This window comes from Lemur catta, chromosome 8 (assembly GCF_020740605.2).
Source record: "Lemur catta isolate mLemCat1 chromosome 8, mLemCat1.pri, whole genome shotgun sequence".
Lineage (NCBI taxonomy): Eukaryota > Metazoa > Chordata > Mammalia > Primates > Lemuridae > Lemur > Lemur catta.
Window position 1 is genome coordinate 23025054 of NC_059135.1, and position 72089 is coordinate 23097142.

Below are 72089 nucleotides of genomic sequence, written 5' to 3' on the forward strand. Positions count from 1 at the left end.
GTGCAGACAGCTCGAAATATCAATGAAGTGTTTGGGAAGGATGTGGTTAATGAATGCACAGTAAGTATGTTGATGGTTTGAGAAGTTCCATTCTGGTGATTTTAATCTTGAAAATGAGTCACATGGGCAACCTGAGACCAAGGTGGATAATGATGAGTGGAAAGCTGTAGTAGAAATGAATCCATCTCAACCTACATGTGAATTAGCAGCAAGGCTTGAGGTTACTATTCCAACAATATTGGATCATTTGAAACAAAGTGGTAAAGTAAAGAAACTGGATAGATGCGTACTGTATAATTAAACGTGCATCAGAAGAGAAATTGTCTGGAAGCTTGCCTTTCTTTGCTGTCACGACATAAAGGCAAACCATTTCTATACCACCTTGTTACATGTGATGAAAAATGGATTCTTTTTGACAATTGCAAGCATTTGCCACAATGCTTGGATAAAGATGAAGTGCCAAAACACAGTCCAAAACGGAATATTCATCCAAAAAAGCTAATGGTATCTGTTTGGTGGTCCAGCACTGATACTTTCCACTTCAGCTTCATGAATCCTGGTTAATCGATTTCAGCAGATGTCTACTGCAACCAATTAGACAAAATGATGAGGATGCTTACGATTAAGCAATAGAGACAGGCCAACCCTCTTGCAAGACAATGCTTGACCACATGTCGCATAAACAAGGCTGCTCGAACTACAGAGGCTGGACTTGGAAACTCTCTGTCATCCATAGTGCTCACCAGAACTTGCACCAGCTGACTACCTTTTCTTCCAGGCTTTGGACCCATTTTTGCAAGGAAAAATATTCAATTCTCAACAAGCTGTGGAAAATGCCTTTCACAATTTCATCACCACTCGCTCTCCAGGCTTCTTTGCTGCTGGCATAAACAAGAAACCATTAAGATGGGAAAACCGTGTCAATAGTTTAGTTGCATACTTTTATTCATCGTACTGCTTCTTATTTGAGATACAATACACTACATTTTTGATTTGAAAGCAGACATTTCATATTTAATGATCTAAATCTCACACCCCAGACTTAACATCCTTCAGTAATCTGACTTTATACTTAAAATGACATTCAAACTTCTTTCCATGGCTATATTCTTCGACTTTGTGGAAGACCAGAATATGACACTCTGAAATATGCCTTTTAGGCATAAGGTTATTGAGCTGAAGGCAATTAAGAAGAAGCAAATAAAGGTCTCTGTTCTCCCTGTATTTGCCTAAAAGTAGGACATAGATTTACAAAGACGAAAGGTAACACTCCCCTCCCCACCTTCTACCAATGTAAACAAAGGTTAAGCTCTTAAGACAACTTTAGATCATTTTGGGCCTGGAGATGGCATCAGAAGTAGCTTTATTAACAAGCTTTACTGACTAGCCTTTATCTACCATTTATTTGCCGTCCCACAGTGGCCACCCCTAGAGTCTCAAAATCTTTTTCTTTTTTTCTTGTCACTTCTCAAAAATTTACTCTTCCTTGTGGAAGATGCTATATAAGCTGAAATTCAAAGCCACCTCTGAGAATTACTCATTCCCTGGGTATCTCCCATGTATATATAAAATATACATACATGTTAATTCACTTCTGTTTGCTTTTCTCCTGTTACTTAGAAGAATCTGTAATTATTCTACTATTTTCTTTGCATATATGTATGTGTCTATTTATTAGTCCTATATCTTACTAGACTGTAGGCTTCACATGGAAAACGAGCTACAGTAAAAGATGAATAGGATTGTTTTTTCACCTCCTTTGTTTAATTCAATAGACAAAATGAAAGTTTTGATGCTTAAATGGTTGTCAAAAAACCTAGCTATATTTAATTCATAGGTTTTAAAGATGTCACTCACATTTTTCAGGGGTATAACAATGGGTCAAAATATTCTTTTGATAAAAAAAATGAGAACTGCATTTTTGTATGCTTAGTGTTAATATTCATATATTTGTATGCAGTCAGTCTTTGGAGCAAGCAAATGTCCTCTAACTGCAATTTCAGCCTGGTCAAGGTAACAGACCTTTTCATTAAGTACTTCCAAATTTCAAATCTATCCATGAACGTGAAAAATCTGTGCTAATTAAAGCCTGTCATATAGGCCAATATTGTAGAGAAGACCTGGGAGGTTCCTAGGATTTAAAGGAACAGACACTGCATAAAATATAACTAGGACTTTCTGCACTACCATGCAAGATGTTGCTTCATTCTGGTTTTGTTTCCTGATTTATGGACAGCTTTTCAAATGTTCAATGGGATTTTTACCTTGTAAAATCTCGATCAATTTTGGCAGCTAGAAAAAGGGAAAGTACTCAATATAGAGAATGTTTGCTAACAAATTTAGTGGGTAAAAATCCCCTCTTTTTCATCATTCTGCCGTGTGCTTCAAGGATTTCAAACTTGAATGTCTTCAGTGATGTGGGCAATTTTATTTTTTATTAATAGAGTGGGTTTAGCTTTGGGCTAGCTAAAGGGGATAGCCAGTGTCAGTTCCAACAAATTTTTGTCATGTAAGAATGAGTGCAATTTTGCCAATTTTTTTAAATTTTCAGGAGAAACCAGATATCAAGATTTTTCAAAAATTATGTATATGTGTGTATATAATATATACAAAGATATTTAAATATAGGTAACTAATTAGAAATAATAAAAACATTTCATAAATGAGAAACCAAAATCTGTGGGCTAAGTATTCTCTACAAATTTGTGGCTTCTGCAGTAAGTCATGATTTTATCTTTTAATGCAGCGTTGTTCATTAGAGGTATGATGTGAGCCACACATGTAATTCTAAATTTTCTAGTAATTTAAGCTTATGGAAACTTCATCCCAAACACTATGGGTAATCAAGTTCTCTCCCAAAGACCCCAAGAATTAGCAAGAGGTTGGTTTTTTTAAGAGGCAGGATCTCACTCCTGTTGCCCAGGCTAGAGTATAGTGTTGTGATCATAGCTCACCATAACCTCAAACACCTGCACTCAATCCATCCTCCTGCCTCAGTGTCTCAAGTATGTGGGACCACAGGTGCACACCACCATGCTTGTCTAAATTTTTTAAAAATATTTTATAGTTATAGGGTCTTACTATATTGTCCAGGCTGGTCTCAAACTCCTGGCCTCAAGAGACCCTCCCACCTCAACTTCCCAAAGTGCTGGAATTACAGACCTGGCCCAAGGTTGACATTTTTACCCTCGCCTTCTACAAGTTTCTTGATTCCCATTCTGGCTTACATTCTGAGATAGTTCGTTTCTATAATCCATGCCTCAGGCAAGAAATAGAGGGTTTGTCTCTATTGTCCAGAAAAGAACTTATATATATAGCTGTTGCGTATCCCTAAGACTTCTGTTTGAGAATATTTAAAGAAAATTATAGCATAGCTCAGAGCAGGTAACAGATTAATATTGAATATTAGACCTACTAGACTTTTTGGGTCTAAATCCCTAGGTCACCTATACCACATCCAGGTGACTTACACCTACCTGTAGGTCAATTACTCTCCTTACAGTTTTCTTCTGTCCTGTTGCCTGTTTAGGCTTTCTCTCTTCAGAGACTGATTTCTGTACCTTGCTATTGTATCAGTTCCTGATTCCAAACCACAGATTGCCAGGAAAGGATTCAAAATCATAATATTCCTCTATTATATTGGGCTAATCAATTTAACATATTTTTGTAATAATCTTCTCCTTTCATAATATATTTAGAAGCCCAAGACTATACAATTAAAAAGCATTCCATCAAAATTTTACCTAATCAAAAGAGCCGTTCTCTCACTAAGAAAATTCCAAACTTCTAGAGCATCCAAAACAAAACACAATAAGCATTCCCATTAAGAACTGGGAAAAGGCAAAGGTGCCCATTGTTACCGCTTCCATTTAATCTAGTGCTGGGAGTTCTAGCCAGAGCAGTCAGGCAAGAGAAAGAAAGAAAGGTTATCCAAATCCGGAAAAAGGAGGTCAAATTATCCCTTTTTGCTGATGATATGATCTTATGTCTAGAAAACCCCAAAGACTCATCCAAGAAACTCCTGGAATTGAAAAATAAATTCAGCAAAGCCTCAGTTTACAAAATCAATGTACACAAATCAGTAGCATTCCTATATACCAATAACAATCAAGCTAATCAATACCATTCACAGTAGTTACAAAAAGAATAAAATACCTAGAAATATACTTAACCAAGAAGGTGAAAGATCTCTACAAAGAGAACTATGAAACACTGAGGAAAGAAATCACAGATGATACAAACAAATGGAAAACATATTATGCTCATGGATCAGTAGAATCAACATTGTTGAAATGTCCATGCTACCCAAAGTGATTTACAGATTCAATGCAATCCCCATCAAAATACCAATGTTCTATTTCACAGATGTAGAAAAATTAATTCTATGCTTCATATGGAACCAGAAAAGAGCCCGAACAGCCAAAGAAATCTTAAGCAAAAAGACCAAATCTGGAGGCATCACATTACCAGACTTCAAACTAGACTACAAGGCTACAGTAACCAAAGCAGAATGGTATTGGCCCCCAAATAGAGATATAGACCAATGGGACAGAATAGATAACCCAGATATAAAACCATCCACATACAGCCAACTGATCTTTGACAAAGCAGACAACAAAGCCCAACACTGGTGGGCAAAAGCCCTATTTAATGAATGGTGCTGGGAAAATAGGATAGCTATATGCAGAAGAATGAAACAAGATCCTTATCTCTCACCACTCACAAAAATTAATTCAAGATGGATAAAAGACTTAAATATAAAACATGAAACCATAAGAATTCTAGAAGAAAATGTTGGAAAAGCTCTTCCAGATATCAGCCTAGGCAAAGAATTTATGATGAAGACTCCAACGGCAATCACAGCAACAAAAATAAATAAATAAATAAATAAATAAATAAATAAATAAATGGGACTTGATTGAATTAAAAAGCTTCTGCACAGCTAAAAAAATAATCAACAGAGCAAATAGACAACCTACAGAATGGGAGAAAATATTTGCAAGCTATATACATCCAATAAAGGGATAAAAACCAGAATCTACGAAGAACTGAAGTAAATTAGCAAGGAAAAAACAAACAACCCCATTATAAAGTGGGCAAAATACATGAACAGAAGCTTTTAAGAAGAAGATAGACAACTGTCCAATAAACATGAAAAAAAAATGAATGTCACTAATTATCAGGGAAATGCAAATTAAAACCACAATGAGATATCACCTTACCCTAGTTAGAATGGCTTTCATTAAGAAGTCCAAAAACAATAGATGCTGGTGTGGATGCAGAGAGAAATGAATGCTTATATACTCTTGGTGGGACTGTAAAACCTCTATGGAAAACAGTATGGAGACTCCTTAAGAACTGAAAGTCTACCCACCATTTCATCCTGCAATCCCACTACTGGGTATTTACTCAAAGGAAAAGAAATCATTTTATCAAAAAGACACCTGCACTCAAATGATTATTGCAGCACAATTGATAATTGCAAAGATGTGAAATCAACTCAGTGCCCGTCAATTCATGAGTGGATTAACAAAATGTAGAATATGTATACTATGGAATACTACTCGGCCACGAAGAAGGATGAATTAAGACCTTTTGAAACAATTTGGATGGACCTGGAGACCATTATCCAAAGTGAAGTATCTAAAGAATAGAAAAGCAAACACCACATGGACTCACTATTAAATTGGAACTAACCAGTGAGCACACATGTGCACAGAGGGAAGTAAACTCAGTGGAAATCAAGCAAGGGGAAGGGGGAAGGAGGGAAAATCTACCTAATGGGTACATGTAATGAACCCAACTCTCTGGTTGATGGGCACACTTGTAACCGTCACACAAACATAACAAAATCAATACATATAACCAAAAACATTCATATCCCTGTAATATTTTGAAATTAAATGAAAACACACTGTAAGCTTTTAAAAGCAGATTTTAATTCTATTTAGAGATGTTCACTGAAAAACATAAATATGACTGTGCATATGCACGTGCATGTATGTGCTATGAAAGAATGCACACCAAAACATACATGAAACTTACCTCTAGCAGTGGAGTTGTGTATTTGGGGGAGCTGGTGGTGTGGTGCTCAATGTTCAAGGCATTTCATGTACCTATATATGTTTTCTCTAGCACCTGGGAAATACACTAAAAGCAATGGAGTTAATTAAAATGCCCTCTATGTGTTAAAGTGAGTAAACAAGCCCAGTGTGCACATTTTCTTTTAAAACTTCATTATTATGCACTTGAATAAATGCTAATTAATCCCTTAGAATAGGATTTATCCCTGAAATGTCACCACCTGTTTGTTACTACTATCAATTTATATAATATTTTAGTGTATTAATTACAAGAATGTCATGTGATTCCCTAGTTTGGCTCTTGGCTTGTTTCTAGGTTAAATGTACGTTCTTTTCTGCTGTTTGTAATTGGTAGGCTTTAACATGTAAGAGTAGATCTTTTAATAACTAGAATTTTTCATAAGACACTAAAATCTATTTCTATCTAATTTCTAAATGACCATGATTTAACTTGATATAAACATTTATTGTTTTCTTGTTAGCATTTATTAAACCCCTATAAATTAGAAATAGCACTCTCTCATCCTAGAATGACTGAAATGAATAAGAATCAAGAATGGAAATTTCATTTTGTAATTCATAATATGCATATATGCACATATTAATTTTAACATGTATGTACATTCTATGGAAACATATTACTTTCTATGACACGTAAGGCTAGACTCTGAATTATTCAAAGTCTCACTTTCCAGAAACTTTTGAATCTGATAGGAGCCTCAGGACAAGCTTTTGATACAAACCAGAATGGAAGTAAGTACTGGAAATGTGAGTATTGAAACTAAAAAGCCCAGGGAAGAGAGAATTCACTTATGCTCATGGCTGAGAATCTCTTTGATCACATTATGGAAGCTTTTTAGAGAAAGCAGGATTTTGAGTTTAATGGAGATGGAAATACATAGATTTCAAAACAAAATAATTTCTTTCCATTTTAACTAATTCAAAGGCTGTTCTATTTATTAATATACCTTCAATTAAGAATTTTGTTGTTTCAAGTGGTTCATGTGAATCCAGTATTAAAATACAATGGTTAAGAGCACAGGTTTAAGGGTTAAGTAGCCAGAAGTTCAAATTCCAGAAGTCAAGTTCAAATAAGCTCAACCACTTATTTTCTGTGTAACTTTTCTTGAGTTATTGAACACTGAGTGTCCTCATCTATTAGGCATTTATAATAACACCTTCTAATGGAGTTGTGAAGGTTAAATGAGAAAAATTACATAAATGCTCAAAGTGATACTCAAACATGCTAGCTATTAATATAGTGTAAAAATGGTTAACCTATTTTGAATTAATTCTATTTTATTTTAATCTTTGAATTTGTTCACATTTGTTCAGTCACTCATTAAGTCTATGATGACTTAATTAGTTTATTTATGGTACACCAATTAATACTAGAGATATAAAATAGTTTTTTTGTTTAAATGGTGAATCTTATTCTACATTCTTAGGGAAATTCAGTTTTTTCTTTTCGTTTTTGTTTTTAGAGACAGAGTCTCTGTCACTCAGGCTGAAGTGCAGTGGCACAATCAATGCTCATTGCAACCTTGAATTCCTAGGCTCAAGTAATCCTCCCACCTCAGTCTCCCGAGTAGCTAAGACTACAGGCACATGCTGCCATGCCTGGCTAATTTATTTTTTATTATTTTTTGTAGAGATAGGGTCTTGCTATATTGCCCAGGCTGGTCTCAAACTCCTGGGCTCAAGTAATTCTCTCACCTCAACCTCCCAAAGTGCTAAGATTACAGGTGTGAGCCACCATGCCCAGCCAAAATTCAGACTTTTCTATCGATTCCAAAGATACAAAACCACTATTGGTTTCACACCTTGTTCTTTAATATTCAGACATGACAGCTTCCAAACAAAATTCAGAAGTGACACCAGCATAGAGGGAACAGAATGTCAGTATACTTTAGATGGACTATAGGACTATTATTCTAATTACTTAGGGTCTTCAGTTCTGGTAAATAGCTGTCTTGACTGATTCAGGTTTTTCTAAGCACTTTTGATCCAATTTCCCTAAGGTGGTACTCCAAAGGACCAAAAAAAAATCCCTCCAAATATTAATATAAACATGTTTAATTACTGGTTGACAGTCAACCAGAGGCACTGAGCAAGGAAAAGTGCATTGGGGAAAATAGTAAATTTAAGAATGAGTGGGATTAGGAATATACAAACCAGATAAATCAGAGATGGTGTTGTTTTTACCATTCATTATCCTAAGAAGTAGAAGGAGCAAGTCCAAATATGGATTCCAAAAGGATATTGTGAAATTAGGTGAGATCGCACCAGTGCTATTAATATTATCTAAAGCAGTCCATGATGAATAGGGATCAAGTAATGTTTCTGAGCAGCATATAGTGCATGGATTATAACAAAAAGTCTTCAATTTTTTAATCCTCCCTGTAGACACATAATTTTTAATGCAGCTTTTTAGTTGCTCCTATGTCGATGTAGCATCTACTTTCCTGTCCTTGATCTGGGCTGGCTTTCTGAGTTGTTTTGCTAAAAAGAATGTGGTGAAAGTAATGTTGTGTCAGTACTGAGTCTGGCTGTCTTAAAGACTAAATACAGAATGTAATTTTTAGAATGTTGGAGGAACCAACAAGGAGGCCCAAGGATGTGGGCAAATAGCCTCGAGTTAACTGATAATGCAAAGAATGTTTAATCCCTGATCTGGATACATCTTGACCTAGAGCAAATTATCTTATGTTCTGGAAAATAGGTTTTAATAAAGATGAACAGCACCTGGAACAAATGGAAAAAAGGGTGTCCAGACTTCGAAAGGTCTGACAATTCTGGTTGAGGGAAATAGTGTGAGTACTTATAACTTTTAATATGAAATATAGGAGGCAAAAAGTGAAATGGCATGGTCTTTGAATATGCAAAGGCCAGTAGTGTGACTACAGATTTATTCTGAGTGTCTCTATGGCAAATATGCAGGGCAGAGAAGTGGAGTTCAGACTGCAAAGGGCACAAGCTGGAGAAGGAAGAGAAACCTAAACTTTAAGACGAAATTGAAGTTTTGACTTCAGTTATATTTTGAAATTGGAAAATTATTTACTAATTGAAACCATGTTGCATGACTTGAAGTTTTATTACACAAATATAATTTGAAAAGTCAAAGGGTTTGTTTGGAGTCGTCATCAAAGGATAGGGGAAGCTGCAATCAACACATTAGAGTTAAAAAGACAATGAGAGAGAAAAATAATGATGCTTCCTGACTATTTCATGAAATGTTTTTTCCATGGAATTAAAACAAAAGTTTTTCTGTTTTATAAAATAATGCTTTAATCTCCTATGTTTACTGTCTTTTGAATCCAGTTAATTAAATTGAGTGGCAAACCAAGAGATATAATTCATGTAGTGGATTCTAAACATCTCCCAGCTCTGATCTACCAACAGATGTAGACAGCATGAGTTATAAACCAATGAAACATTTGTATCATTCAAATCATACACATTGTTAAGATCAGTTGTCTTACCAAGACATCATAACCACTTGGAAAAAAAATCATTAAAGCTCATTTTTACATCATTTTGACTAAAATATTCACTATAATTTTCTGACATTTTTCTTTAAACTCATTGGGTATTACTTGAGATACATCTAGTTGAATTGAAATGTAATAGTTTATTATCACTAATAAGGTAAGAGTCCCCCCACCCCACCCAAGTGCAAAAGAAACACAGATTTAAGTGAACTAGTAAGGTCATTTGGTTACATTCTGGAAAGTACTGCAAGCAATGGTGTCGATCACCATTGAAAGAGGCTAGGTACTGTTGAGGTTGAATTTGGATTGTAAAGAAATAGTATCTGTATAGCAGAAAAATAATACTCCTCTAGAAAACTGGCCCAAACAAAGAAAGCAAGGAGCTCATTATCTATTTTTCAAAATACAAAAAACATTTCAAAGGGATTTTCTTTTTTAGTTCTTAAGCATCCTTGAGGTCATTTCTCTGGGCAGGGAAATATATTTACAACTTATCTCTCTTTTGGTCAGAATGCTTTTGTGAGTATTTCTCATAGTTGATGAGCAATTTGATTCATTTTATTTGAGGACCATCATCTTCACAAGAGAACAAAACCAGCTATGTTGGGAAATTAATTTACTTTCTGAAAAGCAATCATATTTTATAAAACGTTGGAAAGAATTACTATGACTCTACTGAGGAATAAAAAGCCCTCAATCTTGAATGTAATATACCCATTGCTCTCCCAGGATTTACCTATTTCCAATGCCAGTCAAGAATATAGAAATTTGTTTCATTTGTTTAGAATAATCATGGAATGAAAGCAAGCTATATAAATATATATATTTCTGCTTGGAGGTCTTTATTTTTTCAGTTTCAGGAATCAATTTCTAACATGGTAAAAATCTTATTTTTTATATACTCTTAAATTATTTTTTAGGTAGAATATGTGTTAACTTTCTCTGGGGTGGAAGAGCAACATTCAGCTATAAGAAATGAAAGAGAAAAGAGAAACTATATTTCATCCTTTTCATTGCTTGGCAAGCTAGCTTATCTCATGGATTCATTTTATATTTAAAGTTTCCAAATTACTCTCAAGGAATATGCAAATTATATATATTTTCAAAGAAATTGCCTATATCCTTTTCTTTTAAAATTAGGAGAAAATATTTTCAAAATTTTATTGGTATCATCTACAACCCTTGTGTAATGCTTGGATAAAACTGACTTTATTTTAGGAAATCTGTTGCAGTTCTTTTACAGAGACCCTTTTGTAGTTAGCATTAAAGAAAACCTTAAAACACCACAACCCCACACACGCAGACATGAAGACGGCTTTCATTTGAATTACACAAAGATAGTGAATTAATTCTATTCAGTCAGATGTCCGAGGTCTCATCTGGCTCATCTACCCCCTAAAAACATAACTAATATTTTAAAAAAGATTTTCAAAATCTAGAAGATACATTTTTCCTCAGTGAATCAAGGTTTCCTTCAGTTTTATTTTTAACAATTCCAAGTAGATTTGATGTGTAAAACATTTTGCTCTTCTGATTATTGTGCCATTTTAAAAATACTTTTGAGATGTGTTTGTCTCTCTGTCTATCCCTCTCTCTTTTTTTGTTTTATTAATAGTATTACAGGTCTAACCTGCAAGAGGATTCAGGGATACTCATTGTCATCAGGCTAATTTATGACTCCGAATTGTTAGACCCCAAATGTCAATCTGACTTCCTTTTATAAAGTCTAAATCACATTGAGAGTCAGCGGCAATTTCTATTGCTGAGTCATTGTTACTTTTACAAAATCATCAGCGATGCATTTCATTGGTGGAAGAAAAATCAGAGGATGTGAGAGAGTAGAACATAAAGCAACCATCTTAACAGTGATGATCCAAAGAATGCTTAGTAAAGATTAATTAACAAGCAACATTTTCCATTATAGTAAACTAAATTTTCATTAACTCTGCTTAATCGTGAAATGCAGTAATTTGCCATGGGTAGTCTGCTGACTGGGATCAATCACCATCTCTGCCAGATTTTGAATTTGGCATCAGATCTCTTCATAAACACACACACACACACACACACACACACACACACACATACATACATACACATATATAGCTACAAAGATAAAGTTTAAATTCCCATTTCAAAATATAGTGGGAAAACTATGTTCTTTAATTTTTTTATTTTTAAAATTTTTGAAACTGAGGTGCAGAAAGTGGATATAATGATATTCTTTTGATCAGTGGACTGATTCCCTTTTACCCCTTTCCCCTCCCTCCTCCCATTTCTGTCCCTTCACCAACAGCAACTCCATTGATGTGTTAGGTGTGCAAATTTGTAAAATACGTGGTACTGTTTTGTAATATATATGAGTTATAGGCTTGTTCTTTTATTGTATAATACTCAGCACTATGTGTACACATGATCTCCCATGGCTCTCTGTGGATGTATAGTCTGTGACTTCTAAAAGCTGCAAAATATTCCATAGTGTCACCAATTATACAAGAATATTGATTTTAAAAGATGCCTATATTAGTTTCCATTGCTGCTGTAACAAATAGCCACAAACATAGTGGCTTAAAATAACATGTATTTATTCTTTTATAGTTCTGGAGTTCAGAAGTCCAAAATGGGTTGGCAGGGTTATGTTCCTCCTGGAGTTTCCAGGAGAAACTGTTTCTTTGCCTTTTCTAGCTTCTCGAAGTGGACTTCTTCCATCTTCAAAGCTAGTGGTGTATCATCTTTAAATCTCTCTCCTACCCTGGCTGCTGTCATCAGATCACCTTCTCTGACTTTGATGCCCTTTTCTCTCTCTTATAACAAACTTGTGATCATGTTGGGCCCACCTAGAAAATCCAGGAAATCGCCTCATTTCATGATCCTTAATTTAATCATAGCTGCAAAGATCTTTTTGTCATATAAGATGACATATTTCCAGATTCTGGGAATTAGTACGTGGGCGTCTGTGGAAAGATATGATTCTGCCTCCCACAATGCCATAAAAAGTGAGAATGGGCCTAGTTGTGACCCTTGATGGTTATCATCTTCACTGTCATTCCTTAGGGCAGGTTGTGCTATTCCAAGAGGGTACAAAGGTTCTCCACAGGGCAGTGCACCCCACCAACTGCAGACTTGGCATGGACCTCTTGTAAGCATCGTCAAGGCCTCAATATGTGTTCTGAAATTATCCTTCCTGTTATCATTCCCCCACCAGTGATGCTGCATGTCGGTATGTCCTGGGTTTCTGACATGTGTCAGCTCCTGCAACTTCATCACCTTCCCATTTCTGCAAGTTAACAAGTTTTATCTGGTTTGACCACTCCTGGATTCTCTGAGCCTTCATTTCCCTCCTGCTCACAGGTTACCTAGTTCCATTGATTCAATGAGCCTGATCTTCCTGAACATAAAGACTGGGTGGCGTTGTCTGGGAAATTCTACTTGGAGTGCTGTTTTCTGAAACAAGCATAATAATTCCTTGTATTTAGGAACATGAAGATTTAATTACTTTCTTAAGATGGGCAAGCATAGCTCTACACCAGGGAAGAAAAAAAAAATCACACAAATTACTAAGTTAAATTTGCCTGATAAATAAGCTAACATGCTTGTTGTTTAATAGTTTTGTTGACTCTCTTGGTTAGACTGGCTTTGTGAGATTATGGACAGTAGGCAAGTATAATCTTTACTGACACGCTTAGATGTATGGATTGATTATCAGCTTTTTCTGCACCTTGTGCCAGTTGACCAGCTTTTTCCTCTTTTCCCTACCCTAGTGGAATGCAACTGATTCACATGCATTTTCTTTCAAACAATTTTTTACTTTGCCTCTGATTGGCTTGTGGCTCCTGCTGATTGGTAGGCATGTCTACAGCTGTGGGTTCTCTTTTGAAGCTATTTTATCTTTTCTCTTTGACTTTCTTTTAATTTGATTGGATTCACTCTTGGAGCACCCTGTGGAAAGAACCCTGATTACTCGCGTTTCCCCTGCGAGTTGGTAGATGGCAGAGCGCACTCAGAGGTCTTATCCTTCTTTTGTTAGGACTGGCTGCCTCTGAAAGCCCTGCGGATGCTTATCTCGGCTGGCAGATAACTGCTCCCAGGTTTAAACTTCAAAGGCAAAACCCAGGCAGCCCCAGAGAAAGAAAATTCAGTCAGCTTCAAGGGGTGAGTGAACTGGTCTTATGGCTACTTTTGGAAATGTGAAAAGCACACTGAGAAAACAGGCTAGCCTCAAGATCTTGAGGTCACTTTTTCACGTTTGGACAGTGACTACAGGGTCCTGGGGAAGCACCAAACCCCTTTCTTACCAGCAAAGACAGTGAGATTCTTAGCTGAAGGGCTGACACTGAGTGCAAGTACTGAGCTCATGGCCAAAGACTCCTCGGAGAGTCATCAGGTGCAGTGAGACGGTGCCCTCCTCCTCCCCCAGGACTGCTGGTTAGCTGTCGCCAGACCAGTTTCCTGCCATGTCAGGAGTGACTCATGTCTGAAACTGACAAATCGCTTGGATACAGTAACTATGGCTCAAGGTTCTATGGGAAATTTTCACCATCTTTTTTTTCACAAATGTGGGTATTTGTTACTGTCTACAGTATATTTTTCTAACCCTAATGTTAGGGTGGCTGGAATGTCAAAGAAAAAAAATATTCTCAAGTCTCCCCCAGCCCCACCATGATAATGATATAATGAAGATCCCTTTCCTATTCTCTCTTCCCATCTCTTTTCATATGTATATTTCATATATTTAGATAAATAGTTATAGATAAAGTAATTGGACTCACTCATGAGACATACAGTGGAAAGAACCCTAATTATTTCCCTTTTTCATTGCTAGTACATATATATGAAAGGCAGAGAGAGAAGATTAATTTGAGTACACCCCTAACTCTCAAAGCTCTGAGCCTCTGCTTGCTTTGTGGGAAAACAATGAACATCATAGTAGTATCAACCTCATATGGTTATTGGGAGGAGCTAATGAGAGAATATTATTTAAGTATTCCATAGATGTAATTGGTTAGCATTACTATTGTTATGGCCCCTTTCCTGACTATTCTCTTTAGAATTCTCTAGCTCAGTGTGTGTTTGTGTGTGTGGGAGGAAAAGAGGTTGGAAAAGGAGGCGGAGGTTAATCCGGTTCCCACACTCCCAGATGCTGTCTGGCCGTGCCTTGTGATCTCCCTGCCCTGATGTCCTTTCTGTCACTTTCCTTTTTTTTCTTTGAGCTTTGTCCTCCTGCTTGGTTGCCTTTTGCTCCCTTGTCAACCTCCGGGCCACAGATCTCCGCGAAGCCTGGGAGAAGCTGTCAGTGCTGGTGGTGAGCCTGCCGACGCCCGTCTCTGGGCTTCTGCTTGGCTAACAGGCAATGTCTTTTGTGAGCTGTTACACAGGGGGTTCCCTTACCAGACACTTTAGGCTCCAAAGGACAGCTTTCTTCTCCCCAAGAAGTGTTATGAGTGGGGAGAGGGTAGAACGGAGGATCAGGTTTATAGATGGTCAGGCAGAAAGAGCTTCCATGATACCTGGAATCACCTTTCTCAAACACCTGGGCTAGGATCGCCCAGTCTGCCCACTCTACTAGTCTTTTAAATGCATAATGAATTTCTTCTAAGGGCTCATTTTTTGTCCTACTGGGCTAGCTACCCATGGAAAAGGCAATTATATATCTGAATCTTGATTGTGGAAACAGTTGTTCACATTTTCCCACAGGGATCCTGACACTAACATTTGTGTTATTATCCAAACCCTTTCGAGCACGATGTTGTCAAACTGCACTGAGCAACACAACTATTTCCAATGGTCGACCAGTGAAGATACTAACACTTACATAAGTGCATTGCAGTCCTTAGTCAGGGTCTGGCACACAGAAGATAAATGCTGACTTGTACATTTTGAGCAGAATACCTTGCAATATGGTTTTTTTTTTTTTTTTTTTTTTTTTGAGACAGAGTCTCACTCTGTTGCCTGGGCTAGAGTGAGTGCCGTGGTGTCAGCCTAGCTCACAGCAACCTCAAACTCCTGGGCTTAAGCGATCCTACTGCCTCAGCCTCCCAAGTAGCTGGGACTACAGGCATGCGCCACCATGCCTGGCTAATTTTTTCTATATATATTTTTAGTTGTCCAGATAATTTATTTCTATTTTTAGTAGAGACGGGGTCTTGCTCAGGCTGGTCTCGAACTCCTGACCTTGAGCGATCCACCCGCCTCGGCCTCCCAGAGTGCTAGGATTACAGGCGTGAGCCACTGTGCCCGGCCTGCAATATGGTTTTTAATTCTTATTTATTTATTTAGAGAAACAGTCTCACTCTGTCACTCAGGCTGAAGTACAGTGGCACAATCATAGCTCATTGCAGCCTCAAACTCCTAGGTTCAAGTGATTCTTCTGCCTTAGCCTCCTAAGTGGCTAGGACTATAGGTGCATCTCTTTTTTGTAGAGACAAAGTCTCACTATGTTGCCCAGGCTGGTCTCAAACTCCTGGCCTAAAGTGATCCTTCTCCCTTGGCCTCCCAAAGTGCTAGGGTTATTATAGGCATGAGCCACCATGCCCAGCCTTTAATTCTTGTTTTAGAAATGATGTTACTTATTTAGAAATGATGTGTGATGAACTGAGAGTATGTATTAATTCTATTTACCCAAGAGACAATGAAATAATAATTAAGCGAAATATTAAAAGAGGGGACTCTGTTACTCATCTCTTTACTTGACCACTGTTGACACATTGGGGCTTATCCACAGAGATTTTATTTATGATTGAGTCCATTTTTTTCCTCCTGGAATTACCTCCTCCTCTTCCTCTTTATCCCACTATTCAATCACCTCCCAACTCTCCTTTACACACACACACACACACACACACACACACACACACACACACGCCCCTCTGTGCAGCTCATCTTCTGCGCTGAGTTACCTTCAGGCCCAAAATTTGACCATATTTGGAGATATGCAGAAGGAAACTTTAACCCAACCATGGTATCTCTCTAACCTCTTGGCAGTGATCCCCCTCTTCCTGACTGGGGACTATTGAGGCACATTAACTGTCTTCAGACAATCCACATTCTTATACTCATTGTGGATCTCAGGAACAAGTGCTGGACACCACTCAACAATCAAAGTAAAATATTAAAATCTATAGTTAAAATACATTTCCCTGGGGGGGAGGAAATGTAGAGGATTAGAGGTTGGTAGGAGCAGTGGTGGTGAAAGGGGTGGAGTTGACTCTGTTTCTCCTAAAGTTTGTCATGTAATAAGAAACTGTTACTTTGTACCTACTACATGTCAGAAACTGGTCCAGGGAATGACGATACCACTTTGAGTAGAGAGAATAAGTCCCTGCCTTCATAGAGTTTGCCATATGTTAGGAATGCAGACAAGTAAAGAAGATACTGTGATTACAATATACTAGAGTGTGTTAAGTGTTCTGATGTAGAAGTGCAGAGTTCTAAAGGATCACGTATGAGGAAAGCCTACACTGTCCTGGGTGTTCAGAAAATGGTTAGGGAAAGATGTCTTAAGGAAATGCCATCTAAGCTGAGATCTGAAGAATGAGGAAAAGTTAGCCAAGACCTAAAAAGAGGGAGGCATGTTCCAGGCAAAGAAAGCAATATGTGAAGGCAAGAGTGTGGCTCACTCAGGGAGCTAAAGGTCATTACATAAGGATGGAGTAGGAGTTAGAAAGGCAGGAGGTGTGATCAGAGAGGAAGCTGGGAACTTGAATAAACTCAAATCATGTATGACCTTTGAATTCATATTAAAGAATTTGAACGTTATTCCAAAGGTAGGGAGAAAAGGGGCATAACATGGTCAGATCATTCTGGCCACAGTATACTGAATGGATGCAGAGAGGAATGTCATGGAAGCGTGGAGGCCAGCTAAGAGACTCTTGTAGAAATTCACGACAGGGCCAACAGTGACCAGAACCATGACCATGCGGAATGTATTATAGAATAATGGCCCTTCAGAGATGTCCACATCCTAATCCCTGGAATCTGGGAATATGTTATGTTACATGGCAAGGGCAATGATGGTTACAGATGGACTTTAAAATAATCAGTGGACTTTAAAATAAAGAGATTATTTTGGATTGTCTGTGTGGGCCCAATGTAATCACAAGAGCCTTTTAAAACGGGAGGGAGGCAAGAGGAAGTTATAGTCAGAGATTTGAAGGTGTAACACTGCTGGTTTTGAAGATGGAGGAAAAGGGATATGAGCTGAGAAATGCAGGAAGCCTCTAGAACTTGGAAAAGGTAAGAAAATGGTTTCTCACTTGGAAACTCCAGGAGAAATGCAGCCATGTTAACCCCTTGTTTTTGATCTCATGAGACCCATTTTGGACTTCTGATTTCCAGACCGTGAAGAATAAATACATGTTAAGGCACCAAATTTGTGGTAATTTGCTATAGCAGCAGTGGTAAACTAATGAAAGTAGAGATGGAAAGAAGAGAAGATTGGGAGATATCTAAGTGGTAGGAATGAGAAGACTTAGTGTTCAATTTAATATGCAAGGGGAAAGTGAGCTAAGAAGGGTTATTTTTGCAAAAAAATGGTTTTCTGATGTTTTATCAGTCACAACTAGAGAATTTGTCATACCAATATGACCTATAACAGTAAATTCAGCTACTATATTTGACTCAAAATAACAGTGAATAACATTAAAGATATTAAATACAGAGGATACAATTTACATAAATGATTAGTAACTTGTTTGTCTAGGTATTTAACATCTATACTTTTCCATTAGACTGATGAAGGATTCACCATAGTTCAGATGTTGATATTCAGCCAAATGCCATGTATAAGTAAATAAAATGAAATGTTGAATTTCAGGGAACGTTATATAAATAAAAGCTACCACTAATGTGTTACATGTTCTAGAAAAGCTGAGTGATGGATATTATTTAGATACTAAAATAAATAAAACTTTTGTGGGATTTAATTATTGTAAAGAAAATAAAAACAGGACATGAAACACCTTTGTAAATTTATGTCCTGCTTTTAGGAAAATAGGGGAAATGCAGAGGACTTTTCTTAAACCTATTTGTTTTCAATTGCTTTCAGCTCAAAATGATCCTATGTCATAGTGGCATATTTTGGGGTAGCATATTCTGCCACCCTTCATTGGGTATTGTTTTATCATCTAATCTTTTCATCTCAGTCCTTAATCCATTTACTGTCTTTATTGATTGGATTCTAACTGTAAAATCTTATTTATTTTCTATTTGTTCCATCTTTTTTCCTTATTTCTCCTCTTTGTTTTCTAGTAATCAAAGTGCTGTTTTATTACTATTCATATTCTCCTCTTACTAGCTTTTTAGTTAAAAGTTTTGTACTTTCGTGATAGTGGTTTTCCTAGAAATTATAGTAGCTATCCTTAATTGATGCTAATCTCTCTGAAATTAGTACTTTTACCATTTCCTGGCAGATATAAAAATTTACAACAGTTTAACTCATTTAACCCTCTCCAGCCCTTTGTGTTATTGTCTTTATATTGTACAACTATATATATATATATTACAAATCCCACAAGACATTTTTATTGTTGTTTTATGCAGTCATTAATGAATTATATTCAACTACCACATTTACCTATGTACTACTTCTAATGCTCCTTTTTCCTTCTTGCAACTCTGTGCTTCCATGTGGGGTCATTTTTCTAAAGCTTTACACTTCATAGAAGGACAGGTCTGTTGATGACAAGTTCTCTCAGCTTTTGTTTTCTCTTGAAACATCTTTACTTCATCTTCATTTTTGAGAGATATTTTGCTAGGTATAGCACTACCTCTCTTTTTTTCATTGTGGCTTTCAAAGACATTTACTATAATCCCTTCATTCATCTCAACCATAAAGTCAAGCAAAAGAAAAAAAGGCAACTTCTTTAAGCTGCCTAACTGAATTCAGTCTTGGGGATAAGAGAATATAAAAGAGGTGATTATCTTTGGTAGAGCAGAATAAAGAAAGAAAAGGGAAAAAGAAAAACTTTATTATCACACAAAAAATGATGATATAGTATATTTGTGAATGTGGATGTGTGAAGTTAAGGAAGTATCATACAAAATGGCCTAAAAATTTCCCTGAATTAAGAGGTAAGTCACAAGTTTTTTGCTTGAGAGTGAGGAAAATAGTGGTGGAATAGGAATTATACAGTTATTAGTTTGGTTTGGAAATGGTAAATATGAGAAATTGGACATAGAATAGAACCAGGGAATTGAAAAATACTTGCTGAGCTCTACTAAAAACCCATCTGGAGACCAAATGTTGGCAGTAATTCATACAATTGCTTTATTTTTTTCTATTATAACAGAATTCAGAAGTCTGGGCATAGCAAATAATAAGAGGGATGGTCAGATAGAAAGAAAACATATAATCTGAAAACTTCCATGATTGTGAATGAAGGAACAAAAGTGTGAGGATAATAGCAAGGAAGCTGTTGAAATGAACTACCAAGGTGTCAAGCACAGGACAAAATAAAATGAGACTAAGAGAAGGGTGATGAACTGAGTAAGTGAAGTGAAAGTGAATCCAGAATTCTCCGTGAATAAAAAGAACAGAAGTGAAAGACCCAAAAGAGCAGGTGATTTGGTAGGATGATGACAGTTTGAATTTTAAGATTTCATGCAAAAGAATTTGAGTGATGAGGTCCATGGCATTTCTGTGGCAGTGGTTTAGAGGACTGGAATGGGGTGGGAATATTGATATTAAAGTGAAGTCATTTTGAGGCTATTTGTTGGAACGATCATCTATACATTGAAATGGCCCAGTTGATGTTGGTTGATTTCACTGTGGGAGTAAAGAAGACTAAAAGCCATGTTTCAAAGTCCACAGTGAATAAATCAGAGTAGTCAAGATTACAGAGGATGACATCAATAAAGAGCAGTAAGCAATGGCACACATCATAAATTTTAAAGAAAGAGTGATTTTTGATTTAGGAGAAAAAAATATTTAGAAGCCAGGAAATTGCCAATGTTACCTCTAGGTCATCATATTATTAAGGTATGGAAGAATAAAAAGCATTCATTCAACTGGGATAGAAGGAAAGATATTTTCAGGGAAGATCCAGGTTTCAAATTAATTAGGTAGCAGAATTTTTCTAAGGATACAAAGGAATATTGTAAGAGTGTGCAGGGTTCTAGCAGCCACCAGAAAGGAGGAGAAAGACAATTGTGAAAAGACGATCCTGACTGGAGAGAACAATTGTGTAGTGTGATACTGAGTGAGAGGATAATTAACCAAAGGGCTTTGAATTTGGGTTGGTGGCTAACCATGAGAGGGAAGAGAAGCATAGCTGAAGTTATTATCATCTAGGTTACTGCTCTAATAAAAATAGTAGGGACCAGTCTTTGTTGAGTATTTCGATGGATTGACACTGGGCATTTATGTTCCAAGAGAATTTTCTCTGGAAACCAAGGGAGGAAGAATCAGCAAAAATTTAATCCAAAGTATTCCTAAAGCAGTATTGTCAGGCTTAGGAGATGGTTTTCAACAGAGCTCTCCCTAAGGCGTTTCAGAAAAATATAGATTAGAACTCCAGAATCTCACTCTATAAGTGAGTTCAGAGCTAATTCTTGCTAGTCTACTTTTCCTGGATTCACCTGGAGCATGTTGACAGAGGGCGGGAATATCCTTTGAGTCTAGTATTCTAGCAACGTGGAGGAGTATACACAATCATATACCCATGTCAATATTCAACTCTTAAGGAATCCTGTTGAATTGTGGTGATGAAAAGGCCTATGGGGTCTTTGGAGAGAGCTGAGGAGATTCCAAATGACCACTTAATTTGTACTGGAAAGAAAAATACCTAGGGAGTTTTTTCCACCCTGTAAAAAATGTCTACCACCCTGCATTAGTCATGTCCAGTGTGTAGTTTTCAAGCAAAAAAAAAAAAAAAAAGAAAAGAAAAGAAAGAAAAAGAACAAGAACACAATGTGTTGCATAATTTTACTAATTTTGATCATGTGACCTGATATCATGTTAAAATTAGGACTCAAAACTAAAATTCCCCCATTCTACTAACATATTGGCTAGTCATTTTGTCAAACTTCCCCAAAGAAATAGAAAGACAACATAGTGTATACAGTAATTTTTTTCCCAGCATGACTTTTTCATCAAATCCAGAATCAAGTTGTCTTAGTTTATTTTGTGCTACTGTAACAGAATACCACAAACTGGGTAATTTATAGTAAACATCAATTTATCGGCTCATTTCTGAAGGCTAGGAGGTCCAGTTATCAAGGTGCTGAGGGACTTCTTGCTGCATCATAACATGGTGGAAGAAATCATATGGCAGAAGGCAAAGAGAGAGGGCAAGAGGGGGCTAAACTTGTACTGTGATAAGGACCCCAACCTCACCAATGAGGGTAAAGCCCTTATAGCCTAATCACCTCTTAAAAGTCCCACTACTTACTACTGTTAAAATGGCAATTAAATCGCAACATGAGTTTTGGAGGACACAAACATTCTAACCATACTACAAATTAAATCAATAAAGAACACAATGACATTAAACAAGAATAGATTCTTCCTAATTTTTGAAAAATAAGAGAACTCCTCCAAAACACTGCCATATAATGTAGTACAAAGGCCATTTTATTAGACAATATGCATCAAAATGAAAGCAGATTACAGATACATACCCCTCTGATAAATATAATCCACACAGTTGATACTCTGTCAAAGAGCAGGAAAGAACAAATCATTAAAGACTGTTGACTATTACTGAAGTCTTGGCAGATTAAGAAAATCATTATTTTTTACACATTGCTTACACATTTTTATCAATTTACATCTCTAATTACTTGTTCCACTTTCTTAGAACAATGGAGATATATTTATTATTTTAGACTGGGAAGACTTTTTAACTTATGTGAGGAAAAATGTAAATACAATCAGATTAGCAATGGTATTTGAGCAAACGGGTTGTGACTAAATAGGCCATGGTTTGTTTACAACCGCTTCTGTGTGAAATGTTTATATTTGATTTTCACATAATTTAAAAGGGGCAAAAATATAAAATATACTTGTTATTTCTCTCTTCCTTCTGTTGACAAAGAGTTGTATGTCAAAGCCCTTTCTTAGAATTCAGAGCAAAAAGCACAAGAAGAGTCACATGTATTATGTTTAAGAAATAATCTGGTCATTAACAGGGAGGGGGGAACAGTTTGAGAAGAAGAAAAGTCTGCAAAATGCAGCAGAACATGAGAAAGGAGATCATGAGTTGTGACTCACTTAATCTTTGGTTAGTTGAAATCCTATGATATTGCAGAGACTTTCAAACAGTTATTAGAAAATACTACTGGCATCTGGAAATTGCTATGTAAGTATTATAACCAGACCTATTCTTATTCAGTGCATATTTAGATAACAGAAGAAACAACAAAATTAAAGGGGTAATATAAAAATAGCAAGTAGGTACAGAGTAATGCAAGTGATTTTGAATGGGATATGTATGAATTGAAATTTAGTGCAATAGCTTGAATTCATTACCTTCTTTTTAATTGAGTATCTAGATTATCAACTATTTTTCTAACATATAGATTTTTTTCACACTTTTTTTTGGTCCGTTATATTAACTCACAATGCAAACCAATAAGAAAAGACAAATCCCTTATGCTATTTATGAATTGAGAGATAAAAATAAGCCAGAGTATTGAGAAAGTAGACAGGAAGAAGACTTCACAGAAACTTAATCTCTAACAGTCTGTTCCATCATTCTGAGTCACCTATACTTATAAAATGGGTAGAATAAAACTGACCTTACTCGATGAAATAAGGGAATACAGGCAAATCACCTTGCTGTTAATTGCCTAATACAGAGCTAACTCTTAATACTTTGCCTTGCCCATTCTATGTGCCAGCTCTGTTTTTCCCCATGAAAGTGGGGTAGAAGAAGGAGGCCTCTTCTGCTAAGACCTGGAGGGCATCACTTGAAGGGCATCCACAGATTCACTGAAGTGAGAAAGAGCCAGAAGGCAGTACTGACCGGGAAGCAGGTCAGTCAGAGAATAGGACAAAGGAGTTTGAGAGTCACTGTGGAGGTTCCATCCAAGGAAGAAAGAGGAACTTGCTGAAAGATCAGAGTAAGGAGGGAAAGATAGGGGAATATCATTCCGGAAAGAGGGGCCAGGCTGTAGAGAATCCAATCTCAAGTGGATGTTCTTATATTGCAGCAAGAGCAAATCTTACCAGGCTTGAGGCAGATTTTTCTAAAAGATAAATCATGCCAAACTAAATGACGATTGACCTCCTAGTTCAGGATGACAACAGGGTTTTAAAATATCCTACCTGGTCAATTTTTATGACTGCTGAGTAGAGCTCAGCAGTCCTGCCTTAAGGTCACTCAGTAGTGTCACCAGTGGACTGAAGCGTAGCTTCCTTCTAACAATCCACAACCCAGAAAGTCACATTTCTGGTCACATTTTATGGGAGAGCACAAAGATTCTAGATTCCAGCTTTGGCCATTTCAAGCAGTTCACTTTCAACAATGTTCAAATACCATTAAAAATCTTTTTATTTTTTTAAGACTGTGGAAATTTTCAGTAAAATGGAAACAAATTGCTATAAGTAAACCATTTGTCACAGTCTGATTACTTTGCAGCCACTCTGGGAACACCAATTTGTCATGCTAGATCAAGATAACCACAGCCTGACTAGAGGAAATGGCTTTTTGCCTACTAGTTGTGATTTTTTTAAACGTTCACCCGGAGAGACGTGCTCCGTGGAGTCTTCATGTTCCACTCCAGCTGTGTGAACCAAGAGGAAAGCTAAGGCATTAAGAACAAATTGCACCATCTAAAAGCATTTAAGGACAAAATAATTAACTATGGTTAAATATAAAACACAGGGTTGGGAGAAAATATGCATTTAGAATATAATATTTCATTGTATATGTTTTAAGTTATTCAAATGAGGAAAAGTTAAAGAACTATTACTCAGTTGGAAAAAGAAGGATGGAAAATAATCAAATAAATGTTTTCAACTACATTAATTTCTCACCGTAAAGTAGGTACTTGAGAAATACTCGAGATTTGCTAGTTGCTTGATATGAAAGAGACCATCAGTTTGTCCTCTTGTTTTTACTATAATATATATTAAAGCTGAGAAGGTTTTTAAAATTAGACTGTATAATCACCTTCATTTTTGAGGCAGTTTAAATATAATTTAGCCTCAAAGAAAAGACAATTATTAAATATTCCTTCTATTTTTTTCTTACATAGCCACTCAGAATATAATAAAAATGACATTCGCTGAGTGGGACTTGCAACTTGCTGCAATAGCTAGCACAGGTCAGAAACTCATCATATCATATCCCTAGAATAAGTTTTGCAAACTCAGAATGCTTCCAGATTCCCTTTTGCATCCCTAACAGTCTTCACCATGACAATGGTTATTTTTTCTCAAGAACATTGCTAGTTCACCAATTACGTCATTATTGATCACTGTCAAGTTTAGAATAGTAAATACGCTCATTTTTTGTTAATTTTGTGAAAGATCAAACTGTCAGCAGAGAAAGTCAAGTCTTTTTGCAATATGCCATTTGCCATGTGATATTTTATGACATGCATATCCAACTAGATATCTCTACTGCATCTTATCCTTGAAGACACTTTTCAATATATGTGTTGAAGCATTTTTTTTTTATGGTTACAACCTGAATGGGTGGATTATAATGTAAGCATCAATATTTTTCATCCATTTTTCCTCTCTGAAATTTTTTAAAATTACATTTTAATGCAGGGATATGCCTTTTTGACATGCAGTATTCTTGCAAATTGTTTCCTCTTCTGCTGTGAAATGTAAATATTGTCATATTTTAAGAAAATATACATTTTATTAAATCAAATTTTAATCTTTCTGAGGATCTTCACAGGAGTTAATTTTGAAACCCAAATGTCTTCTAAGCCTTACGAGTTTATTTACTTTATTTACTTCTAAGCCTTACGAGTCTTGGGACTCTGTAGGGGTCCAGTGGGTGGAGGGTGGTAATGGAAGGAGAGAAAGAAATTGCTTCACCTAAGAATCACTGCTGTTAGCTTTGCAAGGCATCACTGTACCATGGAAATACAGTCCTTTGTAGGAGCATTGCCTATGGCTAGAGGGTCTTTGTTGTTATGGTCAATAGTCTAGAAAATAGATATATTATTTGACATCATTTGCATAGTTTACTTTCAATATCTCTCTATCTAATTCTAGGTATCTAATATCTATCAAGCTATCTTATATCTATCTACCAATCTTTTTACCTGAGTATTTTTAACTACAACTAATTTTAAGAACATCATCTACATATTGGGGATATAAGAGTGTTTACCTCATAGGGTTTTTGTAAAGATGAAAAAGTTAATTCATGCAGAGTGCTTAGAATTATGCTTAATGTATAGTAAATCCTCAATAAATGTTAGACATAATAATGATAATATTGGTGATGATGATGTAGTAATTGATGTTATGCTAGACACTTTAGACATTAATTCATGCAACTTACTGAACCTTCAATAAAGGCTTACGCTTATCAGTACAAATGGGTTTTAGATTTAGATTTATTCTTCTACTATCAGTGTTTCCAATAAAAAAATCAGTGATCAGTAGGTTTTCAAAAGTTTTTGAAAAATGCTCCAAAAGGTATTCGATGTATTCTCTCAGGATATAGTACATATTTCCAGTGAATGTGTTAAAATTGCTTGCTGTCAATCCTTTTCACCTTAACAGGTTATTGTCAAGCAATACTAAATTTGCTTTTCTTTTGGGAACTTCTCCAAAATAATAGTACCTGTTAAAACTCACTGATCTGTAGAGTCTTTATACATCCATAGCAAGCAAAGGCTTGAGAGATTAGTAAAAGTTCTAGGTATACATTTTAAGGGAAACCCTTCCAGATCATCCCAGTTAAATAGAACTTGATTGACGTATAGGGGGCTCTTTAGGTAAAAGTTTCAAAGTATGACCTTTTCTCTTCCCCATTTCCCCCAAGATAAACAAAAACAAAAACACCTATCTCTCAAGCATGCAACACAGAAGGAAACCAATTCAGGTACTCCCGATTTGGGGCACTGAAGGATGTACCAGAGGACTTGTTAATAAAGATACTTGTTTTTTTACCAGTGAAGGAAGGAAATACATAGAAATTGCTTCCAGTCAGATTATGTGGAACAATAATAACGATAATAACTACTGGGATATAACTGGTTTTGGAAATATTTTTGGAGAACAGTCATAATAATTCACTGAGAATGCTATGGGTGTTTTAATGTACTTCTGGAAATTTTTAGTTTGACATTTAGAAAGACAAACTCCAAATTCTTTGATGTCTTCCTTAGTCTGAATGCTAGGTTAGACGGAAAGTGGTACTTACTCAGAATGGCTCTCTTTCTACTTTTATGCTATTTAAAATATTTTCAGTTTTCCTAAATGTCCTATCTTGACATTCTTGATTTTTTAGTAATCTAGAAAATTGACATTTCCCAATCGAATAGCAATTTAATGGTGATGCTACTCAGATAAAACACCCGAATAAAACCAAAGCAAAAAACCAAAAATCTATCTACCAATTTTTATAAAATAATATTACTTCAATCCTTTGGAAATTAAATCATTCCTATTTTCCTTGAAGGAGAAAACATATTGAATTCCGTAAATTAATGAAGCTACTAAATGGGTAGGAGTGCTCAAAGAGAAAAGACATCGAAAAGATGTGAGAAATTCTCAGACTCAGTTCATTTCTACCTGACACTAGCTATTCCCTTGAAAAATATCTCTGTGATAGATTTTCAGTTTTTCAGAATTACTGACATTTATTTAATGTTCTGAAAGTCTTTTTAGAAAACTAAATATCAAGTTAAAAACAAAACTTTTGGTTTAAAATAAGTTGGAAAGTCATGATGGAGAAGAAAAGGAGTTGATGGTGAGATGAAGTATAATTAGAATTATTTATAATGTAAAAGAAGAGAATTGTTTCCCACACGGTATATTCTGGCGTATATTGGTGTGATAAAATGTATCAACTAAAATTCCTGTGTTTTCATTTTAAAAATAGATCCATTTGGTCACAGGCATGATGCATTTTGACTACCAAAGGTTTAATAAGTATAATTTAAACACTGTGTTTGTAATGTCAGTGATTAATCTAATACACAGTTTATTATAATAAGATTTTAACTGGGGCTGCTCTAATGCATAACTATGTATGATGATTCCTCTAAAACTGACAAAAAGGAAAAAAATCATCTAAATATTGATTTAATATCTGCTTTACTGAAAATAAAGGAAATACTTACATATGAAAAAGTAGATACCTACCTTTGTCTTTTATGATGCTAAATTTGGAATGAATTTCCCAGACTTCTCACTTTTCTTGGAATTCTCAGTTATACTTAAAACATAAGGAATGTTCCTATATCTGAGATCATATGAAATATTTCCCATTTTGAGCACTGCATAAGGCTGGCAAAAATGATGAAGTATTCTGAAATAGCATTTGACTTTGAGTCTACTACATTTGGTTCTGTACAATATTGATCAGCGTACTTGCTGGGTTAGCAACAAAACTTAGGATCATTATTCAGCACTATTTAAATGTAGCCAAAGAAGCTCTTTTCTTTTTTTTTTTTTTCTTTTCCTGTTTTCTCTTTTCTCTCCTGATGAATTGCACTGGACCAGTTTTAAATTAGACAGGACTCAGGCTGGATATTGTGGTACATCAAGCTGCATTCTTAACTATCTCACTGGGATCACAGGTGCCCTCTGGAAAGTAAATAAACACTGTGATTCTTGCACTCTACCTGTTGAAAGTTGAATTTTCAGAATGTAACTGTAAGATTTTTTCTTTATAGTTGTGGTTTTATATCTCACTCATAGCACTCCTGATAATAATTTGATAGACTCAGCTTCTGAATGCCCTAAGTTTGAGATAAGATCTACTCTATTCATCTGGAGTCTGATTGCCAACCACGCAAAAATTATTACTGATAAGCCTATTCAAATCTTTCCTATAAATGCTATCTACTATAATCATTTCCTTAATTAACTTACTACTACCACTAGTCTCTGTTCCCTCTAAAACCAAAAATCACTGCAATTTAAGAATGTGTCTCCAACCAAAAGTTACCTACTGCCAATCTCTTTTGCAAAGACTATTTTAGACTCAATAAGAAAAAAATATGTTCCATCTTAAGGTAATATTTTTCTCAAACTTAAAATTTGGTGGTACCTATTCATATTTGGACTTTGGCCAAAATCAAGAAGCACATTTTTATAATTTGCAGTTGGTCTATAAATTTGATTTGAAAATTCCCTATTTGTGTTGGAATACCTCTTGTGCCCTATCTTATATCCCCTCAAGTCCACTATTTACTACTGCCACCACTGTGGGGGAACTGGAGCCCTCCTCAGTTCAGTTGTACCAGAGATCTCTAGTTTTCCACGTGGGTCTTCTCTGGTGCATTAGACTCTTGAAGGAACCTGCTCAGCACTTAGGCATGCACAACCTGGGAGTGAGATGGAGTTAGCAACTCTTAACTCATGAGGGAGGAACCCATAGATTGATCTCTTCAGTGGACAATCTTATAATGAATCTGGGAAGGTCTTGATAGGATTGAGCTGGTATCCAACTTGATAATGCACATTTGTTTTGACTTTTTCTCCTTCTCTTTTCCACTCTCCCATTCCCTTCTTTCTGTTTCTTGAAGCCATATCCTACATAAACTACCAACATGAAAGACATTGCCTCAGACTTTGCTTTTGTAGGAAACACAAACTAACACAGCATCTTCATTTTATTTTAGAAGACAGAAGACTTAAATTTAGGAATTATGAGATTATGTTCCTTCTTGCAACTAAAATATAAACAAAGAGTTATCTAATCAGCATAAAGGAAACTGCTATTGGAATCTTCTTGGACCTATCAGTTATATTGAGCTTTAAAGCAAAGGTGATTTTTTTCAAAGAACTTTAACATTAGACGAGTTACTAAATCTAAAGGAATGCTAATCAAAACTTAGAGGAACACTTCATGCTTTTGAGAATTTCAGATGATTTCTCAGGTATCACCAGCTTGTCTCATCTCACATCCCCTCAAGTCCATTGTTTACTCCTGCCACCGCTGTGGTGCAACTGAAGACCTTCTCCCTTCAGTTGTACCAGGGATCTGTAGCTTTCCACATGGGTCTTCTCTGGTGCATTAGACTCTTTCAGGAACTGCTCAGCACCTAGGAACATAGACCAAAGTAATAGCAATAAAACAGCAGCCTGTCACTCAAGTGCCCATCAGTGGACACATTAGACCCTCAGCCTCCTCTAGATGTCATCCAGACTGGTCAATGGCTCAAGAGTTTGTGCTACAATTGTCTAAGTCTGTTAACCTGGACCTCTGGCCAGAAGTAGTAAGGCCTTCCATCATAATCGTAGGGCTTGTTTCCTTCCTCTCAGTCTTATTTCTACCTCCTGGAGTGGCCACTTTCACTGGAGCTATAGTCACTATGCTAAGTCTCTCTAAGCCCAAGGCTAAGCCCTGGATACTGCTCTACCACAAAGGGCTCTAGCTCCCAGACACCCTGTAATGCTTGCTGTCCCTTTTCTTCACATAGAGGCTCTACCCAGCAAAGATAGGCTAGCTCAGGGCTAAGCTACTGCTCAAGAGTCACACACAGGCTGCTGTTGAGTGCAAGGTTCTTTCCCAGTGGCTTTTCCATGTGTTTCTTTTTCAAATCCTGCTAGGCCCATGAAAAGGCTCACCAGGCCTCTGCTCCCACAAGAGGAATCAGGCTTTTCTGTCCACCAAAGCACTATGGCTATCTGACTGCTGTTTGTCTCTCAGATTCTAGGAAGCTAATGCTTTTCCCATGGAAAACAAAAAGAGGCTGGATATTTTTCTGACTATGTTTCAGTCCTTTCTATATAGGTCAGGGTTATGGCAATTCAAACATTTTCAACTCTGAAATTTTCATTCCTTGGCTTAGTGGCCAAATTTAGGATATAAGTAAATAGCCCTGTGTATATTACTTATTTTGTCAGTAGTTGTGCTATTTATAAGTGATTACAACAGCTCTTTACTTTTAATTACTTCATAGTATTTCATTGTACCTACTGTGCATATATCTATATATGTCAACATGAATGAATCTTGTACCTATAAAATTGAATGCAAAATAAAACATAAAAATATACACACAGAGACATGCCATTTACATACAAAACCACACAAAACCATCAATTCAATACTGTATGTGTCACAGGTACAAATACACATAGTCAAGGTGTACAATAAAAACGTACACAGAAAGAAAACCCACAGGTTACTCCTGGGCAGGAAGGGTATGTATGAGGATGGGCAAGAGGACACGTTGGATGTAACTACAACATTATAAATGAAACAAATACCTAAGAAAGGAAAATATCTGAAGCACATAGGACCAAATATTGTTAAAGCTGAGTGGGTTGTACCTATATATTAACTATTTCCTTCTTAACTATAGAATATGTTTGAAGTATTTAATATTTATTTTATAATATATTAATATAAATAAAATATCACTGGAATAATGTTACACAAGAAAATCTGCTTCACTAATAAACAGTATTTGAACCTCAGAATTATACCATGGATACCTATTTTGAAATCTATTGAAATTCATTGTACATTCTCAAAAAAACCTTTTCTCCAATTTTTAAAATTTATTTTTAATTGGTACATAATAGTTGTATATATTTATAGGGTACATGTGATGTTTTGATACAGGCATACAATGTGAGTTAATCAAATTAGGATAATTGGGGTATCCATTACCTCAGGCATTTCTTTATGTTAGGAACATTCCAATTCTGTTCTTTCATTTATTTTAAAGTATACTCTAACTTATTGTAGATTATAGTCACTTTGTTGTGCTATCAAATATTGTTCATTCTATGTCACTATTTAATTATATTGTTTGCACCCATTAACCATCCTCATTTTATCCCTTCCTCCCCAACAGCGTTCCCGGCTTCTAGTAACTTTCATTCTACTCTCTGTCTCCATGAGATCAATTGTTTTTAATATGTATTTCCCACACATGAGTTAGAACATGTGAGATTTGTCTTTTTATGGTTGGCTTATTTCACTTAACAGAATGTTCTCCAGTTCCATACATGTTGATGCAAATCACAGGATTTCATTCTTTTTATATGGCTATATATTATAATATTCCATTGTGTGTATGTACCACAATTTCTTTATCCATTCATCCACTGATGGACACTTAGGTTGATTCCAAATCTTGTCTATTGTGAATAGCGTTGCAATAAACATAGGAATGTGGATATATTTCAATATACTGAATTCTCTTCTGTTGGCTATATACCTAGCTAGCAGTGGAATTGCTGAGCCATATGGTAGTTCTATTTTTAGTTTTTTTTTAGGAACCTCTATGCTGTTTTCCATAGTGGTTACACTAATTTACATTCCCACCAACAGTTTACAAGGGTTCCCCTTTAACCACATCCTCGTCGGCATTCGTTATTACCTGATTTGGGATAAAAGCCATTTTAAGGCTTTAGGGTAAGGATAAGAAGGGTAAGAAGATATCTAATTATAGTTTTGATTTGCATTTCTTTGATGACTAATGATGTCAAGCATTTTTTCACATACCTGTTGGCCATTTGTATGTCTTCTTTTGAGAAATGTCTATTCAGATCTTTTGCCTATTTTTAAATCAGATTATTTAATTTTTTCCTTAATTGTTTGAGCTCCTTATATATTCTAGTTATTAAGCCCTCATCAAATGGGTGATTTGCAAATATTTTTTCCCATACTGTTGGTTCTCTCTTTACTTTGTGATTGTTTCCTTTGCTGTGCAGAAGCTTTTTAGCTTGATGTAATGCCACTTTTCCAATTTTGCTTTGGTTGCCTGTGCATTGGGGATATTACTCAAGAAGTCCTTGCCCAGACCAATGTTCTGAAGCATTTCTCCAGTGTTCTTCTTTTAGTAGTTTCATAGTTTTAGGTCTTATATTTAAGTCTTTAATCCATTTTGATTTGATTTTTGTATGTGGCAAGAGATATAGATTCATTCTTCTGCATATGGATATCCAGTTTTCTTAGCACCATTTATTGAAGAGACTGTCCTTTCCCCAATGTATGTTCTTGGCAAATTTGTCAAAGATAAGTTCACTATAGATATGTGGATTGATTTCTTTCTCAGTTCTCTATTCAGTTCCACTGGTCTGTGTATCTGTTTTTAAGCCAGTACCATGCTGTTTTGGTTACTACAGCTCTGCAGTATAATTTAAAGTCAGGTAATGTGATTCTTCCAGTTTTGTTCTTTTTGGTCAGAATGGCTTTGGCTATTCTGGGTCTTTTGTGGTTCCATATAAATTTTAGAATTTTTTTTTTTATTTCTGTGAAGAGTGTCATGGGTAATTTGATGGGGATTGCATTGAATCTGTAGATAGCTTTGTGTACTATGACATTTAAACAATATTGATTCTTCCAGCCTATAAGCTTGGAAGGTCTTTCCAATTTTTTGGTGTCCTTCTCAGTTTCTTTCATCAATGTTTTATAGTTTTCATTATACAGATTTTTCACTTCTTTGGTTCAATTTATTCCTAGACATTTTATTTTATTTGTAGCTATTGTAAATGGGATTACTTTCTTGGTTTCTTTTTTCAGATTGTTTGTGATTGGCATATAGAAATGCTACTGATCTTTGTATGTTGATTTTGTATCTTGCAACATTACTGAATTTGTTTATCAGTTCTAATATATTTTTTTTGGTAGAGTAGGTTTCTCTAGATATAACATCATATCATCTGCAAACAAGGATGATTTTACGTCTTCCTTTCCAACTTGGATGCCCTTTATTTCTTTCTCTTGTCTGATTGCTCTAGCTAGAACTTCCAGTAATATCTTGAATAACAATAGTGAAAGTGGGCATCCTTGTCTTATTCCAGATCTTAGAGGAAAGGCTATCAGTTTTTCCCCATTCAATATATACTAGCTGTGGGTGTGCTATATATGGCTTTTATCTGTTGAGGTAAGTTCCTTCTATACCCAGTTTTTTGAGAGTCTTTATCATGAAGGAATGTTGACTTTTATCAAATATTTTTACAGTATCAGTGGAAATAGTTTTTGTCCTTCATTCTATTGATATGATCTATCATGTTGATTGATTTGCATGTGTTGAACTATCCTTGCTCCCTGGGATGAATCCCACTTGATCATGAGGAATAATCTTTTTAATAATGTTGTTGAATTTGGTTTGCTAGTATGTTGTTGAGGGTTTTTGTATCTATGTTTATCAGAGATCTTGGCCTGTAGTTTTCTTTTTGTTGTTGTTGTGTCTTTGGTTTTGGTATCAAGATGATGCAAGCTGCCTAGAATGAATTTAGGAGTATTCTCTCTTCCCTGATTTTTTCGAACACTTTAAGTAGGATTCGCATTAATTCTTCTTTGAATGCTTGGTAGAATTCATCAGTGAAGCCATCAGGTTCTGGGCTTTTCTTTGATAGGAGACTTTTTATTACTGCTTCTATCTCATTACTTACTGGTTTATTCAGGTTTTGGATTTCTTCCTGACTCAATCTTGGTAGGTTTTATATGTCTAGAAATTTATCCATTTCTTCTAGTTTTTCCAACTTATTAACATATAGTTGCTCATAATAGTCTCTAATGATCCTTTGAATTTTTGCAGTGTATGTTGTAATGTCTACTTTTTCATCTCTGATTTTATTTATTTAGGTCTTCTTTCATTTTTTCTTAGTCTGGCTAAAGGTGTTTCAATTTTATCTTTTCAAAAAACCAACTCTGTTTCATTGATCTTTTAATTTTTTTGTTTCAATTTCATTTATTTCTGCTCTGATATTTATTTCTTCTACTAATTTAGGGTTTGGTTTGCTTTTTCTTGTTCTTTGAGATACATGGTTAGGTTGTTTATTTGAAGCTTTTCTACTTTTTTGATATAGGCACTGATTGTTATAAACTTTCCTCCTGTTACTATTTCTTCTTGTTACTATTTCCTACTTATTACTGTATTCCATGGGTTTTGATATGTTGTGTTTTCTTTTTCATTTTTTTTAGAAATTTTTTAAACAGTGATAAAATATACTTTTATTTACTTTGTTGAGTCAGAGAGTTGTAAAAAAAATATTGCTAAAGTAGATATAAGGCAAACAGAACGGTGTTTTAGAAGTCCGGTTACCTTAGAGTTTACTTAAACTAAGAAAAAAAAGTCATAATGTTTTCATGCAATACATACTTGATTTTTAAAATAACAATTGTGTAACAAATAGCAGAATGAATTAAGGAATGCTGCACTTTTCATCCATACAAAACACCAACATTTTGGGCTGTACATAATTAAAGAAATATCTCAAACACTTTTTAAAAAATACTGTAGTAGCCAATACATAGAGGCATGCCCTAGGTGGCCATAGGAATGCAGTTTAGAAAAGGAAAAAAAAAATCACACAGGAACTATTCAATTTCTTTAAAATTACTGAGCAAGAAAAGCAACATTTAACTTCCATACTGATTTTACACAATTTCTATATAGTACCTTGAATCCAAGAGCAAAAATTAAGACTCTCCTCCTCTATTTTTGGTAAACAATGGCATGGTAAACTTAGATGACTTTTCCCCCTGGATTTTTGTTTTAAATTTTTTATTTAAAAGAGGGAAGGTTTTGCACTTTTATAGTGATGTCGCCAATGTTAATATTTCTTGAGATCTCAGGAAAATTCATATGCTTTACAGCTGATACAGCATGGGCTGGAGATCCCGCTAAGCCAGCCTCAGATTTCTCCATTTTATTTTGTGCATCAATTTTCATAACAATCTCATTCATAGTGGTCTCCGATACCATTCCCCCATCACCATTTCTGCAAGTATATTGTGAACCTTGTTTATGTGGAAAATCAAATCCAGCTCACAGACATTTTCAAAACTTTTGTCTAATGTTTCCACGAATACTTGAATTAGACCTAAAATGCCAAGTTCACTTTCTGAAGAATCCACACAGAAGACAAAATACAACGTTGCATAATGTCTACAAATCAGTTTGTTGTCAGAGCTCCAATTAATAATCCTCCTTCTAGGATATTACAAACATTTTCATCTCTCTTAGATACAAAATGTAAATTGATGATTTGCTGATGTTCATCTTCACTGTAGGGCTGGTAGAACTTCAAAAGCCCTGGATTCCCAGGGTTGGTGAAGATGAGAATTGAATTGCCCTGATCATGGCTGGCCTGGGCCAACCAGGTGGGCACTGCAAGCCAGGATGGGGGCAGGCAAGCGATAATAAAATGGAGAAAATAAATTATAAGCAAAGATTTTACAAAATATTAGGATATTGGGACCTTCAGTATCCCAATAAGAGATGCAAAGGTTTTTACACTAATGTTCATCTTTCTTTATTCATGTATATTTGTGTGTGTGTATGTGTGTGTGTGTATTTATCATGAGGTAACCTTCAGCTTCCAGGTAACATGTACTTTTATAAATACTGAGATATGGTTTTCCTGAATTTACTAGTTCAATTTAAATCTAAGACTATGTCAACAAAAAGGTAGATGATTAAGTTTGTATGAATATTATGTTGAGAATATCAGCATTTACCCTATATTATATTGATCTAAACACAAAACAGAGAAAGATTAACAAAAATCATCCTCATCTTTAAGATAGGAAAATAGACACCAAATTTCCTTGAAAACTGGGATATGATTTTCCCTCTAGACTTTGTCAGTTCTTCTGTTCTTTGACAGCTGTAGGCATCATTGCTGGAGACTTTGAGGTATTCTTGGAGACTTTCAGGCATTCATTCTTATTGGTGATTACACATATATATTACACACATATAGGACAAAGCTCATGAAAATAGGTAAAAACAAAGGAATTCTGCCTAGCAGTATGAGAATGACATTTTTAATAATGCATGTTCAAAGACTTGAACATAATAAATATGTAATTCCAAGATATCCAATGCCTTTTTCAGAACTAAATTTTTGTTAAGATAGAGAACTATCAACTATTATGATCACCTAAGAATCTTACATTTAACCGGAAATGTTGCTAAAATATTAAACTCTTACAACTGGCATACAGAGAAAGAGAACAAAGCAAACTATGAAAGGTGTTTTATTAGCTGTAGTAGTTTTGACATTAATTTGTTAGAAAAAAATGAAACAAAACATGGAAAATGAAATCAACCCTGTCCCACACAAGAAATGGAGCACTGCCTCTACAGAGGTCCAATCTGATCCAAATCATTCTTCATATGTAAGAATAAATTCCAGTATTACCTGAACAATTTAAATATAACAAAGTTAGTAGAAGTTACTGAACTTAACTTGATCTTACCAATCTTCTTTTCTTATGATGAAAGTACTTTATGTGTGTAAATTAGTGAAAACAACTTTAAATGTAAGTCATTATTAGCTAAACACTTTGAAAACTTACACCCAAATCTTGTCCATTTATTTCAGCATCTTTTCTCTTCCACAGTTGGTTAGAGTTATTGAAATTCATTTTACTAGCCCAGAGGAGAACAATATTAATATTAATTTTCATTCTGAGCACTGTATAAAAAGAGATCTTCCCCATTATTAAAAAAGAAAAAACTGTTTAGCATATCTAAATGAAGAATATACAGTTTATAACAGAGTACAATGGTAATCATGAAAAGCTACAGAATGGTATTATTCTCTTAAGACTTCCATCAAACCAGCCATAGAAAATAAAATATGAAATCTAAGCAAAAGTTTTCAGTCACACATAGATGCATATTGTAAATACTTCTATTCAGCTTATTAAAGGTTCCTGTATTGTCTATCTGTAATTTGTGGTTGTTTCATCAGCAGAGAGCATTGTCTTTAAGCTATAGTGAGCATCACTTCTAAGAGTTAAAGGAAATGGAAAGCGTGAAAAAGCTATGAAAGCAAGCAGACTAATTTGTGGTAATATTGAACTGAATAAAGGCCTGATTTCATCAAAGGCAGATGGAAAGATATTTCTGGTTTTTCAAATGTTAATGAATAAATAGCATTTAATTTCATAAATTTCCAAAGTTATTCTGAAGATAATTATTTCATAAAATTTTCTCATTTCCAGTGCATGCAAGCAGCTGCATTGAAGACAACAGGAAGACAACGTGTGCACGCAATTCAGGGCAGGAGGTAATAACTCATTATCATAACTCAAAGGAGACTTCTATAGTATATGAAAGTTATCAGGGAGAAGGCTCCATGATGAGAGCATTTCTCTTCAATCCCTGTTCAGAAATACTTTACGGGATGAGAATTTATTCCAGTGAAACTCGGCCAAATGAATGAGAATTTATTTCCAGTGAAATTCCTTTTGCCAAAGGAATCTGTTGCCCTGAAGCAATAACCCTAACTTTTTCTGTCTCAGAATTAACCAATTCAAATAATTTGATCTTGGGTTGGGCATCAGGACATTCTACCCCTGTGGCATGCTGGCTTCTATATCCAGGAATAAACTAGAAAAAAATCAAACTAAAAAAATTCAAAACACTTGATGTATCAAAAACACTTGATGGCTAAATTTTACAAGATTAAGGTGCAAAAAGTAGTTACATTAATTGTTGAGGATGCTGTATTTAATTTTAGCTGATGAATAAGAGATATTCTTTATCCCTTTACCTTTGTCTGTGATTTACTCTCTAATTCTCCCCTTGGTGTCTCATATTATCTTTGTTCTACTACATTTATATGAAAACCTTTTTTTTTTTGCATTCAATATAGTTGAGTGACTAGATACACGTACAATCATAAAATAACAGAGCTAGAGTGGATATTTAAAAATTAATCAAATGTGAAACTAAGGCCCAAACAGACCAAGCACCTTGTTCAATGTTACCTGGCTAATTTGTGATTGAGACCAGATAAAAACATATGTCTCTGGATTACGTAGACTACACTGTGCTTTGTAGTAGATGATCCAAGACTACAGGAATTAGAGTAAACTGAGGAGATACTTAAAATATAGGTTTCTAGATCCCTTTCTATATTTAGTAAATCAGAATTTCTGAGATATGGCCTAACAATTTGTACTATTAAAAAGAGCCCATGTGATTCTTATGAATGGTAAAATTTCAGAACTGTGGTATGCCATAGTGACCTTCGTAGATTCCACAGGATATTATTAATTTTTTCTTTGGGGTCTTAGAATGCTCTGTTTTAGTTTCTGCCCTTAATCCACTTTACTATGATCGAAAGTTGTTAAAAAGAGATGGATAAAACCAAGGAACAGATATTTGCATAAGAAGAGAAGGGCAGACACTATAACTGGAAGATATAAAACATTATAATAAAAATGCTTTCCATGGGGCATCAGAGGCATATCTTTTGGAAGAGAAATGAATTGCCTTCTTTATCAGAAATAACGGAGGTTCAGTAAATAGGATAAAGAATGCCACGTGTATGGAGAGCTGGTATTGATGACGTTTTGGTGGTAATGAGGTTGACTTTTATATTGTTGCCTATCATGAACCTGGATGAATGAGTCTTGAAGATAGGAAGAACAAGCTGGGTCAGGAGCTGAAGTATAAGTTATACTAGTTGACCCTGAGACATGTTCAATCTACTGAGGAGGACAGGGATTTGGGTGTGATAGTGTCAGACTTCTGCTGGCTGTGGGGTGCGTTGTCATTGTGAGGTCTCCATGGGTATCCCACAATGTGATAAGTCCTTATGAGTCTTCTGATCCATGGAGGGTCTTCTGTGTTTAGATTTGTCCAATATATCTCTATTAGCTTTGTCCCTTTCCGTCAAGGCCTTAATAGAAAAATTCACTTTCAGGGCTCAAGCTTCAAGTTAAACAAACATCCTCAGGAATTGGATGTATAAGGCTCTATTCACTTCCCAGAGGACAAGAGACATGAGCAATGGAGGATCTAGCTCCTTGCTACCCAACTTCTGTAAACCAGCAGCAGGAACATCCACATCAGCTGTGACCTTGTTGCAAATATAGGATCTCAGCCCTCATCCTGGACCTACTGATTCAAATTTGCATTTAGGTTTCTTTCATTTCTTTAAGCATTGTCTTTGCAAATACAACTTCAACCACCTATATTGGTTAGATTCAATTGTATGGCAATGCCTATTGCATTTATACTAGCATCTTGTCAGAGTTAGAAGGCTTTTTAACTCCACCATTCCCAGCTTCTCAACTGAAAATAGTTGTTAAAAATGCCAGATCATTGACCTAAGCTGAGTCATCTTAGAAAATTAGTTTACTCTTTCGATATCTCGGATTCTTTACCTTTAAAAGAGCAAAAGTAATAAAACTCAATTTATTGTATTGTTAAGGGCTTAAACATTAACTCATGTAAACCACTTAAAACAATGAATTCTAGGTACATAGTAAGTCTCAAGTGATGTTAGCTATGATCATGAAGATTTTGAAGATGATGATAATGTGTGCTATTGTCCGAAAAGTCTTTGTAATCTAGGAAGAACTGTACCAATTTTAGGAATTTTTATTATTGCTCCATCAAGGATAGATCTTTTTTTAATAGGTAAATGAGCAGATTCCTCTTGATTTATTTATGAGCTGAACTTTAAAGAAATCTAACCCATTTTAACTAACAAATATTATATAGATTTCATGCATTTTACATGATATCAACAAATAGAGTGAATCATTCTAATTTGAAAAGAAAATGCACAAGGAATTTTCATGGGCACCAAAAGTCAATTTTTCATTCAATTATGAATTGTAGAGACTACTGGTGGCATCTATTGATGAAGGTAGAGAACTGATCATAATTGTCATTGATTTGTACATTCATAAGGGAGAGTGACATACAAAATACAGGATGAATTATTTTCATTTCCAATTTACATCAGCATTTCCAAATACATATATTTATTAGTGGAAGATTGTATTTAGTCCTTATAATAAAACTAACATGGAAACATTAAATTTATCTGAATATATCAAGAATTTTTGAATTTATTTCAAAAAGAAAACATACATAGCACTGTATCTATGCATATGTAAATCTATCATGCTCTTACTTCTTTCTATTGTGAGAAAGATTTTGGAATAAAATGAAAAAGACCTATAAGCAGAGATGTGGCATCTAAGATTCAGGCAGATCCAGGTATATTTAAAATTTTTCTTTTTTATGACAATTTTTACAGTTGTTTATTAAAAAAAAAAAATTCTGACAGAAAAAGGCAGCTACTGCTTGAAATAAGATTTGTGCATTCTGGGAGGTGACTCTTGAGAGTAATGTAGCTGTTTTGAAACAATAAAATGAAATCTATAAGAAAAGAAAGTGGAGCAAGTGAGCAGTCCCTAAGCATAACTAATCACTCCCCTTTGTTTTGAGAAAGCCAGACCAAATTCAATGAGAACTGGGCTTCACAACAGCTCTCCACATTTGAAAACTTCGCTGCCTTGGCAAAGTGGTGGTAGTTTTCTTTTCTTTTTTTGTTTTTTCTTCAACATATTCTGCTCACATATGTTCAAAGAGAACTTTTCATTCAACTGCTACCCTCTGAGGAAGCTTAAGGTGTAATAGGTGAGAAGTCAAAAATAATTAAGGGAAGAAATAGTCTCCCTGAAGGCAAAGTAAATCTTTTTGTAAATAACTCCCACCAGACTTACTGGAAATATGACATTTGCAGCATTGTGTGGTGGCATTCAACTTTTACTTTTTTAGGGACAAAAAACTTGAAGTAATTATCTTGGCTTGATTTCTTAGTAAAATATAGAGGATTTCTATGAAGTAATAGTGTTGAAATTGCTTCTTTTTTTCCCCTCCTTCAAGAATGATATTAGAGTTAAAGGAACAAACTTCCACTTAAGCAGAATTAAATAAAAGGCATTCACTGCAGTCAACACAAAGCAAACACTCATATTTTCAGGGCTCAATTTCCTTAAAAGATGAAATAATTTTAGGTTAATGTACAAAAGTTTCCCTGTAATGATTTCACTTGCAATTTCTCTATGGGGAAGCATTCCTCAGATCCAACTGATTTCTCAACAGAGAAATGCACTAGAAAAAACAGACAAATGGCATGCTATGACAAAGTAAGAAAAAGTATGTTTAATAATAGGGAAAGTTAATGATTTATATTCTAGACTAAACCTCTTTGGTATTATAATCTTTTTAGTTTGAGTTTCTCAGAAGACAGGGTGTATTGACAAGTACAATACAATGGCATATACCATGTTAATATACTCTATCACATAAATTTGAATATTTTAATTTTAATCGTTTATATAAAATACATTATGGATATTTTAAAATAGCCTCTACTTCCTGTGTACATACAACTTCTATTTGTAAATACACTTATTTATTTTGTATTTCTCTTATAGGGATAATAGCCAATATTATTCAAAATATTTATAATGGCTTTTAAATCTTAAGATTGCTTTAAGGATTGTAACTAAGGATTACACTAAAGAGAGCAACATTTCAAAAAATGTTTCTTAAGCTTTTGATTTTTCAATATGCAAAATCCTTTTAATGAGCCCCAAATGAAATGTTGTTTCTTCACCTGTATGGAAGCACACTATTAGCACATACCTGTGGATTACATGGCTTTTGGTTGTTCTCTGTGTGTTTGAAAATGTGATTGAGAATGACCCTTTCTTGTTCTTCGCTCTGTCTCCTCTTCTTCCATGCCATCATAAATAAACTGTCTTAAAGTTCTGGACTTACCAAGCATCGTAGGTTGTCCCAATGGAAGTTTGTACTTTATTTTTGTCCTGTAGCTTGCCAGGAAATGCACCTGCTCAGATGACACATCGTGTCAGTCCAGTTCATACTCTCTACCTATGCACAGTGGGGACAACTTTCCATTTAGTGCTTATATTCTTTGGCGGGGGGCATGGAAAACAAGTGGACACGAGGACAATATCCTTTCTGGAGGGGGGAACACCTTCAGGGTTGAACAAGGACAGTTCAAGCTGTTAAAAAGAAGGCATAGATGCCTAAATAAATGTAGGGGCTTGAGGAAGAAAGTATTTGTGAGTATTTTAAAGTTGAGTGTCTGAGAAGAGCTTTTGTAGTTAAGTTAAAAAATGTCTGCTTATTGAGAAAATAGCTGGAGGACAGGAAGCAGGTTTTACTCCAGGGCCTATTGCCTGAATGAACGCTGGATGAAGGACGAATGAATGTATTATTTCAGTGTGGGTGAAACAAAAGTAACATTCTTAAATGGCAATTAAGGTAAATATTTCTGCTACTACTACTAATTATGATAATAATGATGACTCATTGAAGGCTTGTTATACGACAATCATTTTGTTAAGCTCATTACATAGAAAATCTCATATAATCAGTTATAAAAATCTTGTAAAATAATATCATTCTTTATGCATGAGGAAACTGAGACTGATGATAACTAAACAGCTTCCCCAGACCTTACTCTGGTTAGTGGCAAAGCCCCAGACTCCTTTAGGCAATCTTTGTTTAAGCCCATCATAGTCTGTCTGTCACATGGCCATCAGCTGCCACCGTATTTTAATAAGAAAAGCGGTTGCCACCACTGTATATTTAGCTGTGGATAGTCACTACTTTAAGCATGATTCAGGGTAACCCTTGGCTCTTTTCTTCTGGCTATGCAGAGTTGGATCTTAGGGCGAGAGTTACATCCCAGTTTTAGTCCACCCTAGTTAACTGAAGCAAACGTGATATGCTTCCATTACACATCGCACATTCGCGTTGTGTTAGATACCAGACTAGGGTATGGAGAAGAGCTAGCAAAGCGGACATGAGCCGCACCCTAATGGAGCTCATAGCTTAGCTGGCAAACAAGTAACAATGAAATAAAGATATAAGCATATCATGAAAAACTATTATATGAGATATGAAGGGAAGGTAAATGAAGTGAAGAGAGCATTCTTCTTGGGAGCTGATCTAGTCTGTGAGGGTCAAAGCTTGTCTAACAAAGGTAAATGAGCAGAAATTTGAAGAAAGAGAAGGAGTCAACCAAGTGAAGAGGAAGTTGGGTTGGATAAAATAGCATGTACAGAGGCTCTAAGGCAGGAAGAAGTGAAAAGAAAATGAGAGAAAAACAATATAGCTGAAACCCAAGGTTCAAAGAGGAAAGTGATATGAAATGAGGCTGTCATGGAAAAGGCAATGACCAGATCATATAATCACACAGGGACTTATAGACAGGGTGAAGAGGCAACTTCTTTGCTTGAGATTGGCCTGGGTTACCGTCATTGTCCTACTATAAGTCATAATAGTGCCCCCTTAAGTGTTCTGCTTTGAATGATAAATTATATAAAGACTCAACCAACCATCTCATTTGCAACTAAATACGCAGCTTAGCTCTTGCTTCCCTATGCTCTCCATAGTTCTCAATCATTGTCAGAGGATTATTGTGAAAGAAAAATCTAAAATCACAGCCCAGCTCTGACTCCATGTTCACAGCCTGTCTCCTGGAACAAAGGAGAATAACTCAAAGTAAAATGGATATTCCAGTGGACTGGGTTTTTTTCTGTCTATGATGATGCCTTCATGGACCACAGCAAAACAAGATTTATCTTGGCATACTCTACTCTGGACTATTCAGCTACCCTTGCCACCTACCATTCATTAGGAACCAGTTTAATTTACTAATTCTATGCATAGGAGCTTTTCCTTGTCTTTTTTCATTTTCCCCTTAAATCCACTATTCACTATCTCATAATCCTATGTGGGTGGTCCCAGCAAACCCGGGCCTCAATTGTGCCTAAGGAAATTAAAAACTGATTTTTTCCTTTCAAAAATATTAAGAATATCACTCTAGGAGCCATATTAACACACGATTAATTGAGTGTCTTCAAAGTCTCCAGTTTCATCCCTACATCCCTTTTTCTAGCAGGCTGACAACCCTTTATGCCCCCATCTCTACTCCAAATGTCGAGGAGGGGCATTCTTATTTGCTCATGGGAGTTTATCTTTATGGGTTTATTTTTCTTGTCCTACCTACTTTCTCCCAATATTAAACACTGACTGACCTTCTCACAAGAAATGGGGTCTCCACTGGAATTAGGGTTGCTTTTATGGGTTCCCTAATTATAGGGAAGGGGGACTGATTCATTCTCTGTTATGAAGCAGGTTTACCATGTGTCAGTATCAATCACAGGGGAGGACTCTAACCACCTCACCAATTCCATGTACCAGTATCAACCCACTTGCATGAGTCTGGTGAGACAGAACACTCACACGACAAGTTAAACAAAGCAACTTTATTGTTCACAGACTGGCAACAAGGGGACAACAAAGCCTAGGTTTCATGGTTAGATCCCCCCTCCCCAAGGCTCAGGGAAGCTGCCCAGGGCAGATGGAGTCTCATCTGTTCATGCCCCCAGTTGCCACTGCAGCTGAGAAACCCTAAAAGCAGGCTGCTCTGGCTTTCATACTTCAAGGAAAACATTATTTTCTGGAATAAAGTGTTGTGGGGCATCCTGTTCTAGGACGGACTGAAACAGCCTGGGCTGTTCTGACAGTGCCTCCTTATCTCAGGATATTCAATTCCCAGCACATTCTACAGTTATTCTGATATCTACAAGTGGGAAAAGGGGAGGAAGAGCTGAGTTGGCCAAGGCCATCTGGAGACCATCCTGCAAAGCTTGTATACTTCTTATTCTGCATTCGCCCAACAGTTAAATATGGTCATCTTGTAGTAATCTATGTTTCACTTTGTCTAAATATATGCTGCTTTCTCTCTCCAATACCCCTTCCCCTCAATCCCATCAATAAAACGTGGTATTATATGATTTTAGTATTTTTCTGATCTATTGCAGTAGAAATGGGTGAAATAATCAATGCTCTTGGTATCATTAATACATTTATACTTCTACTTGATGCTGATGGGTACCAAGTATATGACCAAAAAAGATAAAATGAGACCTTTCGGGATAATTCTCCAAATTGTGGGGTTTCAAATAGCATGTTGGCAGAGTGAGGACTCTGGCCTTTCCTGTTCCTGCCCCCTACTGTTATCATGAGATGCTGACTTTTATAGTGATGTGAGAGAGACATACATGGGAATGAGCCTACGACTTGGTTCAGTTTTGTGAAGTAGCCGAGTTCAGGTTTTAGAGTCAGAGTGCCTTGGCTGAAGTCTTGGTTTTGCCTCTCATTAGCCATATGACCTTGGGCAACTTAAACTCTCAAGCCTAAATTTCCTCATCTGTAAGATGGGAATAATGATACCTACCTCAGGGATTGTTGTGAAGCTTAAATAAAATAACTTAAGTCAGAGAAAAATAATCCATAAGGATCTTCTATTTTAGTTATTATAATTGGCCAATATTTTTAACTTATACAAATTTTGCTCTAAATTTATCTATCTGGTCAAGGTTTAAAATTTCCATGACCTGTTACAATATGGTTTACAATCACATAGGTCAATAAAATCCCTTAAGATTTTGCAAAGCATATTGATCTATTGTCTCTAAGTTAGCCATAACCCCTAAGGGTTTGGCCTTTAAGGGGTAGTAGGAAAGCTCTGTTATGAGAAGTTTTAACCAGACAAACCTTTAAATTCCATCCCAGTTACACTTTGGTTGCTCTGCAAATTATTAAAAGCTCTAGACACAAGAATCAATCAAAATCGGCCAATATTCCCTGCAGTTCCATTAATTTTTTCCTACGAACCCTCTTTCCAACATTTATTGACAGCTGGCATTCTATTCTAATCTGTTCGTGTTTTAAGTTATATCTATATTCCATCTTTGGTACTGCAAGATCTGAAATAATCTGCTAAGCTTTAAGTCAAACATCATAGATACCCTTAACCAAATACTTTTGGTTTCTTACAAAATTTTCTTTGTGAAATTTCAGTGAGGTTTACCCTGAGTCAAAAACTGTGTGTGTGTGTGTGTGTGTGTGTGTGTGTGTGTGTACTTTTCAAATAAATAATGCTAGATAAGATAAAAATGAAATATGGTATATTACAATAGCCTGCCATGGGTTAATCTATATCACTTTAACTCTCTGAGCCACCTTATGTATAGAATGTAGTTGTTGGATTATATGATTTCTATGTTCCTTAAAAGTTTATATTTTAGACATTAAACATGTTATATAGTTATCATCTCCATACTGTAATGTTTAAACCAAATACTTTATGTCCTTAGAAAGGAGGACCCACAGACACTTCCTGAGTGCCTACTATGTGCTCATATGCTAAACAATTTCAGTAATGTTATGTACTGAATATTCAGCAACTCAGTGAAGTACATAATGTCATTGCTATCTTAAAGATAGAAAAAAAACTGTGTCTCAGAGCCATTGAGTCACTCACCAGGGTCACATACCTGGGAGGTGGCACACATCAGGTCTGATTTTAAAGTCAATGCTTCAGTATAGAGTCCCCTGATATACAGAATTTAAGAATTTAGCCCAAGGTAAAGTGGCCTTCTTATCAATTAAAAATTCCCCTTCTTAGTACAGCTCTTCTTGTCTATTTTTTGGAATATACTAGTATTATCTTTCTGAAGCCCTAATTCAGAAAAAGAATATTAAGTGATAAATTAGTACGTAAGGAAGCTTTGGTAAAATTCCTTTAATACAATATTGTGTCTTAATTCCATCTAGTGAAAGAGTCTCCTAAGATTTTAAGTCCTTTGATGGCATTCCATAATATTCTAGACATAAGGAGTCTCTAATAAAACTGAAATCCAAGAGACGTTTAACCCACAAGTATTTATTAATTCAGCAAATATTCACTGGGGACTTGCCAGGGGTCAGACACTTTTTTTTTTTTTGAGACAGAGTCTCGCTCTGTTGCCTGGGCTAGAGTGAGTGCCGTGGCATCAGCCTAGCTCACAGCAACCTCAAACTCCTGGGCTCAAGCGATCCTACTGCCTCAGCCTCCCGAGTAGCTGGGACTACCGGCATGTGCCACCATGCCCGGCTAATTTTTTCTATATATATTTTAGTTGGCCAGATAATTTCTTTCTATTTTTTAGTAGAGACAGGGTCTCGCTCTTGCTCAGGCTGGTCTCGAACTCCTGAGCTCAGAAGATCCACCCGCCTTGGCCTCCCAGAGGGCTAGGATTACAGGCGTGAGCCACTGCTCCCCGGCCTAAGGGTCAGACACTTTTTGAACAACAGTGATCAATTCTAACACATTCCTCATCCTGAAGGATGGACAGGTTTATATGAACTGTGAATAGGATAGCAAATCAGTTGGTGCTATAAAGTGAAGAAAACTTTAAGAAGCAGCAAGTGAGCTACCATGGACAACAAAAGTCTTTATGTTGGGAGTAATAAGAAGTCAAATTCAAACATATATTTCCACAAGATTATAGAGGGCCTTGAATGCCAGACTAAGGAGTCTGCACAATTTCATCAAAAAGATAAATGTGCAAACCACCCTTAGTGTTATTTCTAAATTTAATTCAAAACAAGAAAAATTAAGGATGATTAGCACAATCAAGCATCAATCCTCCAGTGCTATTTTTGAAAGAAGATAGAGAATAATCCTTTTACTTTGCCAATTTCTACTTTAGAAAATAAAATTTCCTGTTCTCTTTCTCTTCACATGTTCAGCGTGAATAGACAGTTACTCTGTTGATTTACCCTAAGGGGGATCATTTGCTCCAACATAGGGGGGGATTCAAGTCAGCAGCATTCCATTTCTAATACTTTCTCCTTCACTGCCCCCTACTGCTCTTTTACAACAGCTCCCCGTCTCCTGGTGGCATCTCCATAGGATCCTCTCCATGGGGATTGACATCACGACACTGGTGATGTGGCAAAGCAGATGCTGTTACTCACATAGCTTTTAGTGGAGATGGAGGGATTTGAGGCTTTTATTGGCCAGAATCTAAAGTTGTCAGGCTCTGCATTTTCAGAGAATGCAGGATACCAAGCAATACCTAGCAGAGATGATACGTCAAAACAATCAAAATCAAAATCAAACTCTAGGAACATACCCTTTCCCATACCTTCAAGTTCCAGTGTTATCTGTAAACTATGAGATTCTTCCATCTCTAATTTTATAATTAATATAGACTCAGAACTATAATTTATAGGTTCTCAATCTGGAAAATAGAGAGGCAGGTAACAACATATTCGTAGAAGTTTTCCACATTCCAAATAGCAAGGGAGATTCATTAAGTTTTTGGATTATTTGGGTTTTCACTATGTAAGTTTGTTTTAATAAACTCTAAAAGCATCTGACTTTCTACTAGGAAGAAGAAATTCTCTTTGTTCCCTTCTCCACCTGGAAAAACATAAGTTTCTGCTAGCAAGACACATAAGGAGTACCTTCTACATGTGGGTGGAAAATTTAGAAAAATTTAAAGAATTTTGAGGGCTATCCTGATCAATATAAGTTGTTTGAATCATACTCTATGATATGAGAGGGACTGTCTATCTGAAAATTTTCAATACAGTTTATTTTTTATGCATTTTTTCACCTATTCATTCATGAGGTAGCATGATATAATGGAAAGGATATGAACCTTTGGACTCATGTTGAAATTACAGTTTTGCCATTTAGACAAATGAAATTACCTGCTTAATCAAGACAGCAATAACAAGACATGTACCTGAGAAATTTCCAGCAGTTTATTTTATAAGTTATTTTGAATTTGAACCATTAGGGACACAAACAAGTTTAAAAAGTAAATTATTAAATGATGAAGTAAGTAGTTTAAATGTAATGAAAGAGCATAAGACGATCGCCCAGTCAAACTGGGGAAAAAGCCATCCAAGGCTATAAAGTCTAACAGGAGACCTTAAAGATGAAAAGGAATTAGATAAAGGGGACCAATGAATGGGAATTTTGGAAGGAGAAAGTGTATCTTATCCAAGCAAAGAGCTGTGATGCTGCAGCCCAGGGTAAAGGGAGGGAAAATGGTACATTAGGCACTAACATAGCTCCTCAGCATGCAGGGAGCTGAGAACGCAAAAGAGTGTGCCATAGTCATCCTAGCAACTATTTTCAGCACAACACTGAAGCTTTTAATTTTCTTAGGGGACCAATAAAGACAGAACACTCTCACAGAAAGGTCTTACAAAATCTTCCTGGTGAAGGAGACCCAGTTGTTACTTAACTTCAGCACTTCAAAATCATGTTCAGGATATCATTTCTTCCCCAGGTGGGGTCGGGGGAGGTGACCTAAAACATTTCTTAATTAGAAGGAATGTTCTAGACTATTGTGATTTATATACTTTTTATGAAATTATGAAGGTTAGATCATTATTTTAGCTCAAATTATATTGAATGTCCCAAGAGATTAAGAAGTTGCTTTAGGCATTAAAAACATTTCAGTTTTCTAATAATCACAAAACTTGTAGTTAATAGCCATGTTTGATTGTTTTCTCTTAAAAGGTAGTATATATATACAATGAAATATTATTTACCCATAAAAGTAAATAAAGCTCTAATAGATGCTACAACATGAATGAACCTTGAAAACATGCCGTGTAGGAGAAGCTAAACACAAAAAGTAGTATTTTATGATTTTGCACCATTTTTTTTTGACTGCTCCAGTGAGTCAGTCTTCAGCTATGTTTGTCTCTGAGATTCTGCAGTTATTAATTACTATATTTTGAATCTGTCAGGATTGTACATAAATCAGCTTTATATGATTTCCATTGTATCATCATCACATGAAAGAAATTCATTACAGAGGATACCAGATTTTGCATGATGATGTCTGTGATGCCCTGCACAGTTGATACACACACACACAAATGCACATATGTGTACTGAAATACTCCATATATCAAACTTTAATGAAATGGAGTTTCTGTGGAGATGGTGGATAATTTTAAGGAAAAGCCAGGGACCACTTTTGGTGCTAATATTTTATAAAAGAGATGATTTCAAGTGGAACTAGAAAAGTTTGGAAAACTAGCCAAAATTATCTAAGAAACAGACCTTAGTGTGAATGTTCATATTCAGTTTATGCTTTTATATACTTTGCTGGATAAAATGCAGTATTAAAATGCCATTTAAACTTCAATTTTCTCACACATCAAATCTTGCCCAGGGGAAAAAGCCCCAAAAGGACACAAAGATTTTAAAGTCTTCCTTAAGTTTCTTTTACTAAACAAAAAGTAAGTATTAGATATTGGGAGATGAATAGAGAATAAAATAGAAATTTTTCTATAATAAATAGCTTCTTTTGTGTATAAACTAATGCATTCTTTATGGAGATTTAACATTTAATATAAACATAGAAAATCAAGTTTAAAACCTCATCTTATTATTATATTAAAGTTAATTAAAGTTAGGTCAACTCTGTGTATAATAAAGGCCATATTGCATTGCGTTTTACCATCAAGAAAATTCTAGAGTCTAGCATTTCTGATTTTTTTTTTATCCCAACTAAAAATCTCCAGTCTTAGAACCACAGCTGATGCCAAAGATAAATAGAATTGATTCTAAGGCAGCCCAACAGGCAATGTGAAAACCATTTCTGCTGAACGAGTTCTTTCTACTTTGGGAATCCAAAGCCTAATCTTGTTACATTTGAATGTGTAACCCCTGTCCTGTCACATTCTGATAAGCATCTTTTAGTGCTGGAAGAGCAATTTTCTCTTTAGCTTTAAAAACTCCTGTCTTTACTATAAATAGCAAGTGATTTATTGCCAACTTGCAGAGTTTGTTTTTGAATTAACATTTATTTTCATCTGTATGACTGTTTTTAGATTTTGGAAAGATTGGAATTTGTTGTTTGGCTTTGCACATGAGGGCTTGCTCTTGTTATTTACCTCACTCACCTTTCTAACAAGAGTTCCTTTTATTTAAGTGTTGTTCTTTAAAAGGATCTTGGCTTGGACTATCTATCGGGAATTATTTGAAGATATGTGGTCTTGAGAGACAAAGTAGAAAAGTGACTAAATGTATACTATCCAGGTACAATATGAATTAATTCTTTATGAATGGAATATTTTCATTATCTTTTCATCCACTCCACAAAATTTTTTTGGAATATCTATGTTGTTTGTTTAATCATATTTCATTAACTTCTCAAACACTAAATATAATTTTTAGTATGGATCAAAATATTAACTTAAGTTGCATTTAAACTACAATTCTTGGCCATGGATGAATTTAATTCCTTAAATTTATCCACAGCTACCACCATTTTAAACTTCCCATTCTTGTACTTCACATCATACTAACATAATTCCTGAAAGAGTAGGAGCCCCATAAATTTGCATTGGATGAATGCTATTCAAAATTTGTGATATCCATTTGGTCATCATCCATTTTAGGGGAAAACTCTTGTGCTTGATTTCCCATATTTCCATAGAAACTTCTATTAGAATTATACTCTTGCTTTTTGCCTCTTCACTTAATCTTCCCTGAAGACAAAGAAGAACTTACCTCTTCATAATTTTGGAAGAAGGAATTAGGCATGTTAGTTTCAGATACTTCCTCCTTCTCCCTTTGAGTGTTCCTCCTTGCAGAAGTTTACATTGGATTATGGTCTCTCCCATTGTAGTTAAGAGCCTGTCCCTTGCAGGGGAGGCCTATCCTTGTCTCGCTGTGTCAGTGATTAGAGGGGTGGGCTAAATCTACTAATTCATAGGAATGCTCACCTGCCTAGTTATCAGTACTAAGGGCAAGTTATTAATATTAATAATAAAGATAGTACTTCAGTTTCTACCCTTTCTGTTTCTTGAATGTATCTCTCATCACACAGAGAATAGCTTTGTTACTATTGGCCTTCTAAAACTCTAAAGGTTTATACAATATGTAAGAGCTAGCAAGACTTCCCATGTTTTGATGGTGTCCAAGAAGCCACTTTCAGGTTCCTTTTTATGATGAAGAATATCCAGTCCAGTCTCTTCTTAGCAAATCTTGGAGGAGCTGGCATAGCCAGGAAAAAAATTCTGATGGAATAGACCAAATGAAGAGATAGGTGTTTGATTATGCTATACCAGTGGTTCTCAACCTTTGGCATACAGTGGAATCTCTTATAGGCCTTGTTAGAACACAGATTGCTGAGCCCTACCTCCAGAGTTTGTGATTAGGAAGGTATGAGGTAAGACTGAGATTTTGCATTTCTAATATGTTCACAGGTAAGGCCATGCTCTTGGTCCGGGGACCATATTTTGAGAGCCACTGTACTAGACCAGTGATTCTCATACCTGGTGGTACCTTAGCCTCACCTGAGGAGCTTTTTAAAAGTATCAATGCTTGGGCTCTCTTCCCAGATCTGTTGTTTTGATTGGTAAGGGGCTCAACTATAAGTACTTGCTTTTTAAAAGCTCCCACAGCTGAGTGAAATGTACAGCAAGAGTTGCGAACTACAGCCATATATTAATTTTAGTAAATCAGTGATTGTATAGCAATTAGAGGCAATGCAGGGTTGCCCTCTGGGGTGCCTCAAAGTGTTCTTGCAGGGGTGGACCGTTCTACCTTGCTTGTGTCGTACTCATTCACTCACATCAAGTAAGCTGGTTTATTTTACTGCTACAATACTTCCTCCTCTTTTAGGTTATAATTGGGAATGTTACACTGAGTGGGAGACACAGTAACAGATGATTGGCAAATTAATATTATTAGCCACTAAGTTTGTATAACTAAAGAAGGATCATGGAATTAATCCTGGTGCTGTATGGGAAAAGATGAAAGCTAAAAATATCCTGTTATGTGAAAGAAAAAAATTGAAATAAAAGATGATATTTTACAACGAATTATAAAGCATATCTTCACCTTTATAATTTATCAAAATACTTTTGGAGCATGGAGCCATACAGGGATACAAAACAAAATTGTTCAGAATAAAATCTAGGATTAGCTCACATAAAAGTAAAAACATAGTTATGGCCAGGTGCAGTGGCTCATGCACGTAATCCTAATATTTTGGGAGGCCAAGGTGGGAGGATCACTTGAAGCCAGGCATTTCAGACAAGCCTGGGCAACATAGCTAGACACTGTCTCTGCAAAACATAAAAAAAAATTAGCTGGGAGGGTGATGTGCCTCTATATTCCTAGCTACTTGGGAGGCTGAGGTGGGAGGATTGTTTGAGCTCAAGAGTTCCAGGCTGCAGTAAACTATGATCATGCCATTGCACTCCAGCCTGGGTGACAGAGCAAGACTTCATCTCTTAAACAAAATAAAACATTAATTAGTGGGTAATTTTTCTGCCAAGGAAAGAAAAACAACACTTTTTAGACCAAAAATGTGCAAGCTCATGTGTCATGCCATTTTTCATAAAGAACATAAAGTTGCCTGGATAAATAGCGTGTTCCACTCAATCTTGAAGAAGCTTAACTTATTTAAACAAATTTATTCTTCAACCTATTAAACAAGATTTTCTGCCTTGTCATGATGATAGAGAAAAATAGCAATTATTTTAAATGTCTATTTAAGTAAAAACTGTAAAAGAACAATAACAGTATATTTCTAAAGCTTATTCATAGTTTTGTATTCTGCCAGAGTACAAGTTTTCTGAATGAATAAAAAAGATTGTGCAAACTATGATCATTTTCTCTATTTGAAATCCTGGTGCTCAAGAATTTGAGGGTCTCTACTGAAATCACAACTTACAGAAATAGATTCTGTAATGCACTCTGCCCTCTTTTCTCTGAAAACCATTGCAAAATGCTCTGCGTTGACTTTATGACATCTCTGATTGACACAGGGCACAAACAGTCAACTGAGGTAAACTTTTAGGTGAAACCCATGCAGAGTGAAAGCCCTTGGCATCCACGGACAGGATTCTGTGGAAACAAGTTCTCTGCTCCTGGTACTTCTTTCCTTACTTTTTTGAGGTCCTATCACCTCTATATTACCACTTGCATGCAACTTTCAAGTTAAAAAAATATGCTATTCATTTTCACAGGTCTCTTGTGATGAATAACATTAAATCTGTATTCTTACTCTTGCTCTCCAAGGCCACATCTCATTCAGGGAGGCTCAAAAGGTCTGGCCTTCTTTGCCCTGGCAGTTGTCAACTAAAGTTCCTTCAAACTTAGTTTAAGCTCTTTTCCTCAGCCAGTTTCACGGGACTACTTCATTTAAATATCAGCTTTTATGGAGATGAACACTTTGAGTTGCCTTGACCCTAATTAAGTGGAGCCACATTCTTTATCATCTTCCAGGAAAATGCTCTCACACAGGAATAAAGCTTGGGAAATGTAAACTAATAAAAATATTCCAAGCTAAACAAAGCTACTAATAAAGAGCAGCCAGCCATGCACAAACTAGCCCAGGCTAGGACCTTGAGAAAATTAAATTATTATAAGAGGTTACGAAATATGTACAGTCATCTGGGTAACTAAAGTTAATTGTCCCCAGTTGGATATGATCTCTATTACCTATGAACACTCATAACACTTGGTTTAAACTACCTCTTCGTAATTATATGACTGGGTTAATTAACCTCTCTGAGCCTCAGCTTTTTAACCTGTAAAATGGGGTTGAAACAGTCACAAATGACTGATGCAATGATTGAGGAAAATAATCAATACCAAATACTTATAATACTTGATTATACCCATATTATACATTGAATATATATAAAGTATTTGAGAATATGCATATGATCTAAAAATATAGCACTCTAAAAATAAACACATTGTAATAGTAATAATGATAATAATAATAATAATAATGCCTACTATTATTTTAAGTGATTTACATGAATTAGTGCATTCAGTCCTCACCACAAGCCTATGAAGTAGGAGCTATTATTATTATCTCCTTTCTACAGATAGGAAACAGATGCATGGAAAAGTCACTTGTGAAGGGTCAACCGAGCAAATGGTTGAGCTATGATTTAACCTAGGCAGTTTGACTCTAGGCCTTGTTTTTGTGGCCCCTTTGCTCCACTGCCTGGATTTCACTGAATCATTGTCATCACACATGTCCTTGCTATGGTCTAGAAAACTTCTCTTAGCTGCTGATTATTTTAGTATTGTATAAGTCAGAGTTTTCTAGAGAAACAGAACCAATAAGGTATATGGAGATATATAGGAAGAGATTTATTATTAGGGATTGGCTCATGGGGGGGATTATAGAGGCTGGGGAGTCCTACAACCTGCTATCTGCAAGCTGGAGACTCAGGAAAGCCCATAGTGTAGTTGCCATAGATGCCCGAAGGACTGAGAATTAGGGGAGTCAATGGTGTAAGTATGAGTCTGAGTCTGAAGGCCCAAGATCAAGGAGCACCAATGTCTGAGGGCATGAGAAGATTAATGTTCCAGCTCAAGAGAGAGGAAATTTATGCTTTCCTCACCTTTTTATTCTATTCAAACCCTCAGTGGATTGGATGATACCCTCCCACATTGGTGAAGGCAATCTTCTTTATTCAGTCTACAGATTCAAATGCTAATCTCTTCCAGAAACATCGTCACAGACACATAAAGAAATAATGTTTTAATAGCTGTCTAGGCATCCTTTAGCCCAGTCAAGTTGACACATAAAGTCAACCATCACAAGTATTAACTGAGAAGTTGGGTGTGGTGGGGTTACCACACTGATTCTACTGCATATGGAGGCCCATTCATTCTTTCTTCACTGGATGTATTGGATTTGCTAATTTGTACACAGCTTAAAAATAAATTGAGTACCATAGGAGAAAGAATTAATTCATAGGAAATTCAGAATGACAATCAGATTTTCTGAAGCCTTTTAGGACACTTTCCTCTCAGCTACTGCTATTTCTAACACGTTCTGAGTATAAATAGTCACAAAGTTCTTAGTGTAAGTAAGATGCCAAGGACCTTCTTTAGATATTCTCATTCGACAGAGCCTTGAAATCTATATTTTTATCAATTAGTCCGGAAAATTCTTATGATCAAACAAACTTAGGGAAAGCTAATCTAATCTATTAGATTAAAAGTACAAATAATAAAACTTTAACTATATGCATTTTAATAAGTAAATATTAATCTGAAATTTATGGACAGAGTAAGAACATTATTTCTAAGGTAAGAGTTTTGAATGTATGTCAAAACCAACCCTATTGTTTCAAAGAAATTGTTCATACTATTCAAACTATTGGAGGACTCATATCCAAAGGATGACAGTAAAATTTAATTTTCAGACCAAATTATGTTGATCTGACCTAGAAGAAAACTTCCTAAGAGTTTCTCAGACTAAGCTCTCCAAAGGAATCTGCTCACAAACCAAATGATCTTAGTACTTAACACCTGATGCATTCATGTTTTTGTTTTTATTGTTCCCAAATAAGAAGTTATTAAGCTATCACTAATTATCTGAGTTAAGTTTGCATGTCTAACTTGGGGGCACAAGGCCTCTCCATCTGTATACTGTGCACATGTTTTATTTCTGCTGTTTGGGAAGGTGCAAGGAGGACTTTGGGGTGATAAGTTCAGTTCTCAAGATGATAACCATATCAGGTCATATCCCAAGATGCATCACAGGCTTTGCACTATGAGACAGTCGGGATGGTTGTCATGGAGGAAAGGGGAAGTGATAGAGCTGGAGGGGAAAAAGTAAAATTGGGCCAGAGTAATGTCAGCAGCTCTCTCCCAGGCCTCAGAGAAGGAGGAATGGGCTATGAGGTAACATAAGATGGGAAATGATGATGTGGAGTTTGGGAATGTCCGACTTCAATCCTCTATAGAGACGTATGCAAAAAGCACTCTTTTATAAAAACTGATAACACAAAGTAGTAACCACTAAAAGTCAGGCTCAGTTGTAGAGTGTTATATGTTTGTCCTCATTTTTTTCTTGCTAAATGTGATAATAGTGAACACTTAACAAATAGATTTTTAAATTTGTAGTTTCATCAACCTTGAGAGTTGCTTCTATTGGATTTATAGGGAAGGAAACTGAATCTAAAAGGTAAAATATTTTGTTCAGGTTTACATATGGCTAGACATGAGATTTAAACTTAAATATGTACAGTCCCAGAGCTCTTAATAGTAGCACTAAACTGCTAATAACACAGTACTTCCTAGCTTGTGTACCTATCCGCTACATTAGCCAGACCAAAGTGGTGTTCAAATGAAGAGTTTAAAAATTCCCTTTCACGCATGGGAGATTTTATCTTCTCATCATCCTGACTCTGATTCCGTCTTTGACCTTTCATCTCATTTCTGGTCACTCAGCCTCCTGAGATCAAATCTCCAACTTTGTACCACAGTTCTCTTAATCAGATATCCATCTATAACCGCCTGAGTCTCTGGGTTGATTTGGTGGTGGTGGTTGTTTTCAATTTCTGCAGATGAATCTTTTTCTCATTTATTTTAACCTATCTTGCAGTATGGTAAATGTTTTGAAAGCTCTAAATTTCCATCTAACAAAGGCTTTAGCTGTGTCCCAGAAACTTACCATATAATGTTCTAATTATTATTCAGCTTTAAATAATTCTTAATTTCCCCTTAAATACAAGGATTAGTCAGCGAGATATTATGTAGTTTCCTCATACTGGCTTTTTAAAAATTGAGCTATAACTAATTCCTAATGTTGCTGAATTATGAACAACAATAGAGTATACATAATTTTGATATTTTAGAATGTATTGAGTTTTTAATGACCTGATACTGTCTAAAATTTTAGCATCAGGTTACTAAGGATATATTTTCTTTCTTTTTTCTTTCGTATTAGCTTTTATCCCTAAGACAGCAGTAAGCTGACCAAGTCTTTGATCATTTTACTTCCCATAGTCTTTTGTAGAAGCTCTTAAATTGTTAAACTTGTTTCTTTCTCCAAAATCATATTCAGTTTGGGTCTTTGCACATTAAAATTCTGAGACCATTGCTTCTGCTTCTATTGTCTAATCTTCTATACGTTATGTCTTTCTTTTAAATTTTCTATCTTTTTCTGCTGCTTTCTCAGAGAATTCTTCCAATATTTATTTATTCTTCAGTTAGTTATAAATCTTTCTGTTTGTTCCCCCTGTTTCCTAGGATGGTCTCAGGATGACAAAAACCATTGTTTGTCATGCCTATTTGCACCCACTTCCTCAGGCAATTAGTGACCTCAAATTTTCTTCTTTAATTTTGTTTTCTTTTCCAAATAGCAGCCTTCAGAGAAGGCAAGTCCCCTGAGATTTATAATCTGTCAGGCCTAGGGTTAAGAGACGTACATGGAAGAATGGGTGCCAGAAGGTGGCAACTCAGTCTGTGTCTATTTTCTTTGACTTCTCCCCTGAGCGAGGCTTTCCTTTTTCCCAGATATTATCACGCAAAGGGTCTCATAGTCTGAACTGTTTCTGCCAATTTCTGAGGCAAAGGGGAAGGCACTATTTGTCCAAAGGCAACAGTGGATGGAGAATAGATGCTAGAGCATAAATTACAACTCTTTTCTACTCCTGCCTGTGGTCACCTTTCACCTCTGGCCTTAGCCTTTGCCTCTCCCAAGACAGCCTTTGTTCTTTCCACAGTTATCTTATAATTTTTACTTTATTTTGTTAATAGACTCCAAGTTTTTTTTTGTTTTTTTTTTAACTACTGTGGTTTAGAGTTGGTATTGTAGGATTAAGTCAGCAGTTGGGCTATTTTGCCATCTTAAGAATCCTTAGCTTTCTGTATTAGTAACTGCCTTGGTTTCCCAATCTCTTTAACACTTCGGGCAAACTGCATCCTGTCTTGTTCTTGCTCATTAGGCCATGTATATATCTATACACACACACACCTGAACACCCTAGTCATGGCACTAGAGTTCTAGCTTCAAATCCCAGACATATGTTTCAATGGAGATTGTTTGCTAATGGCTTTGTGCATCTGCCTATTTGGATATTTGAATAAAGCTGGTATATTAGTTGTAACCCAGTCAGGAAAAATTTTGATTTAATATGAAGAATTGGTTACAAGGTCAAAAGGATGACCTCAAGTTGCCAGTGATGGCAATTTTAGGAAGCAGCTACCACAGCTGCAGCTGGGGAAACAAAAGGATGAGGTTGGGTTTATCAGAACATACAATCTTGGAATGAGGACACTCTGGCACTCATGCTAAGACCTCTGAAAAGGGACTAACCTAACTGGGCTGACACCTCAGAGGGGTACAATGAGGCTGCTACTGAGGATGTAGAAAAGGTTGGAAACTGGGCCAGGTGTTAGATCCTGACGATGGTGACAGGAAAGGAAAGCAAACAGGACGGAGTGACTTTCTTTTCTCTCCGTCCATTTTTCTAGTGTTCCTCTAACCCCTCTACCGGCAGAGCCTAACAGGGGGCCGGCTGGGATGGAAAGTGTGATCTGAACAGTCTCAGTCCCAGGATCACAAAGCACAGCAAAGGAGTTTCACTAACAACTGCCCCTGGATTTTCTGCCAGCCTGTGTGGATCACGTCTACCTTTACCTATCTGGACCTGTTTTGGTCACCTGCCTACTTGCCTCATATAAAGTATAGTAAGCCCTAGCCACATTCCAGACTGTATACCCTGCAGAAAAGAAATTGACATTGGGGACCATATTGAAAAGACCTGCTAAGCTGTAACTGTCAGAGGCTTCCAAGGCTAGAAGCTGTCATCAGTTAGGTTCTCCACTTAGAATAGCAGCTGCCAGAAGACCGTGACCTTAAGACAATTTGATTAAAGCTGGCATCAGTAGGTATTTTCCCAGAATTAAGAGTTTATTATTTCTACTCATCGCTGAGAGAAAATGAGAACAGAACAGAGCTCATTGTTAATTTTAATATTTAGGTGGATTGGTGAAAAAAAAATCATACACAAACAATTAGACTTAATGTCCAAGGAGATTATATAACTTGCCTAAGGTCACATAGCTCATTAATGTCAGGGTCATATCAAACACTTGACTTTTACTCCTGAGTTTTTTCTGCTATAATAGAGTATCAATTCAGTTTCAGTTTATTATAGATATAAAAGATACACACCTTCATATATTTTATATATATATATACTCTCACACACATTTAGTTATATATGAACCTCTAATTTCTAGAAATATGGCTAAAAGTGACAGGACATAGAAGGATAAGAAGGGAACATTTCCTCTCTGCAAACAGTTTGTAATCTAAAAGGAAAAAGAAGACATGTACATACATAACTACAATCCAATGTATAAAGAGATACGCTCTCTTGAAGCAAAGTAGTAGAAGTAGAAATTACTAATACTGGGGGGAAAAAAAAGAATTTATCAAAGCCTCTCAAAATGCTGCTTTAATAATCAAGGAATCCATATATCATTTGATGCAGGAGTTTTCTATAATTTATTTAAAAGTATTACAATTGTGAAAAAATCCTTCTCTCAAGCATTAGTTACCTAAACTTTCTATTTAAAATGATTTTTAAATGCCATTTTCAATACAAACAAGCAAAGATGAGAAGAACAGAACAACTACACAGCCACAAGGATGAGCTCTCAGTTTTTCAAAAATAGGAGAGAGCCTGCAGCCACAAGAATTATTATCAAACTGCATCCTTGTGTATTTTCTGTTAAAAATAGCTATCAATTGTAAACACGATTTATTGCTCAAACGTTGAAGAACACAAATCAACTCCAAATAGTTGAACACAAATAAATTCCAAATAGTATAGCAATTGCTGCTATTTACATAGAAGTAACACAAATATGAATCTTGAGAAGATGTGGTAAGATTTTTCATGTCAATCATTAGGCTATTTTACTGGTAATATCCAATATTGTAACTTTCAGTGATGAGACCGAAGATACAATGTTGATACATGAAGAAGATGATTTCATAATCAACAATAGTAGAAAGAAAATCAGGAATAAGTCCCAGGGCAGTGACAGGCCTTTTGAGATTTGTTTGCTTATTTGGTGAACTGATATCTGTTATTCCCAGAATGCCAATAATCTTGTCAAAATTCTGAAATGTTTTCACATTTTCTCTACTGCCTTTAGGCAGGAATGTACTGAAACCATTCAAGAAAAATGCCTACACACTCTGGACATTTGCTAAAACTATTTAGAATCAGAAAGTTCTTCTTTTAGCTAAACCATATACCTCAGAAATTTAAGCTTATTTTCTCTTTAGAAAATATAGAAATTGATAATTCTCCTGTGTCTTTGTTACTCATCCATACCAAAAAGTAGTTTTACATCTCCTTTAGTTTATCTCCAGGTTTCTCCCCCTCTGCACTATTGATATTTTGAGCTGGGCACTTCTTTGTTCTGGGAGAAGGCTGTCCTGTGCTTTGTAAGATGTTTAACAACGTCCCTGGCATCTACCCATTAAATGTCAGTTGTATCCGCCCTTCCAGTTGTGACAACCACATGTGCCTACAGACATTATGAAATGTCCCTTGGCGGGGCAGAATCCCATGGTTGAGAACTACTGGCTTATCTTCCCCAAGCTTGTTTCTAACTCAAAACATCTATCAGATTGGTGCCTAATTAAGTAACACTAAGTTTGGAGAATTTATGGCATAAAAGAGATGAGGAATTGGAACGATGCTAGTGCTTTGAGAGACATAAGACAATAAAGCATTTTCCCATCAGTCTTCCCCATCCACGCACTTAGTATCATTTAATATACATGGTTAGTTAAGTCAACTAACCATTAAACAGGGACCAGGCTTGGCGATTTCTGGAATACTGGAAAAAGAACACTGGACGGAAGGTGGAAGAAACTTAGTTAAAGAGGATATAAGTCAGTATGAAGCTCTGAAGCAGGCAGAGCAGTGTCAAAAGATTTGAGTCCAGAAAGATTTTTCTGTGGATAGAACTGGTATTTGATAGTATGGCAGTCTGACCCATTAGCAGAGGAAAAAGGGCTCTACTGGTGATTCAGGCAGGGCTTCTGGGGATCCCAAGAATCCTGAGTATGGAAGGGCCTTGAGCACTACAGGGCTTTAGGGGGGAGTTACACATAAGTTACAAAGTGATGTCCATAATAGATCTTAAAAGAAGAGGAATGAAGTGATGGGTTTGGGGTCAGAAGAGACTCAACACTCAGAGTGTGCACATGGCTTGGGGCGAGTGGCTGGGCAAGCCTGCAGACCTTGCCTGGTGTTAGGCATCTCACTGAGCATGGAGTCAAGGCCACAGGACACTTTCTTGGGCTTGTTCTTCATGGGACACTGTTCTGGAAAGAGTTTCTTTCTTTTTTTTTTTTTTTTTTTTTTGAGACAGAGTGTCACTTTGTTGCCCGGGCTAGAGTGAGTGCCGTGGCATCAGCCTAGCTCACAGCAACCTCAGACTCCTGGGCTTAAGCGATCCTACTGCCTCAGCCTCCCGAGTAGCTGGGACTACAGGCATGAGCCACCATGCCCGGCTAATTTTTTTGTATATATATTTTTAGTTGGCCAGATAATTTCTTTCTATTTTTAGTAGAGACGGGATCTCACTATTGCTCAGGCTGGTCTCGAACTCCTGACCTCGAGCGATCCACCCGCCTCGGCCTCCCAGAGCTAGGATTACAGGCGTGAGCCACCGCGCCCGGCTGGAAAGAGTTTCTTACACAGTTTCTCTGAGTATAAGGTAAACATAAGGTAAATATGAGGTAAGTTCTGTGTTATATTCATCTTGTAGCACACTGCCAACCTCAGAAACTTTCTCAGTCTTGCCTAGACTGAGAATGATCAGTCTAGATCATTTGGTATTTTTGCTAGTAACTAGATCATTTGTTATTTTTTATCTATAGAGGAAGCATTTATATTTGCCCTTTTATTTTTTTTAAAAATATTTATGCAATCATGCCTTTGTGATTATTTTAGTTTCACTGTCTCTCTGCATAATAGAAACTTTTATGATAATAAATAACTATTATTTCACCTACAATTCAAGGGTTTAATATTTATTTTATAAAAAGGAAACAAGAGAAACACCACCTAATGGGAAAATATGGGCTTCAATTTGAAGCTCATACAAAATAACATGTGGAAACAAGTGGGCATAGAAAGCGAATTCCAATTGAAATGTTATGTCTAAGAGTATGTCTAAGGAAACTCTTTCCAAAAACAAAGGATTAAAACATTTATTAAATTTTCAAGTGTTTTCTTAAATATTCAAATGTGTGACAAGGTAGTAAAATCTCTTTAAGACATTTTCCTCTGATTTATTCTTACTACACAGCATATTATACATCTGCTGTATCTGATATATGTTAAAAACACTTGAATGACTTAAAAGCCCAAGGAGGAAAATGTAATCCATCTTAGACATCTTTGGTTATTATATTCATTGTCCAATGAATTTAGTAAATTGTATATTCTACATTGAAAATGCTATTGAAAAATTTCTAGGCATTTATCGGCCTAAAAAAACTGTGCTCACATGATATACCACTACATTTTTCTTGATGGTATTATATTTTGTTTGAGACTCTGTTAGGATATTAATCACAGTTGGCCATATATTATTAGCATTTATGTTTATTAGTTTCTGTCTTTAGATTGGGAATAGCAAATTCTATTTTGTGGCCCTTCTTCCTTCCTTCGCCCTTGGCAGATATTGCTAAGTACTCTTGCTGCTGAGGCTGGAAAAAAACCTCAGAATCTCTCTGAATGTGGCACTTCAGGCAGCCATTAATAAGTTTCAGAATGGGAACAAGTTTCTGTGATTGTCAGTTTTATGGTCAACTGAGCTTGACTATAGTAGCCAGTTATTCAATCAAACTAATGTAGGTGTTGCTGTGAAGGTATTTTGTGAATATGATTAACATTTATAATCAGTTGACTTTCTGTAAAGGAGATTGCCTTGGATAATGTGCGTGGGCCTGAGTCCATCAGTTGAAAGGCATTATGAACATAACTGAGATTTCCTTGAAGGAGAAGAAATTCTATTTTTTGACTGTAGCATCAGCTCCTTCAAGGTCTCTAGCCTCCCTTCCTCATGACCTGCCCTACGGATTTCAGATTTGCTTAGCCAGCCTCTCTGATCACATAAGCCAATTTCTTGCAGTTCCTCCCTTCCTTCCCCCTTCCCTCCATTCACTTCCCTCCCTCACTCCCTCCCTCCTTCCTTCTTTCTTTCCTTCCTTCCTTCCTAAGTTCTGTTTCACTGGCATATACATTTTTATTATTATGAACATAAGTTACTATTGAGGAAGCATCACAGAACACTATGAATTCATTGTGACGTATCTGCTAAACAAAAAAAAAAAGAGAGAGAGAAAAGGTAACTAATGAACATTAAGAACTGTAATGTCAAGAAATATATTGTCTGTACTGTATGTAAGTTTGTTTTCAAGTCTTGGGACTTTATTTAAAGGAATTATGGTCAAAATGGATCATGTTCAGAGAAGAGAAAACTGGCTGATGAGAAATAAACCATACCACGTAAAGAACTACTGGAACTGCTTGTGTTGTTACCCTGGAAATGAGGCTACAAAAAGAGGTCTATGTCCAGGTTGATTAGGCAACCGGTATGACAGAAATATACAGAAGTGACTCCCACTTATGCATGAATTCATGACTAGTGGTTTGGATAGGTGAAATTATTTCTGTCAGGCCTTCCTGCATATTCCAGCGGTCCACCCTTTCTCAGAGAAAGATACTAATCTTATTGTCCTCTGCTTAACTGTCAAGCTCTTACCTGAGGCATGGGACTTACTAGAACTTGCCAGATAATATGTCTGGAGTCCTGCAGCCAGGGGGATGGCAATCCACAGCAGTGTAGATCATCAGAGGTCCTTGCCTTTTACAAACAGCTTTATGATATTGATTTAGCCAAGAATGAACAATAATAAAAACAATAATACGAGATACTTATCAAGTATTTATTTTCTGTTAGACACTGATCTAGCTTTTTACCTATATGAACTCATTTGAGTTCACCACAATCCTGTGAAGTTAAGTACTCTTTTTATCATTCTTTCACAGAAGAGGAAAATAAGACACAGAATTTAAGTAACATATTCAAAGCCATAGTTCATAAGCCTATAAATTTGGTTACTGTTATGGATTGACTTATGTTCTCCCAAATGCAAAGGCTGAAGTCCTAACCCCTGGTATCTCAGAATGTGACCTTATTTGGAAATAGGGTCTTTGCAAATGATCAAGTTAATTTGAAGTCATTATGCTGGGGCCTAATCCAAATATAATTGGTGTTCTTATAAAGAGGAAAAATTTGGACACAGGAAAGACATACACAAGGATATTGCCATGTTAATATGAAGGCAAAGATTGAGGTGATGCCCCTACCAACCAAGGAATGCCAAAGATTGCCAGCATTCGCCAGAAGCTAGAGAGAAACGTGGAAGAGAGTCTCCCTCACACCCTTCGGAAGGAACTAACCCTGCTGAAAACTCAATCTCAGATTCTGATTTCTAGAACTGTAAGACAATACATTTCTGTTGTTGAAGCCACCTAGTTTGTGGAACTTTGTTATGGCAGCCCTAGAAGAATAACGTAGTTCTCCTGTTCTAATTGTATTTTAGTCAGTCCCAACTATAAACAATAATATAAACAATGATTCAGACACTGTAACATATCTTTGTTAAATAATGGAGTAAAGTAAAATAAGCGGCATATACAGTTTTATTTTATAACCCTTGCAAATTACTCTTTCCTTCTTTGAGTCCAAATGACACACCAGTACCTGCTGGCTTTCCTGGGCTATAATGTGGGAACAAAACTCAACTTATTTCTGGTTGGATACAGAAAACACAATTAAGACCAGTGGATAGGAGTTCCACAGAAGCGAATTTTGGCATGATGAAGGGATAATCTTCCCACCATGTAAGATTGCCCAAAACTGGGATGAGAGTTCCTGCGAGGCTATGAGGTTTCCATTATAATAGATATTTTTCATCTCAGGAGGGATCTAGTCTTCAGGATTGATTTATCTAATCTTTCTGAAGCAGCTTCCATATGGTCTCGCTGCCTAGGAAAAAGCAGGTCAAAGGTGGGATTTAGTTTCTGATAAGAACAAGGCTGACTAGAATAGGTCTACTTCTAAGGAAGTTACGAAGGAGCACCTGAGTCTGGGAGAAATGCAGCCGAGAAGATTACTGTCATAAGCTCAGAGAAAGCTCAAAGAAAACGATTATAGCAACAAGCACTGAGAAAGACATACAAGGCAGGCCTCAGAAATTACCTGATGCTCAGAAAGAAAGGACTGGCAAGAAAGATGTAATGGTGAGTATTTCCATTCACTGGTGGTGAAAGGGATACACGGCAAAGAATATCATGACTGTGGAGATCTGATCAAAACCAGGGCAGCCATTACTTTTCAGGTCAAAAAGAAGGTGCTCTGCTACCCAGGACTATCGACACTTGATCCCTCAAAACGTACAGATACCAAAAGCTGCTTCTGCAGCTGCATGTCTAAAGAATACAGACATGACATAACTACTATTTAAGATCTTTTTCCTGCAAGGAAAAAAAAAGCATAGGATAATACAGCTGTGTGGTTTAAGTGGCTAAAAGTAAGATATGAAATCATCTGCTCCGATTATTTTTAAACCAGAGCCATGTTGGGGTGCTGTCTAAAGAGCTTATCTATGTGTGTATGCACAAAGAAGATGGAAACTGAAAATGTGGCACCCAAAGACAAACAGATTTTGTTTAGTTTTTGGTATGGAACCCATCTGAGACACCAGTTATTTTCATATGTCTACTTTGTAATTCTGGCCACAGACTAGACATTTGATGTTAAAATTTTATGAAGTTTTATGAAATAGTACTTCATTCCCAAGTCTTATGCCATGCTAGTAGCCAAGAAAGGATTCTCAGGCCTTCTGACTTCTAATTCAGGTTACTACTTCTCTGAATTGCAGGCAGCTAATTGCCAAGACAATACGAACATGTAAAACTTCATGCTCAAATTGAGGGAGACAAAAATTTGGAAATGTTTGTGTTTGGAGAGATTATTTTCATCCCTTGTTGTTCCTGTATTTAAACTACATAAGTGTTTAAATTCATACTTTTTACAAAAATTGATTGGCTTCCTTGGTCTGCCTTGTATCTAAACTGGAAAGAAAATTAGTGGGAGAGATCATTTTCATTTTCTCACAGGAATAAGAGAAGGAATAATATTAATAATACTAAAGCTGAGCATTCATTAACTCTACAGATTCTAAGATTTACCTTAAATAAAACTAAAAACCTGAGATCCTTGAAGCCTTCCTCATTCTTGACTATATCTGGTCCTTCATAAAATATCTTTGAGATGTCAGATCTAAAAATAGTTAAATAATTTACCTTCCCCCTTTCATTCATACAGGACTATTTTTCTTTCCTTAATTTTTACCTCTACTATAAAGCTGAATTGGAGACATTAAAGTTTGGTTCTATTTTAATATTATTATCAATAAACAAACACACATGTAATACCCATGCGTTTATTTCAGGATCAGTCATTCACAAGTAGGAGCGCAGTAAAACATAACGTTTCTTTGCCAACTACTGTTTCTAAAATTGCTTCAAAAGTAAAGACACTCAAAATAGAACACTCCCTGTAGATTTTGAGTTCTCCTAAATTGCTATTTTGAGAATTTTTTCAAGCAGAAAAATTAAATTTTCTTATTTATATATATTTTTTCTTTTTTCAACCTGGATTCAGCTAAACCACTGGAAGCAAATTGATTCTTAAAATGAATTGAGGATGAGAATAGAACTTCTTCATTGTACCTAGGACTCAATCTTTGAGTCTCTGTTTAAGACTCCTTGGTAGTCAACAAGCAGTTACACTTTTCCTTCTCTTTGTACCATGTGTTTTGAAGAAACAAGGCTGGAGAAAGGATGGTAATAGCATTCTTCCAAGATATGGCCAGTTTATGTTTTCCTCCTGGTTTCAAAAAAATGATTTTTAACTTCCCCAGGGAAGTTGTTTTTTTCATATTTGTCTGCCTTTATCTTTATAGACTTGCCTGTCTTTTCTTCTCTGAAATGAACTAGCATTTATAAATTTTAATAATTTGACGCAAGTGGTGGTGGTTCATGTTATTTGATTCTCATAATATGCTGACAAATTTCCCCCAATAAAACTAAATACAAATCCATAGATTTGAATACAATTATTGAATTAAATTATGAATTCTTAGAGGGCACAAGTGAATTTTTTTTAATTCATGATGATATATTTAAAAGGAAATTCATAATTAATTAGAATTAGTTTCTTTATCATTTAGTTTCAGCTTTTTTTAACCAACAAACCTAGAATAATCGATGAATAATTACAAAAGATCTCAATTATATCTGTGCTTATTTCATCTTGAATTAATTTTATAATGAAATCAACAACTTTTGAATCAAACGCATATTTAAATATATTAACTTATTGGTCAATATCATACAGGGCTAATTACATATAAAAATGATAGCTACCATTCATTGAGTGATTAATTTGTATAGTTGCTGTGATAAGCACTTTAAAATAATTATTATAATTTTACTGATGAGGAAATGGATTTTCTATTAGTGAGGTTAACTAAATTTTCCAGAATCACACACTATTTGGTTGAGGATTAAAAAATTTGAATCTGGCCAGGCGCAGTGGCTCACGCCTGTAATCCTAGCACTCTGGGAGGCTGAGCCGGGCGGATCGTTTGAGCTCAGGAGTTCAAGACCAGCCTGAACCAGAGCAAAACCCTGTCTCTACTAAAAATAGAAAGAAATTAGCTGGGCAACTGAAAATATATAGAAAAAAGGCCGGGCGCGGTGGCTCACGCCTGTAATCCTAGCACTCTGGGAGGCCGAGGCAGGTGGATTGCTCGAGGTCAGGAGTTCAAGACCAGCCTGAGCGAGACCCTGTCTCTACTGAAAATAGAAATAAAAATTATCTGGACAACTAAAAGTATATATAGAAAAAATTAGCCGGGCATGGTGGCGCATGCCTGTAGTCCCAGCTACTCGGGAGGCTGAGGCAGTAGGATCGCTTAAGCCCAGGAGTTTGAGGTTGCTGTGAGCTAGGCTGACGCCATGGCACTCACTCTAGCCCGGGCAACAGAGTAAGACTCTGTCTCAAAAAAAAAAAAAAAGAAAAAAAATTTAGCCGGGCATGGTGGTGCAATCCTGTAAGTCCCAGATACTCGGGAGGCTAAGGCAGGAGGATTGCTTTAGCCCAGGAGTCTGAGGTTGCTGTGAGCTAGGCTGATGCCATGGCACTCTAGCCTGGGGAACAGAGTGAGATTCTGTCTCAAAAAAAAAAATAATAATTGAGTCCTTGTCTGAATCTCCATTTTCTCTATTCTTTAAAATTGTACTAGAAAATTAGAAGAGTTCTTATAATTTGAGAAATAAACGCAGAAACAAATTTACAATAGCCATCTTTCTTCAGAGAATAGGCATTCTAATTTTTATTTGGTTCATTTCAATGTATGTTTGTTGTTTTTTCTTAAGAACCACTGAGTTGGAAGCTCTAGGTAATATGGAAATTGGATGGCATGGCCTAAATTCTAAAGCAACTTTTGAAGACAGGGAGTTCATATGTCTAGTAGCAATATAATATATGATGACTTATTTCTCTTTGATTTAAACATTTAAAGTGGCAATGGATTCATATTGTATGAATAGTGATAGTTCTCCATCTTGCTGGCGTCTCGATACCCCTGAGAGTAGGGTGCATTCATTTTCATAACATTGAATCATGACAGTGGCATTTCTGATGTGGGAAGAGAAGTGGTATATTTACTTCCTTTCCTTATTCCAGTTACATTTCTGGGAAAAAAATGGTCAAGAGAGAAAAAGCTCCTGCTCCCTTGTTGCTGATAGCAAAAGGGACATCAGAATCTTCAAGGAAGATTTTGTGTGTAGTTAGGAAATGCTGCCAAGTTATCCAGATATTCCCTTTCTCCATAGCCTGCTGGAAATAAGTGCTTTTAATGTATGTTTCTTGTTAATGACTAGAGTAACAACAAGCAATATTTACAGGTTTTAGAAGAAGCATATTTACTTGCTCCCATACAGAACAAATAATAGAATATAAAAAGAGGAGAAATTGCTGCACTGCTCATCAGAATGAGAGTAACTATGAAAAGTGAGAGGAGAGTTAATCTTGTAATAGCAGATACAAAGAAAATAATTTCTCAGAATTTAGTATAAATGAAGTGAACACTGATCTTCCTGGTAGGATCCTTGTTCTATTTGCTAGAAAAATGTACATCAGACAAGCTATGGTCTCTGGTCTTTATTTTTCTTTGTACTATTTCTGGTCTTCATGATTATTTGTAGTCTTTGAATATCCTTATCTAGACAGATCAAACTACTTTTTAAAAAAAGCTTTTCTTGTCAGTGTCCAGGAAAGTGAAAATAAATTCACTAGGCATTATCACCTTCTTCTGTATACTGACTGGAATCCTAGAAATAAAATAATATATAAGATTATGAGACAAAACATAAAACCTCTCCTTCATGGTTAGGCCTATAGATTTTAATGAATTGAGCCAGAAACTACAGAGTAGCAAACTTTCACTTCTCTCTCTCTCTCTCTCTCTCTCTCTCTCTCTCTCTCTGTGTGTGTGTGTGTGTGTGTGTGTGTGTGTGTGTGTGTGTGTGTGTGTATGATAAGGGGATAGGGTTTGGGGAGGAAGGAGAAGCCAACAAGAAAATTAGGAATGGTACTGAAAATATATTTGCTGTGGTCAAATTAACTAACTTTAAAGTTACTCAAGATAACCTTAAATATCATCATTTATGAATTCTTATAAAGGTAAGTTATTCCTTAAGAGATACCCTTGACAGAACTTCATTTGTATGACTGTGGGAAATCACTGTCCTGTATGGTTTTTCTTAGAGTAACACACTCCCTGCCTTCTATAATGTCAAACTTATCAGATACTCTAACTATCATTTATGAATGTTAATATAGTCTTCCAGAAGTCTCTATTACCCAGAAAATTCTATTGGAAGATACATAGTACTGTCAAATGATGGCACACAGAAAAGGAAGGATAATTTATATCTGTATTGCATGCCTCTTCTAGTGAACTCAGCCTATAGATAATACATATTTTTAATCCCATGTTATATAGGAAGCCCTAAAGAACTCAGATTTATTTTGGGGCCATGGAGAGACTTTGGCAGAACTAGGAAATAATTTAGAATTTATGTTCCTATATTTTATTTTTATATTTTTCAGAATCCCAGAAGGCAAAGATGTCTTTATAAAACTGTAAGAAAAGGAACTCATCACTTAAAATCAGAAAACATACAGTATGTCTGACATATAGATAAAGCTCCATTATTCAGAGCCCTCTAATATTTCAGGTTTAGTATAATTGCAGGTTTGTTACGACTTGGCCTGTGGAATAATCACCGATCAATTTTTTTTTTTTTTTTTTGGCTTTAGTTGCATTGTATAATGGCAATGACTTCTGTTGACTGTATGAATATGTTTCAGGGTCCAGTGAGTGTGGCAACTGTTTTCCAAATGCATTCTTAGGAACATGAAAGCTACAGTCAGCTTTCACCCCACTTCTTGTAAGTCCAATTGTTAAATGGGGTGGGGAGAGAGGAGAGAAACTAAGAAAACAGAATACCTGCAGTTGTGTCTCTCTCATACTTTTTGCAAAGGATAATTTGTGTGCATAATTTGGTTCTAATGAACTCAGTAGCTCTTGCATCTACAGCAAGGTCATTCTTCCTTCTCCAAGAAATACATGGGCAGCTAGCAAAATGCTCTAGTCAGGTAATAAAGCAATTTTCCTTTATTTTCTTTTTTATAATTTTTATTTCAAAATATTAGGGGGTAGAAATGTTCTTGTTACGTGGATGAATTGTATAATGCTGAAGTCAGGACTTTTAGTGTGCCCATCACCAGAATAGTGTACAT

The 72089-nt window shown here is 36.0% G+C and overlaps 1 pseudogene; it reads right to left on the reverse strand.

The window, feature by feature from the left end:
* Positions 1-35182: 35182 nt before the first annotated feature.
* Positions 35183-42227, reverse strand: LOC123644102 (annotated as a pseudogene).
* Positions 42228-72089: the final 29862 nt, after the last annotated feature.